This window comes from Silene latifolia, chromosome 2, assembly GCF_048544455.1.
Source record: "Silene latifolia isolate original U9 population chromosome 2, ASM4854445v1, whole genome shotgun sequence".
Lineage (NCBI taxonomy): Eukaryota > Viridiplantae > Streptophyta > Magnoliopsida > Caryophyllales > Caryophyllaceae > Silene > Silene latifolia.
The window spans coordinates 153572418-153644506 of NC_133527.1; the positions used below are offsets into that span (position 1 = coordinate 153572418).

General features: G+C 35.2%; 2 protein-coding genes and 1 long non-coding RNA gene across 3 annotated transcripts; all 3 read left to right on the top strand.

The window, feature by feature from the left end:
* The first annotated feature begins 19756 nt into the window (after positions 1–19756).
* Positions 19757–24754, top strand: LOC141641479 (protein FAR1-RELATED SEQUENCE 5-like). The gene is made up of 5 exons (XM_074450138.1): positions 19757–19837; positions 19889–19979; positions 21821–23597; positions 23796–23961; positions 24728–24754. Exons 1-5 carry the CDS (start codon positions 19757–19759, stop codon positions 24752–24754), a joined length of 2142 nt encoding a protein of 713 aa, XP_074306239.1.
* Positions 24755–30994: 6240 nt separating this feature from the next.
* On the top strand, positions 30995–32014 carry LOC141630770 (uncharacterized). The gene is made up of 3 exons (XR_012537550.1): positions 30995–31192; positions 31341–31410; positions 31920–32014. It is a non-coding gene; the product is annotated as an uncharacterized LOC141630770 (long non-coding RNA).
* A 12541-nt stretch (positions 32015–44555) lies between these two features.
* LOC141641480 (uncharacterized) lies at positions 44556–45155 on the top strand. Its single transcript, XM_074450139.1, has one exon. It carries the CDS (start codon positions 44556–44558, stop codon positions 45153–45155), a length of 600 nt encoding a protein of 199 aa, XP_074306240.1.
* The last annotated feature ends 26934 nt before the right edge of the window (positions 45156–72089 follow it).

Sequence of the window (72089 nt, forward strand, 5' to 3'; positions counted from 1 at the left end):
AAAAGCAACACATCGAGTGTTCCATCTTCTTCGATAAGTCCCACATATCAATCAGGATGGCGAATAACACGACTCGTTCTTCTAAGTGGAGGAGAGATAACCGTGTTAGACGACGAAGGAACATCTTCTTGCGTCTCTACCTCGGTTTGTGGCTCTTGAACTTCATCAAGTTCAAAATTTCTCCCACTCTGTCTCTTAGAAATAAATTCTCTTTCTAAGAAGACAGCCTCGCAAGACACAAACACTTTGTTATCTTGAGGTTTGTAGAAGTAGTATCCTCGAGAGGTCGAGGGGTAACCTACAAAGATGCATTTTTCGGATCTTGGGGCAAGCTTGTTGTCGGTCTTAGCCTTGACGTAAGCATCACATCCCCAAATCTTCATATAGGATATATTTGGAACTCTTCCCGTCCAGATCTCACATGGAGTCTTTTCGGTGGTCTTGGTGGGACTATTGTTCAAAGATCTAATTGCGGTTTGAATCGCAAATCCCCAAAACGAGTTTGGTAACTCGGTTTGACTCATCACGGATCAAACCATATCAAGTAAGGTTCTATTTCTCCTTTCGGCAACACCATTGAGTTGTGGCGTTCCGGGTGGAAAAAGTTGTGATATAATACCACAACCTTTCAAGTGTGAATCGAATTCAAGACTAAGATATTCTCCACCACGATCGGATCGTAGTGCCTTAATCCTTTTGTTCAATTGGTTCTCTACTTCATTTTGAAATTCCTTGAATTTCTCAAAAGCTTCACTCTTATATTTCATTAAATAGACATGCCCATGTCTACTCAAGTCATCGGTGAAGGTTATGAAGTAGTCATAATTTCCTCGAGCGGTGATACTCATTGGTCCACATACATCAGTGTGTACGAGTCCCAATAGTTCACTAGCTCGTGTCCCTTTACCACTAAAAGTATTACGAGTCATTTTGCCAAGTAGGAAATATTCGCATGTACCATATTATTGAAAATCAAATGGTGTAATCACATTAGTCGAAATTAATCTTTTGATGCGATTCTCGTTTATGTGACCTAATCGACAATGCCAAATGAACGCTTCACTTGGGTCACTTGATTTGAGTTTCTTTGATTGAATGTTATAGATATCATTAGTCGAATTTGAGGTCTCTAAAATGTAAATGCCATTGACGGAGGAAGCTTGGTCTATAACCAAATCATTCCTTGAAATAGTACAACGATTGTTCTTAATGACAAAACAAAAACCGTCCATGTCTAGCATGGCGATTGAAATAATGTTTTTAGAGAGTGTAGGCACATAAAAACAATTATGTAAATACAACTCAAATCCATTAGGCAAAGCTAATACATAAGTTCCTTTGGATTCGGCCGCTACTCGAGCTCCATTTCCAAGGCGTAGATCCACATCTCCTTTGCTAAGCCTCTTCACGTCTCTTAAACCCTGTAAATGATTACAAAGGTGAGAACCACAACTGGTATCCAGTACACATGTCGTAGTGGAAGTATAATTTATATCAATAACATAAATCTCCTTAGGAATTTTACCTTTTGGAGTGATGATTCCTTCCCTTATATTTCGCAAATATACGGGACAATTCCTAAGCCAATGTCCCATGCCATAGCAATAATGGCATTCATCATCAACTTGCTTGAAGTTTTTGACTTTCTTTCCCTTCTTCTTGAACTTTTTGCCCTTTATAGCAAGAACTTGATTGCTTGAGCTCCCACTAGTTTCGGCATCTTTATCTTCCAGAGACAAAGATCCTATAGATTGTATGAGGCGGTCTTCCTGAGACGGGCTCACACGAGATCTAGTACTAGTAGGTGGTCTAGTAGAAGTGATGAAGTTAAGGTTTCCATCCGAACCTATCCCAAAATGAAGTTCTCTAGTAGTGTCGAAATCATTGTTGGAGCAAACGTCGTCAAAAACATTGTGGTATGACTCAATAGTTATCGGTGCGGTAGCGTTTGATGGATTCATTGTAATGAACTACAAATATGGAGGAAAGGAAATATTAACATTTGTCTTTTGATTCATACTCGTAAATAAATTAACAAGATATGAGCATTTATATAGTGACCTCTACCCAACTATCATAAATGATTCCAAGATCCAAATTCATATTAACTTGGGCACGGTAGGGCCGATTCATCCCTTATCAATATAACTCGGTGGATAAACGCTTTAATCGATTCTACTTTTAGAACTCTTGGTCGATAAAATTACATTAACATTTATCTTTAGCCCGGAACACATGCGACTACGGTCACGAATACTTCCGTTGAGCTCAATCCAAATTTCGAATAAATGTGTCCATGATCCAAATCCACATAAACTTGGGCACGGTAGGGCCGATTCATCCCTTATCAACATGAATTCGTTGGATAGACATTTATCACTCACTTCCCCTACGTAACAAGTTTTGTACCCCGGTAGGGACGAGTGCACTCCTTCGCGAAATAGGTTTGCATGGTTTCTACTATTTGGTAAGGCCATGTCTCAATTGATTGTTTTAGCGAGAGGTCATGTCAATTTATTATCTATCACGTTTTAAGTGAACTAAGGCGGTGAACTACGATAACTCTAATTGACACGGTCGATAAACTCGATTAAAAGAGGATGCATGTTTTAGTTATGGTGATTTAGCGATGCATGTGACATATAAATAAAATGCAAAACATAAAAATAAATCCTAGTATGGCCTTCCTAATATAGAAAATCTAATTAACTATTACATATTCGGAAACCAACTCCATTGGTCCCTTGAACTTCGGTTATGGCATGCATCTCGAGGTAACACCGTCTTTATGTATCGCCTTCTTGAGTGACACCGTCTTCAAGGAACTCCGGAATAAATAAATTACATAACAAATTACATAATTTCCTATTATACATTTGTAATTAAAATAAAATAAATCTATTAAATTACAAAACGGTGATACGAGATCACAATAAATTACAACCGAATCGATATTCCCATACATTTCGGGTAATATCAATTAAAAACTAAGGCCATACTAAGTAAAAATTACATAATTCAAAAATTACATAAAATAAAATTATGACAATCATAAATAAAATGCAGCATTATAATATGTATGAAGATGCCCAATTTTATGCTAAAACGCCTTTAAGTAGCCAATATCGTATATTTAACGGTTTTTACGGATTTGCGTGATTCAACCTTCTAAAATCACAATAAAATACATAAATTCATATTTATGCATAAGTTAATTACCCTAACCTCTTAGGACTCAAAATTAGTCTTCACTAACTATTTGACCATAATTAACTCATATTTCTAAAATTGTTCATTAATGGACCTAAAATTACAATAAAAATGCTATAAACTTCAAATAAATCACAAAATTTCAAATAAATTTGAAATTTGAAATTTAAACTTATGAACATTCTGGAAAAATACCATGACACTCATAATGTTCAAAAAACTTAGGTTAAAATTTCGTAAAACTATCGGAAAAAACTATGTTGCGGTTTATCGGATTTAACAATAAAATCATAAAAACATGAGAAAAATTATATTCATCAACTTTTCAATTTTAGATCTGAAAAAGATAATAAAATGCAACATGTGACGTTTTTCCTTAGTCATGGAGTATGTTATAGCAATTATTTACTAATTAAGTCACTATTTATGCTATTTTACATCAAAAAATCATAAATCATGCATAAAGACTTCAATATAGCCTATTATTTTACACACATCTTGTAAAATTGCATGTGACAACATACTAAATTTCTATGACCAGATTCAAAATTTATCTCATATTAACCTATTTTTCATCTAAATCCGATTTTAAACATGAAAAATCCATTTTTCGAGCATTAGAACTCCAAAAATTCTGAAAATTTACAGGTCATCTTAAAATAATACATGTGATAACATATCCAAAAATCACTAGAAAATTCGAAGTTTAGCTAATTTTAGTCCAAATGACATTTTAATCATAAAATCATATTTTTAATGTCATTATTGTATAAGATGAACAATAAAAATCCATAAAATAACCAAAATATCCTAAAAAAAATTTAGGACCAGAAACTTTAACATGCATAAATTTATTTCGTGATATATCATAATAACACAAATTTACAAGTTTTATATGTTAATCGTATAACTCGGAAAAACTATAACCGATTTGCATGCAAACAAACAAGGCTCTGATACCACTTGTTAGAAATCTAGATCTCTTTACTCAACATATTCATATATGTTTTATTTTAATTTAGTCATAAAATTAAATAGTGATCTTATGCATGCAAACAATAAACAAAATAAGGAAGAAATCTTCATTCTTACATTGATTTTCGGATCAAAGGGCACAAGAGAGTTCTCCTACTCTCTTGTTCTTGAGCTCTCCTTAAATGGATGAACAAAGGATCCAAGTATAGAATCCTTCCCAAGGAATAATACCCAAGATATACTCTTAATAAAATTAATACTAATATTACTAGAACAATATTAATTTTGTATAAAAATTGACCCAAAATATTTTGGTCTCTCTATGAAAACCGGTTAAGAGAGAGGGGAGAAGAAAGAAATATTTTATCTCTCTAAAATATTTTTATGATGAATGAATGAATGAATATGCACTAGTGAATATCATAGTGTATATTTGGTAAAAATAAGAAGAAAAACCAAGGTGGTTTTCTTCTCAAAACCGGGTGGAAGAGGGGGAAAAAGAAGGAGCCAATGCATGCATAAGGTTGCCTTCACAAGAACAAGTAGGCTTGCATGGCTAGTATTAGGCAACCATGATCATGTTTTCCACTAACTCAATTAACATAATATATTGCTAATACTACCCCATTATTTTGGTCCAAATAGATAAAATGGACTCCATTTTATTTTTGTCAATTTGTCAATTTGTCACATGTCATATGTCACATAAAATTGTTATGTATTTTTAACATATTAAAAATCAACGTATTAATAAAAATACGTCATATAAAAAATTGACTTAGTAATTCATAATTACTTGTACCAAAATATTTTACCAATTATAAATCACAACATCTTGTATTTATAATAATTTATTCATTCAATTGCAATTGTTTCCTTAAACAATAATTTCATCCAAGTAATAAAACAATTCGATCACTTAGACCGTATCTTATTTAATCAGATTATAATGAGATACGTAAATTTTACTTCCAAAAATCGTCCTTCAATTTTCAAGTAATTTAATTAACTCGTAACGTTATACGATTAATTAAATGATCAATTAAGAGTATTATCCTTTAGGTTTGGCCTAGGGGATCAACTGATCACCACCGTCGCACGACAGTAATGTCAAACTCTAGTCAGCCAATCATTACGGATATGTGTGGACCAGTTGACAGTAAAAATACTTCCCAAATGTATTCTTTAAAATGAGACTTAAACATGTGATCATCATGATCAACAGTTGTGATCGCATTATTGTCGGAGGACACATATTCCAACATGTCGTTCGAGTTTTACTTTAAAAACTCTTTTATTATACTTTGTTATATCCAAACGGGTTGTATGACGATATTGAACCCCGTTAAAGTGAACCCGAATTAACATAGTATTCGCCCATAGTAACTTGTATGAGGTGACGTCTCGAAGTGACTAGAGTGTGATGCGATTGATAGCAAGTTCAAGTGTCATACAGTCATGTGAGATGACTAGTCAATCACATAGGCAGACTGTTAGGAACACTTTGTCGGGCAGTGACCCCTTATAGAGTTCTGGAAAATTTATATAGCCTGGTCGTGGCGAGAGCTACTATAGTATTCTAATGAGTCTATTATTTTGACTAAAGACTGTTCGCCTAAGATGGCACAGTTTCAGATTAGCTTTGATTTATGTTACTACGACCTTCGTAAATGGGTCAAATGGGCATATTTTGGGTTATGATGGATGTGGCTAGTCGAAGGGAATAGTGCGATAGGAATTGTCCACCCCCTTGTCAGGGTTAAAACAATATCTCAGGGCCACTCGAGGAGTAATGAACTGGAAATGCGTGGCCACGCTCGAAAGGTTTCTATGGTAGAAAATTCCGGTCAATCAGTTATTCTCCAGATCGAGGAAACCACTCTCGATATGATCACTTGCAAGTACGACCTGAAAGACACCTTGCATTAAGTGGGAGATAGTAATAGGACAAGAGAATTGGTGACGCACAGTTGTCGAGGACAAGTGGGAGATTGTTGGAGTAAGTGTCCCCGACAATAATGCGATCACAATTGTCGATCATATTGATCACATATTTAAATCTCATATCAAGAATACGAAAGGGATGATACATTATATATATAGTCAACTGGTCCACACATATCGGTAATGATTGGCTAGCTAGAGTTTGACATAGCTAGAGTTTGACATTACTGTCGTGCGACGGTGGTGATCAGTTGATCCCTTGAGGTCACACCTAAAGGACGATTCCCTTAATTGAAAAAGATTAATTAATTGTATGTCGATACAGATTATTTAAATTCCTTAAAATTGAACAAATTTTATCATAAGAGAGAAAATGACATCTTATTATAATGTGATTAAATAAGATTTTATTTCGTAATTTAAGAAGTTATATTACTAAAATTAATCGGTGTTTGCGAAACACGCGAGATGAGAATGATAAGTTAGTTATAATTACAAGATGTTGTGAATTACAATAACTAGTATTTAAATGACCATTTTATGAGAAAGTAATTTTGAAGTACTAGTCAATTTGTTAAATGTGATTTATTTAATTTGTAAATGATATTTAATTTGTTAAATATGCATTTTAAATTACAACATGACATAAGACATGTCACATGTCACATGACATACAATTGTACGATTGACAAAAATAAAATGGACTCCATATTACACATCAAAACCGAAATTGGTGGGCAAGCTTTAGAAATTTTGTCTTATTCATTTGTCTTATTCATTTGTCTATAACACTTGATAGTGACTTGACCATGACAAAGCCTTACACCAATTTGTCTTGTGAAGACAAAAAGGAAAAAGGATTAGGGTCCTTTTACCATATCACAAATTCTTGTTTGTGACGGCACATATCCGTCACTCCTGAGTGACGGATACCATTTTATCTCACAAAGTACCCACTTTTTCACTCTCTGCTACACTATTCATATGGTCCCCTTTCTCCACTAACCCATTTTGTTACCATTTTAACTCACAAAATATCCGTCACAAATGGTAACCCGTCACAAGGGAGACCAATTGTTACCATATACCCACCGGTTTTGGTGCATGAATATAGAGAGATTTTTCTCAATTTTATTCCTTCTATCATGTTTCATAAAAACTCAACTTTCTCTCCCTTATTTTTCATAAAATCAAGTTTTATGAATCAAATTTGTATAAATCAAACACTAATAATACTAGTAGTAGTATATGAGTATAGTAACCGATTTTAAGGTAAACCACATTACAAATATCTAGTACATGTTAGTTTGTGGAATTTTGGGATAGTCTTGGGTGCTACTTATTGGAGAGCTTCTATTTTGAAGTCATGAATGTTCATCCATTATTGGAATGAATGTTCATCCATTATTGGAAAGCTCAAGAACTAACAAGAAGGAGATCTTGTTGGTGCCCATAAGACCGAAATCATATAGTAAGAACAATGATTTCTTCTTTACTTCTATTTATGTTTGCATGCATAAGATTTGTAATTATTTTATGACTAAATAATTTGTAACATATATGAATATGTATATTAATGAGATTAATCTTTTCTAACACCAATACCAACACAAAACACCCAATTTCCATAACATGTTTAACCAACTCGGAACACCCATACAATCACCAACCTAGCCACCAGTGGCCACCACCGTGGTCCTCCTCTGGGCCAAGGTGGACCCACTGGTCCCACCACCCTACACGGTCACAAACGGGTCAACCCAAATAAACTACAAACTTCCTACTCAAACCGACATACAACACCACCCTTACAGACACACTGTCTTAAACACTCAACCACAACCAATACAGACAACCACGCCACCTCTGGCCACCACCGTTAACACCACTGTACCACGGAAATTCTATAGGTGGTCCCCACTTCCCCAATGATCAACTGACGAAGTCACAATGCTCGTTTTAAGACGGTCACGACAAATCGCACGAAACCCCTACATCTCCCCTGTTTTCGCTCAACTCCGGCAACCACTGCACCCACCACAACCTATAGCCACCCACAACAACCCAAAACCGATGACCCATCACCACGATACCAACCAACTCAAACCCGAGTCCATTAGACACACACAAGAAGGTAAAATCGAGTCTATATGCGAGATTGACAACCATTCAACACCAACGAAATTCCGGCCAACCACCGCACGAACCACCACCCTTGACAATACTTGACCGCCCACGGTGGTCAACGCAAACCTAAGTACCACCCCTACCAATCCCAGGTCAGTCACGACTGAATGTGGACTTATAACCATGCTTAAACACGTAAAACAACCCAATAACAACCACCCATAAAAACCCGCTTGAAACTCCCTTTACCCGTGGTTCCTGGTGGTCAACGGTGGGTCTTGATCGATCCCTGGTGGTCCATGGTCACGGTGACGGTCTCGGGTAAGTCAACGGTTCTCTAATTAACGAGTTATATTATTCTTAAGGTGAGTATGTTATGAGACGATTAGAAAATTACCTTGTGACGATCTCACAGCTGCTAGTTCTTCCTTCTCTTTTTATCTTTTCCCTTATGTGAAGTACTTGTGTTTTTATGCTAAATAAGGTCTATTGTTATAGGTTGTCATCTATTTATATGGGTAGGTTAAGGTTATATGGAAATCAATTAGGAAAAATACGTAATTACCATATTATTATTATTACTATCATAAATTATTATTATTATTATTATTATTATTATCATATATTACTACTCTTACCATAATTAGAATTACCATACATCTCTTTTACAAATTAAATTATTAGGATAATTAATATAATTATTATTACTTTTCCATTATTATTATTTCCATATTATCTATTATAAATTCCCGGTGTAAATCCTGATTATATTCATACCTTATTATAATAAATTCCGGTCCAATTAATCAATGATACACGGCCCAACACTCGATTATTAGTTAAGCCCAATTCCTGACTTGGATTATTAATTTTATATTTTACTTAACGTCTTATTTGTAATTATTATTAGAAATGCTTTTAACTAATTAATAATTAAATAAACTATTAATATCAAAATACGGGGTATTACACATGTCTTTGTTGTTAATCACTGCATATAATTGTTCTTGCCTACTTGAGTCGACACAACTAGATAATTAATCTTGGTAAGCCTTGACCTAGACCGGAAGGTTGGAAGGGGTGAGACCAGCAGTGAACATTAGGATGCTTTAGTGAGGGCGGAAGCTAAACTAATAGTATTTTAGGGCGAATTGAGATTGGAAGGAGATTTTCGTTGCCCCTTAGACCGATACAAGCGACCGATTTGTGACCTTAGCTGCAATTATCTGACATTCATTGATGACCCGACAATCCTAGTTCTCTCTCTTTATTGTTAATCCCTTTATTTTTATCACTCAATTTCTCTTGTCTTCTCTCTTAGTTTAGAAATCGTACTCAAACCCCCGTTACTCTTAGACTAACTTAAAACAGATAAATCTCATTTTTGCCTCCCTGTGGAGATCGACCCTACTTACCGCTAGCTTCTGTTAGTAGTACTTAGGTATTTATTTTTGGTACCTGACGACGGTATCAAATTTTGGCGCCGTTGCCGGGGAGGCAGCGTAGTTTTATCTGTTTTTATTTAGTCTATTTCTTCTCTCAAGGAACCTCGGTTCCTTGAGACCGTTCTCATGTCTTTCATTCTTGACTTTCCGCAGAGAGAGAACGAAAGTTTTGGTTCTTATATAGACAGGTGGGAGGAGTGGCTCGAACCAAGACGAGGAATGCTTTCGGGACTCCAAATATGCCAGTCTATCATCCGGGGAATTAATGCCCCTACGCGAGCATACCTCGAGGCTAATGGTAAGTGGGATTTCGAAGGAATCCCCGTAAAAGAGGTATTAGAATTTTTTGAATGGTTTGTGATACGTGCATATTCTATACACTTTATCTGCGGTTTTGGCACGTATTCCCATGCATAATTGATAGCTTAAGGCTACTATTTCTCCCGAAACGGTTTACTTTGCATTTTCTATGATTTATTGTAGGAACGAGTGGAAGTAAGCTAAATCAAGCCTAATTCGTCCTCCGGAGGCAAGTTTAAGGAAGCCAAGAAGAAGGAGAGTCATATTCACTCACCTTGGGATGCGTGCAAAGGAGTGAAGAGTTGATTGGAAGGAACTAGAGAGCTACTGCACAGCATATTCAGTCGATCGACAAAGCTGTTCAGTCGATCGACCACTGGAGCTCAGTCAGAAGCTACTGTTCCGCATATTCAGTCGATCGACCACTCTGGCCTGTCGATCGACCAGTTTTCGAGCTGACACGTTTTTTCTTCGTGTTAGACTTTTAAAAGCCCAACTTGTAATTAACTTTCGGTATCTTTGTATCAGTTGGGACGCAGCAACTTTTAGGTTATGCTTTTCATTCTGGAAAAAAAACTGAGTTTTAGATCTAGCTTGGAGACGGAAACCTTGGATTTAAATGCTTTGTTCTTGAATTAAATTAGTAAGCTTTTTATGCAATTCTTCCTCTTACTTATTTTCCTTGTTATTTTGATTCTCGTTTCATCAATTAATTTCAGCAATTGAATTCTTCTCCTTTGCTTTAGTTAGATTCCATTATGTTGAATTCGTTCTTTATTATTAATTTCGCAATTAGTGTAGTTATGATTATGCGTAGGTAATTCCTTTGATTGGGAATAAGGTGAGCCATGGTATTAAATTAGGATTGTTGTGTAGTATGAGTTCTTCCGTTTTGGTCTTGCTATCTCTTGATAAATTTCTTTACTAGATTGAAAGATTGGTAATTTGAATTATCGCTAGATTTGGAATTTTTTCTTGAGCGAAAGCGTTGATAAATTCTAGGGAATTAATAGACCGTGAGGTTATTTGAGCTTTGATCGAAAGGCTAGCTTATTTTCCCTGAGACCGTATTGTAGGACTTTTGTTACCTTACTTACCTGATATTTGCCATGGTGAACCGAAATTCCCGATCCCCTTTTTATCTTGTTGAGAATTTTCATTTTAGCAATTAGCCAGTTAATCAACCAAATTCAAAACCCCCAATTAATTGTTACTTTTATAGACTGAAAAATAGCAAACAAAATCAACCTTGTCTCTCTGTGGTTCGACCCTTACTATCACTAGCTATAGTTTTAGTTTGGAATTATAAATTTAATTTTGGTACTAAACGACGGTATCAGTTTGCTACTGAAACTCTTAAACCCAATTTCTCTCTTCATGTTGACTCAGATAAGGGAGTGGGTGAGACCTTAGAAACCGTTTTAGGAAATACTGACGGAAAAATAGAGGAGACCATTAGCGTGGTTGATAATCCCTTTTATAAGGATAATTTAGAACCCCTCTATGATTCTTGCACAGATAGTGAGGATGACTGGGAAGGTATCTTTGAGAACTTCCCTACTGACGAGTCCGACCCTAAGGAGATTGAGGAGAAAATTTTTGACAGTCTTGAGGTTAAATGGGATAGTTATGACGATATTATGGATGAACCTATTGTTGAGGACCCAATTGACCCAATTGACTTTACTATCCCTTGCATTTGGGATGAATACCCACCTTCTCCTTTAGAAGACCAGATTCCTCCACCTCACAATATAAACATGTCAGTGCATCTGGATTATACTCGCGTTATTTTTGAGTCAAATGATCATGAGCTCTCTTATTTTCCACTCGCGGTTAGTTTAAACTTCTATATTCTGCCCTTAGCTGGAGGGAGGAATAATTTTGTGGATGTTTTTAGGAGCTGTCATAGGAAATTTGTTAGACTTAATGCTATTTCATTTTAATTTCCTATGCTATTGCTATTTTATGGTGCTACTTACATTTTTGTGTAGCACATGCGCAGTTATTTGATCGATTGCTGTGTGCTTTGAGCTGTTTTGACTGGGCTCAATCGGAGTAGCTGGCTGAAAGAAAAGAAGGTCGAGCAGGGACTTGTCTGAAACTAGCGCTGTCCGGGAGGCAACCCGGAGTTTAAATTTTTAGTTGATTTGCTTTTAAGTTTCTGTTACGTGTGTAATAATTGGTTTTTAAACCATAGACTGGAACATTTAGCTTGTTTTGTTAGTTTCACGGGCTGTTTATTGCATCTTTGCAGGAATCTAACGTGGATGGCTCGATCGAGTGTTTTTTATACTCGATCGTACCCTTTTGCTGCTGATTTCACTCGATCGAACATACCTTCTGCTCGATCGAGTGCCTGCAAAAGAAGGTCTTTCGATCGAGAGCCCTATTTCCTCGACCGAACTGCTTAGACGCCCAATTCACTCGATCGATCATTGTGCCCTTTCGATCGAGTACTTCCGTTTTGATTCGCTTCCTGTGACGCCACTGTGAAGTTGTTTGTGACCTCCCATGTTGCTGGCTAGTTTGGGGAGGTCCCCTCTTCGCGTATTCTTGTGAGTTTTCCGCATCTCCACTCTCTCCTTTTTAGTTTGCATTTCCTTTCCCTATTTTGGGTACAATGAGGGCATTGTACGATTTGGTTTGGGGAGGTTATGCATCCATATCTGTGTCTGCATTTATATTTTTATTGCATTTCTGTTATCACGTTTAATTTCTGTATGCATTGTTGTTCATTTTCATAAAATTCAAAAATCTCATAAAAAAACAAAAAATAAAAAAAAAATTCACGTTTATTTTAGCATATAGGTTGAGTCGGAACAGTAGATTTCAATGATGAAATTGCACTGCAATTGTCTTTTTGCTTAAACCTTGCATTAAACTAATTATCTTTTTAGCTTTGTCATTTTGCATATCTACGAGTTAATGTTAAAATTAAGCTGAACGAATAGACTTGACTTGAAAATTTTGGCAAGCTACTTATAATTTCTAAGATTTAGAGCCATATAAACTGGTGACATTCATGACCAATTTACATAAGAATTGAGAGTAGTACTCCTTGAAAAACATGTTTATCATTTTTGCACATTTATGAAATTCGATTTCTTGTCAATTGCATACATTAGGGTTTGTGGTCGGTGTCACATGCAGGGAGGTGCTTACAATTTTTTCTTTCTTTCATTTTCACCCATTTAGCTCCACTTTAGTCAAATATAACCTTTTTGACCCATTAGCTACACCCAAAATTTAGCCGGCCAGTCAAGCTAGTTTAGTGTCACTTTTGTGGTATATTATTCATCGTTGTGAGTTTGGCTCATTTTCATTGGGCGGAGTTGGTAGAAAAAGAAAGAATGAGGAAACGAAGAGACGTGAAAAAGGAAAAAAAAATTGAAAGAAAAAAAAAAGAAAGAAAACGTGAACATAGAAAAGAAAAAAATGATGAAAAAATGAAAAAAAGATGTTGAGTTAGTTTGAGAAATAGAAGATCGTATGTGCTTATTTCTATCTTGTGGCGGTCTTAATCCTCTGTTTTATTCATATCTTTTTGTATTGGGTACTGAGATGAGTGCCAATGAAGGGCACTTGAGCTTTGTTTTCTAGACAGTTGAGATTTGGATGGTTTTATATGGTCATGTTTAGGTGCTAGCTTGACGCTTTACCTCCACATTTCCATAATTTATTTTGCCTATTCTCGCCTGTAGCCTCACTTTCCCATATCTTTTGTAAGCCCTCTTTGTGATGATATTGTTGGTTGGAATGTATGTATGGTACTAGAATCGTCTATCATTTTTGTTGCATGCATGTTATGTAGGTCGCAGTTTAGGTGAGTGACTGTTTTTCTCTTCTTCTCTTACACATATACTTTCACCCTTTGCTTCATGAGAGAAGAGTGACCCGTAAGAGTCCGATTTTGATGGTCTTGCAAGGTCGATAGTTAAGCTTTATTATAAACATCCTACAACTCGTTTGCATTTGACATTTTTGCTATAAGTGTTAGTTTGTTGCATTAAATTGGTTTAAATGGACAATTTGTAGCTAGCTCTGAGTTTTCTTTTCTATTCCATTAGTTTTGCATATAGTCTGCTTGGGGACAAGCAAAGGTTTGGTTTGGGGAGATTTGATGCGTGTATTTTATATAAAATTTTGTACTTCATTTGCACGCATTTTAATGCATTTTGTGTAGTATTAGCTACAAATGTCCCCCGAATTGTCTACTTTGGTATCTCTTTTATTATTTACAGGTATGAACTGGAAAGGACCATAATCAAGCCTAAAACACGTCCCTATAATTTAGGAGATGGGTTGCGTCGGAGCTTGGAAAATACTAATTGTGATGCGCAAAGAAGTAATTCCAATTGGAGATGAAAGCTTGTCCTCTTAGCTTTCCAACGCCACCGAAAACGCCATGTTTGCCCAAGTAACGAAGAAATGGCAGCCGTTTGAAGTTCAGTGCGCGAAGCAGGAATTGTGCGCTGGAAAGTACTCGATCGAGTACAATTGTGTTCGATCGACTCCTTTTTCTACTCGATCGAGTAGTGCCTATTTAACAAGTGTTCAATCGAGTACCTAAAGTACTCGATCGAGAGGTTTTAGCTTGGATTTGCTCGATCGAGTGATATAAAAGTCCTCGATCGAGTATTTAGCTATTATACTCGGGATTTTTAATCCCTGTTTAGGTTATCTTTTGTTTATTTTCACTTCCCTATATAAGGAAGTCGTCATTAGGTTAATAAACATCACTTATTACATCTCATATACTCTTAATCACTGTTTTTACTCTTAATCACTGCTGCTACCTTGTTCTTTTGCCGGATTCTAAACTTTTGTAACCTTTCTTCTCTTTTTTATATTAATTCTCTTTTGCTTATTCCTTCATTATGTTTGTTCTTGCTTCTTTCTTTTCTTTTGCTTTATTCATTATTATGTTTAGCTAATTCTTCTGCTAGGATTTAGGGGATTCAATGAATTAATGTTAGTTGCTAATTAGGTTTGCAGATCTGTTGCTTAAATCATGTCTTTGTTGTTAATCACTGCATATAATTGTTCTTGTCTACTTGAGTCGACACAACTAGATAATTAATCTTGGTAAGCCTTGACCTAGACCGGAAGGTTGGAAGGGGTGAGACCAGCAGTGAACATTAGGATGCTTTAGTGGGGCGGAAGCTAAACTAATAGTATTTTAGGGCGAATTGAGACCGGAAGGAGATTTTCGTTGCCCCTTAGACCGATACAAGCGACCGATTTGTGACCTTAACTGCAATTATCTGACATTCATTGATGACCCGACAATCCTAGTTCTCTCTCTTTATTGTTAATCCTTTTATTTTTATCACTCAATTTCTCTTGTCTTCTCTCTTAGTTTAGAAATCGTACTCAAACCCCCGTTACTCTTAGACTAACTTAAAACAGATAAATCTCATTTTTGCCTCCCTGTGGAGATCGACCTTACTTACCGCAAGCTTCTGTTAGTAGTACTGAGGTATTTATTTTTGGTAACTAACGACGGTATCAAATTTTGGCGCCGTTGCCGGGAAACCACGTTATCCTATGAAACAACAGAAAATATATTGTAATGAAAAAAAATTAATACAAAAAAAAAATCACGGCCCATGATAAGTGGAGTTCATGTGAAACTTGCGCAGTTACTAATGAAAATATATGAGAAACAAATTAAATGTAAACAAATATAGGCCAACGGACCTATCGCCTATTTAATTAACACGGCTAATTTTATATCACAATTCTCAATGTCTAATTAAGTATTTCCACATTACATTCATGTGATATTACGTCTACTTACCCTGTTACTCATATAATATCTTAATTTATATAAAAATAGATATTAAAATGTTGTTATGATTCTCATTACATGAATTATAATTAAGATAAAAATTTTGTGTGTGTCAGTGTTAGCAGTAAAAATATCAACATGTTTCATACTAATGACTAATGAGGTTACACTTATGCATAACCTTAAACAATTACTCTTAAACGCACCCGTGATTTTCACGGGTAGAAAAACTAGTTTATAATCATAGTATCACTCCATTTTATGGTAATTTTCCGATGAGCGACAATTATAATATTTGAACGTAGTATATTCAGCACACCTACATTATTTTTCAATGTGGACAAATAACATACTAAGAAATACACCAACTTTCTTCGCACCTAGTTCGACATCTAACCCGAATACGGACAATTGGTTTAATAAAAATTTAAAAGTCATTTATTTAGGTTTGACATCCTAATACACTAATTATATCATATTATCAAGGATAAATTGATAACTTATGCCTACTATAATACCACTTTTCAAAACTTATACATAAGATATCTTTCTTTTAAAACTTATACCTAAAATCCGATTTTCTTTCAAATTCAATACCAACTCTCAAAAAATAATATGAATTGACCGTTTCACCCTTGCTACTTAAATCACCTTACCTTTTTTCCACTATACATTAACACACGAAGGCCATGTTCTTTTGAACTGAAATTGTCTGAACTGAACTGAACTAACCTTAATGGAGCTGAACTGAACTGAACTGAAATAAAAATAAATAATAATAATAATAATAATAATAATAATAATAATAATAATAATAATAATAATAATAATAATAATAATAATAATAATATAATAATAGTAATAATAATATAATAGTAATAATAATAATAATAATAATATAATAATAATAATAATAATAATAATAATAATAATAACAATAATACCAATAATACCAATAATCATAATAATAAATATTATAATAATATTATTCAATATTATTATTAATAATATATTAATATAATCTAATAAGTAATATAAAAAATAAAATAGTAATATAATAATAAATATAGTAATAATAATAATATATTAGTAATATAAATGATAATATTATTAATAATATTATAATATATTAAATAATATAATAAATTAATAATAATAACTAAAAAACAAATATGATAAGTATAATATAAATATTATAAATAATAATAATTAATATAAATAATAATAATAATAGATGTAATAGATGTAATATAATAATTTATTAATAATATTAATATAAATGAATATATTAATAGAATAATAAATATAATAATAACAATATAACAATAACAATAACAATAATAATAATAAAAATACTAAATATTAATACACTAATATTTCCATGAATCATAATAATATAATAATAAATAAATATAATAAATATAAATAAAAGAATAATAATAATAACTATAATAGTAATATAATAAATATTAAAAATAAATTTTAATATAATAATAACAATAGTAAATAAATTAATATAATAATAATAATGATAACAATAAGAATATAAAATAAGAATAATAATATTAATGTTGAAATAAACTAATCAATCGAATCGAATCGAACATAATAGAAATTTGAAATCTTTGAATCGAACTTATTAGAACTGAAATTAAGTCCAAAAGAACAGGGCCTAACCCCAACATCCACCTTACACACCCCAACATCATCACCACAAACCACCATGTCCTTCATCAGCTTCATCATTGGTGTCACCGCCGCCCCACGACAGCCATAATAGAAAAATGAATAACTAATATGATTGATAACTCACCTAAAATTCCCCTCCTTGATTCCTTAACGCGGACTCCACCGCCGCCGCCACCATTCCTCCCTCCGTTGCCGCCACAATTGTCGGAGAACTCGAATTAGATTGATCAAAATGACATGTTTGCCACTGCGGTTGCGCAATCGAAGTCGGAGCCGGAATCAATTTCGATGTCGATGATGATGAGGATGGTGATGTGAAGGGTGAAATTAGGGTTTTAATAAGTTTAGTGCAATGAGGGTCGTGTTTTTGTGGAGTTCTTTGAAAGTATACTTCATTTTTTTGTTGGTTGTTGTGGGTGACATTTGATATGAAGGCTGTCAGAAAGTTTGTTGCATATCAATGAGGACAATAGAAGGAAAAGTTGAAATGGGTCGATGGAGGGATGACAACTATAAGTGTCGGTGATTGCACTAGTGGTGGTACCGGGGAGGTAGAAGGGGATTACATGGTGATTGACTGATTGTCATTATGTGTGGGACTGTAGATGGGGTTTGCTTGGGTTATGTGGTGAAGGTGGATGGATTGTGATGAAGAAAGGGGGTTGGATTAATTAGTAAGGGCAAAATGGTCTTACTATATATTTTTATGAGAGTTGGTATTAAATTTGAAAGAAAATTGGTTTTAGGTATAAGTTTTTTAAAAAAATTATCTTAGGTATAAGTTTTGAAAAGTGGTGTTAAATGATGTAGAAGTTATCAATTTATCCTATTATTAACAATATAGTAGTAAATAATACAAAAAGTGTACTCAAATGAAAGCATTTTAGCTACGAATCCAAATATATAAGTTTCACAAATATATATATATATATATATATATATATATATATATATATATATATATATATATACATATATATATATATACATATATATATATATATATATACTCCCTCCTATTCTTCTTTTTCTTCCCGTTTGGATGGGGCACAATATTTAAGGAAGAGAATAAAATATGAATTGTGAATTGGGTGGGGTTTGGTGATAGGAGAGAGGAATGAATAAAATAAGGAATTGTGAGTTGGGTGGGGTTTGGTGATAGGAGAGAGAAATGAATAATTATGAATTAAATAAGAAATTGTGAGTTGGGTGGGGTTTGGTGATAGGAGAGAGGAATGAATAAAATAAGATTAAAAGTTGCCAAAAAAGGAAAGGAGAAGAAAACCTGAATAATCCGTTTTAGGAAATAGGGAAGAAAATAGAGAATAGGAGGGTGATATATATATATATATATATATATATATATATATATATATATATATATATATATATATATATATATATATAATTCGGATCACATGAATTCACCCTATCTTTTTGAGTCTCGTGAGTCCACTTAGGTATCACACGCTCTACACAAAAATATCACGATTTTTGTTTTGAATAAAAAAAAGGTTTTTTTTTTAGATGTGATATTGTTTAGTATAACCTGTGATATTGTACATGAGTCCGTAAATCCAATAAAAGAGTATCACAAGTTATACAAAACAATATCACACCTTACGATAAACAATACCACTGATTGTACTAAATAATATCATGGGTTCTATTATACAATATCACATCACTGAACCTAACTCCGCCTTTCACCATCTTCATTGTCAGTCATCTTGTCCACCATTATAATCCGCCATTATGATGTAAAAGAGATATCGTTGATATGGAATTGTCACATAAATAAGAATCTATATTATAATACTTCTTCGAAAGGCCGTCTAATCCAAGAATGTGTTTCTTTTTAAGAAATAGAAAGGGTCTTAACGATAGATTTGACAAAAATCCACGTACCTGAGCTGAATATAAAAACGATCTATAATTTCTTTAGCACCTATGGTCGTAACGCTAATGTGACTTGAAGTGATCGGTTTTGAACCTAGTATATTGACCCGTTTGATAGACTTACGGGACGGGGATAAGACGTGCATTCGACAGGACAATAAATGAATCGATCATGGAAATGCAAAGGAAAATAAACAAAGCAAATAATTGTGTTGGATGATTCACGGATGACGTATGTATGTATTTATGTATGTATGTATGTGTTAGTGAAATGAAGTCTATAAATATATTGCTAAGTAAATGGATTCATACCACCAACAAATCATATAATCGTACAATTAATACTTCATATTCCAAAACTTTGATTGTTAGAATGGCCGCTTCTTTCCAAATGAACCACTTGAAGCCTGCTTTATGCTATATCGATACCAAATATCTAGTTCCACCCACTCAGGTATTATTACTTAAATCTCATACAACTATATTAGTAATAGTATTAATTTAGCTTCAAATTAGTAAAGTCACATCTGCTAGTCGTCCAGTCTACAAGGGCCCATGTGTTCCAGCTAATATACGTGATAATGATATATTTGCTCGTAAGTTTGCATAATTTCACTTCATCCCAACTTGTCGACTAACCTTCTGTACCATCTTGATATTATTGTGTACAGCGAGTGATACATAAGTGGACTCATGAGACTCAAAAATATAGGTGGACTCACCAGATCTTGCCTATATATATATATATATATATATATATATATATATATATATATATATATATATAGAATTAGGATCACATGAGTCCTACCTAATTATTTGAGTCCATGAGTCCATCTACAATATCACACATTAGTCATAACAATACTGCTTTATATCAAGCTATTAGTAAGGGTATTTTCGTCATTTCCTAAACTTGTTATATAAACCCTATTATCAGCTCAAACCTCACCATTTGAATTCATTTACTTTCTCTCTCTTCTCTCTCTCTCTCTTCCGCAATCACGCTGTTCTTTCTTACGCCGTCAATTTTTCGCGCGTTGTCGTCTTCTTCGCTCTCGTTGTCATCTTCACCTGTGTTCATCATCATCCGTCATCGATTTCCAGCGATTTTCTTCATCATTCGTCTTAGTTGCTCATCCTCATTGACTTTTTCATCATCCGTCATCTTCATCTCTTTTTTCCTCAATTTTAACATATTCAATGTCAGGTATTTCATCGTTTTTGCTTCTTTTAATTTATGTTTTAATTTTTTTCATTCTGTTTTCCTGTTTATTGCATGATGTTTTATTGTTATTGTATCTTCGACTGAATTCGTTGTGTAATTACTGGTTTTTTGTTATAATTGATGTTATAATTCATCAACATCAATCACGGATTAATCAATTCGTGCTATTTTATGTATTAAAATCATGTACTGATTACCTACTTTCTTCAACATGTAGTTTTTGCTATTTGATGTGTTAAAATTTATTCTCTGTTTTCTTCATCTTCTAATTGACATATAAAAATGATGTATTAATTGTCTGTTTTGTTTATCATCAAGTTTATTTTGCATTCACTGCTTGTGTTTACTTCAAGTTTTGATCGTTATTTAACAGTTTCCTTTGTATCACTTTTTATTCAGTAGAGTATCATAATTAATTCTGAATAGTATCACATTTTATAGTTTTTGTTTGCCTGATTACTGCTCATTAGAATCAGTTTCCCTGTTACAATATCACATTGAGTCCTTTACAGTATCATAGGTTGCAGTACATGACTCGTAACTACTTTCTGTGCATTAGTATCACATGTTATGCTTCAGAATATCACATTGAGTCCTTTACAGTATCATAGGCTGCAGTACATGACTCGTAACTACTTTCTGTGCATTAGTATCACATGTTATGCTTCAGAATATCACATTGAGTCCTTTACAATATCATAGGCTGCAGTACATGACTGGTAATTACTTTCTGTGCATTAGTATCACATGTTATGCTTCAGAATATCACATTGAGTCCTTTACAATATCATAGGCTGCAGTACATGACTTGTAATCAGTTTCTGTGCATTTGTATCACATGTTATGCTCCAGAATATCACATGTATTCCTTCACAGTATCATAGGCAGCAATACGGTTGCGTATGTATTTTATATTCATCAGTATCACATTTTATGTTACACAATATCACATGCATTCCTTCACAATATCATAGTTTTGTTATAATCTAGTTATATTTGTTATATTTGTATCACATCTTATGCTCCAGAATACCACATGTATTCCTTCACAGTATCATAGGCTGCAATACGATTGCGTATTTATTTTATATTCAACAGTATCACATTTTATGTTACACAATATCACATGCATTCCTTCACAATATCATAGTTTTGTTATAATCTAGTTATATTTGATATAATTTGTTTATTCAACTTCTCTTGCTGTAGAAAATACTTTTGTTGTCCCTGTGGTACCTGTTCCTACTCCACAATGCATAGACGTTGATGAGGTGCATGCTGGGAATCGTCTTTCTTTGATGGTGACCCCTGGAGGTTCTGAGGAGTGGGTCAGAAATATTGCAACTGAATTTACACCTACAATAGGACAAACTTTTGCTACGTTAGACGAGGGTATACAATTTTATGAGACTTATGCAATAGCATGTGGTTTTGAACCATGGAAATCTTCAACGAAAAGGTTTCGTAGTAGTGGAGATATTAGGACAAAACTAATTGTGTGTCACCGGGAAGGATTTAGGGATTCTAAGCCGACAATATTACCCATTACTGGTGAGGAGGAGGAGCCAATAGTCAAGGCCTATAATCCGAAGAAGACTAAGGTTACTAGGATTGGTTGTAAAGCTAGGATTTTCTTTAAATTTATTATTAAAGAAATTGACCAAGTTCAAGTGCCACTCTTTGTTGTTGATCAGTTTCATGCTGCCCATAACCACTGTCTTTCTCCACTCAAGTATAGAGAATTTCAGAAAAAATGTAGAAACCTTGCTTTTCAACATAAACAAACCATCGTTGATAATTGCAAGGTCAATATTGGCCCAACCTCTACTTTCAGGTCCGTCAAGGAATATGTTGACGGCTATGAAAATATTGGAGCTTCTTTGACTGACTTTAAGAATTTTGGAAGGGAAATCAAGTGTTTTATAGGTCTTAAGGATGCTCAAATGTTTGTAGACCAGTTGGAAACCCTTCATGAAACCCAGGAAGGTTTTTATTATGCCTATGATATTGATCAGAATAAGTGTTTATTTCGTGTATTTTGGGCTGATGCAGCAGCACGTCGTAATTACGCTATATACGGTGAGGCGGTGACTTTTGACCCAACCTATTCAACTAATAAGTACGATATGATCTTTGCTCCCTTTGTTGGTGTTGATCATCACAAGAAGTCTGTCACTTTTGGCGCTTCGCTTATGTCTAGGGAGAATGACCAGAATTTTAAATGGATTTTCACAAAATTCTTAGATTGTATGGGTGGGAAGGAACCCCATTGCTTTTTTACCGATCAATGTCCTGCTATGAAAATTGCAGTCCCTGCTACTTTTACGACTGCTGGCCACCGCTATTGCATGTGGCATATTATGAAGAAATTACCTGAAAAGTTAGGCACGACAGTGACCAAAGAGACTGACTTCGTCACTCGTCTGAATTCTGTTGTTTGGGATTCAGACTTAGAGCCTCCTGACTTCGAAGAGAGGTGGTGTTCGTTGATCAGTGAGTTTCAATTGGAAGATAATGCATGGTTGCAATATCTGTTTTCCAAGCGGCAACGTTGGATTCCGGCGTATTATCGTGATATTCCTCTTGGCTGTCTTTTAAGAACAACGCAACGCTCTGAGAGCGAAAACAGCTTCTTTAAGCGGTTTGAGAATCCTTATGGCACACTTGTTGAGTTTTGGATGCTCTTTCAAAGTGCTATGGATCAGCAACGGTACACCCGAAAATCTCTTGACATAGATAGTGATCACTCCCTACCTCAAACCAAAACCCTTCTTAGCCTTGAGGTTCATGCATCGACTGTTTATACGCACGCTCTCTTTTATGAATTCCAACAGCAGTGCGTTGATTCTCTAAACTCATGTAGTGCTGGAGATTCTTCAAGGGAGGGCAGTACAAGGTTCCTAGAAGTTGAAGATTCTATCTTCAATAAGACTTACACTGTCGCATTTAATCCTTCAACGTTTGATGCAACATGTTCATGCAAGCTGTTTGAGAGGAAGGGATACATATGTAAACACATCATCCGGATTTTATCAGGTAAAGGGATAAAAAGATACCGATAAGTATCTTCTCGTAGGTGGACAAAGAACACTAAAAAAATGCCCTTGTATGATGTTCACAAATCAATTGTTGGATGATTTTAATTCGTCGGATGTCATTAAGCTTGATTTCGATTTGTCTGCAGTGAATTCTACTCAACATTAACACTGCTCAAATCTCTGCCTGAAAATCACATAAATGAACTGACTTCATTACTGAAGACATTTAGACAAAATTTCATGTCTGATGCTGAAAAATTAACTAAACAACAAGAGTTGGAGATACTCCTTGGGGTTAAGTCTTCATCTGAGGTCCGTATACTACCTCCTGTTCAATAAAAAAATAAGGGTAGTGGCAAGAGGTTGATGTCCAAGAAAGATCAGTCCGTTGCAAAAGCATAAAAGCCGAAAAGATTTTGCAATAATTGTAAACAAATGGCACATCATGATAAACGGAATTGCCCTAATCCAGCTGTTGATACATCACAACACTCGTTTGATCATGAATCCGATGTAAGTAATTTGTCTTACAACTTTTATTATTTCACTTTTACGTGTGCTATATCACAGTTCCTGAAGTGTGACCCTGATAAACAATATCACAGTCCATGCTAAAAAATATCACAGTCTATGGTAAATAATATCAGTACCTTGTTAACCACTATCAGAATATATACTTGATTGTAGACAATATCATCCCAATATTAAAAAATATCACTTATTTAAAAGGTGTCTACTTTGAAATAATATCACAATCATTTAAAATCAATATCACTTGTCACTGGCAACATTTATCAATTTTAAATCCCTATCTATTTTCAGAATCAACCAAACAATATCAACACGTGTATTCAATAATATCACACTATGTACCCCAACAATATCAAACAAAAAAGGATTTGTATATCCTTAGCCACTGTTGTTGTTCCTGAGGATTAATATCACAACAACTAAAACATAATATCATACAACCCTTGAAACAATATCACGGTTTTCCAGAAGTTGATAAAAAAAAAGTTATATTTTGTCAAACTTATTACTGACGTTATGTCACTGTTTTTGTCTGTTTGTTTTGCAGATTTCTTCACTTGTTGATAGTGATTAAGGGCTTCTGCATGCTGAGGAAGTTTATTTTACATCATCAACTTTTCACAATCGACTTTTTATTGCTTACACTATTCAATTTCTTTCTTGTATGTCATTCCAAATGGCATCATTTTTGTATTCTCTCCATTTTTTTCCTTGTATGTCATTCCAAATGGCATCAATTTTGTATTCTCTCCATTTTGGGTATCAATGTTATAAAAACCGCATAATTACTAAAGTTGTTTTGTTGCCATTATTAAATACTATCCCACCTCATTTGAAGGTATATCACACTTGATTCAAAAAAAATATCATCATAATAGTTAAACAATATCACAACATTACACTTGCTTGTATACGTATTTTATTATATTGTATTATACTGTAAAATACTACTAAGGAATATCACATTTCAAGTGAAACAATATCACCAGTATTCATAAATATTACCACTACAATTGGATGTTTTTAGGAAACAATATTACAAAAATATGATTAAAATATCACAGTACATACTAGACAATATCAACCAGTGAGTGCAATAATATCACAATTTTGTCTGCTGAATAATATCACAACTTATCCAACTAAAAAGGAATTTTAAATCCCTACCCCCTGATTTATTTTAGAGAATAAATACAACAATATCAACATGTTTACGGAACAATATCACACTGGGTACCAAAACAATATCAAAGAAAAAAGATTTTAACAACCTAGTCTGCTGTTATTATTTCTGAGAACTAATATCACAACAACTTAAGCAAAGTATCAAACAACTCCTGAAACAATATCACAGTTTACTAAGAGTTGATAAAAAAAAGTTATATTTCTACCAGTGTCCCTAAAACAATATCACACAACTCCTGAAACAATACCACATGTCTGTCCTGCCAGCATTACAATGTGTAACAATATCAACCATTGTACTTAATAATATCACAATGTGTACAAAAAAAGTTATCCAACTAAAAAGGAATTTTAAATCCCTATCCGTTGATTTATTTTAGAGAATAAATACAACAATATCATCATGTTTACGGAACAATATCACACTGGGTACCAAAACAATATCAAAGAAAAAAGATTTTAACAACCTTGTCTGCTGTTATTATTACTGAGAACTAATATCACAACAACTTAAGCAAAGTATCACACAACTCCTAAAACAATATCACAGTTTACTAAGAGTTGATCAAAAAAAAGTTTTATTTCCTACCATTGTACCTAAAACAATATCACACAACTCCTGAAACAATATCACATGTCTGTCCTACCAGCATTACATTCCTAGTCCTACTTTTTTCCTCTTCCTCTACCTCTCCCTCTACCTCTATTATTAGGATTTTCATTCGTCTTCAGTCGTTTGTACTGGATTGTGGGTTTTTCTGCATCATCTTCAACATCTTGTGTGGATTCAGGTGGTCTGTAAAAACAGAAATGGCATGTTATGGTTCTATGTGAAATTTTTACCTTTGTGTCTGTTGCAAATAAAAGCAGAAACGTAATGCTATGATTCTATATCAGAAATGTAAAAGTCGGGTTTTTGGTTTTTACCTTCTGATTGGAGATTTGCGAAGAATGGGCATTTCTGTGTTAATTGTTGGCATTCTAGTAGCATCCTCCTTGGCTTTTGTTTGAACATTGGGCTTCTCTTTTGGCGGACCTTATGCCTTTGTTATTTCTGTTCCACAAGATCTTGTCCTTCTCAACAACATTATCCTTGGCTTTTATCTTATTGCCCTTGTCCTTTGCATCTTCGTTATTCTTCCTCTTTTCTTTCAATCTATTTAAAAGCTCTCCCTTTCCCGCTGTAAATTCTTCAACTTTTCCAATCAGTGTTGTCCTCATGTCATTTATGTCAGCTAAAAGTAATGCCGCTGCTATTTCTACCCAGTAGTAGCGCCTATGCACTTTCGACTTCAACTCAGCTTCAAACAACTGCCCCTCATACCGAATCATGTGCATCATTAAGAAGTTTCCCGATTCAGTATTGTTTGCTTCCTTCTTTTGCCAATTGAAACTCGTGTTGACAACACCAAAATCTATTATTTCATACGCTCTATCAACATTTTTCCCTGCTAGGAAATCACTCATGTGATAGGCCTACAATAATTAGTCACACTATTAGTCATTATTTTGTCAAACAATCATATGCATTTACTGTATACACTCAATCTATCCTAGCCAAAATATCAGACAATCATATGACATGTCACTAGCAAGAATATAAATAAATCATACCACCGAATCTGCAGCCTTGTATATTTCAGTCTGCTCCCAGTTGTCGTACTCTGTATTGTCTAACACTTCAATTATAACACTTCGCGTTTTAGAGCTTATGTATATGTACTACTTGTGTTTGTCTTATGCTTGTGGATGTTTGGTTAACATTACGGGGTGGCGAACTTCGGGACGAAGTTCATTTTAAGGGGGGAAGACCGTAATACCCCGTATTTTATATAATCGATTAAACGGATATTATTATATACTAGTTATTATACATTTTATATTGGTTGCATCGTAATATCGTGAATGTTATTAAGTCGGGTTTATATCGTATATGTTGAGTCGGGCTACATCACATTTTGTCTTTTGGGTCAAGAATCGTATCACCCATTTACCCATCTACATTTACCCAACGACAATACCCGTTTAACCCATTTGCCTTACCCGGAACATGTAACCACCATTTACCCTAAACCTAATCTAAGAGCCGCTCTCCCTCTCCCCTCTTTTCATTTTATCATTCATAAAACCATTTCTAAACCTAGAGAGAGGGAGAGGAAGAAGAATTGTCGAGCCTTTCATTTGATTGAAGATTTCTCATCGATTCCAACCTAATTCGATTTCCCTGTTTGTAAGTCGATTTCATTCCATTGTTTATACTGTTTTAAAGTGTTCGTCTTCAAAAAGTTTGAAAAGAGAGTCCTGTTTATTTGATGTCTAGTTTATGCATATAAAAGCTCGTAGTCAAATTCCTTATGGTTTGTCCTAGGTGATTTATTTATGAACATGTCGCTGAAAAGTCCGCGAATCTGATTTGGTTGTGGAAAATGATTTGAAACCCTAATTTTTATGTCGATTCAGTTATGAGGCTTCTTCATACATCATCTTTGTATAGTCTAGATGATAATAGGATTTGGAATTACTGCAAAATAATGTTTTAAACTCGTTTTATGAATCAATACTTTTTATGCGACGGTTTCTGTCATTTTTTGGAAATCAGTCTGAAAACCCTTGATAAGTTTGGAATTCGAGAAAAACACGTTAGATATAATTTGTAGCTAAGACTCATGGGGTTCCAATCCAATTGGACTTGTATCAATTTGATTTTCCTGGAATTAGTTATGTATTTTATTCCGAGTCTGTCATGTGCTGGAAAATCAGGAAAAATCGTGTTTGTTCCTTAAGTTGATATTCCTACTAAGTTATGATGAGTCTAGGTTATGTGCATGATTAATTGACTGAGTAGGTGGTAATTATACATAATTATGTTATGTAGGTGATGGATATGTGAAGGATCATAACTGATTGCTTGTGCGTGCTTGGATTGCGAAAATGTAGGGAAATACACTTGACTTATTATCGTTGTTGTTGAATTGTGTTGACTTGTTTGTGTTTCATATGACCAAACAGTGAACGTTGACTTGATTCGTGGTTGTTGATTCATGTTATGATTCATATCCTGGAATGTGCTTGACTGAATTGATCGTATTAAGTATATTATCACAACATTCGGTAACCGGCATGATTCTATGATTTACCAGTTCAATGATATACATATTGTGTTGCATTAATTTCTTGAGCATTCATATGCATTGGAGATGGAGGATGTTGTGGTGACGTGGTGTGGTGATGATGATGTTGTGATAAGGCCCAGGCGCGTTCTGCAGGACTTGCCCTGGTGTCCTCAGCTGCGAGCTGGCAGATCGGCTACGGTCGATATATAGTCTATCGGGTATCGGTATGGCTGGGTTGTACGGGTTATGAGATATGAGTTGTGATGGAGATGGAGGTGACGGAGGAGCATGCATATCATATTTTGTTGTTTCATTGTATTCCCTACTCAACCTCGTGGTTGACCCTGTGTATTCGTGAACACCTGTGATGACCCAAATATTGGCGAGCAGACTTGACAGGTTTAAGAGATAGGACGGGAGCTTGATGGGCGTGAGACACTGGATCAGAAGACTTAGTAGCTAGATCATCATTTAGAAGACTTTCACTTTTATTTATGTTAGTTCTTTGTAATTTGATGTAAAAGAGGTTTTGTAAAAATTAAGTTAAAGAAATTATATAATTCGCCTTGGAGTTTAATTTGTTATTCACTACCTCGGGAAACCGAGATGGTAACAGTTCGGTTTATTAGGGAATGTCTTGCTAAAGGCTCCTTCATAAATCGGGGTGTTACATCAATCGTCTTGGTTTTGAAATATACACAAACACAGAAATAGTGTTCTTGCAACACCATCGGAATAAAAACCAAATCTGCTTCCATGTTACATGGAACTGTGTTACTTCTTATGAATTTGTCCCATTGTTCGAATATCTTTTCCATGTTCGCTTCTTTGCCTTCAGTAACTTCTACTATTGATTTATGTAGTGTATATATATATATATGTATATATATATATATAAGTTAACAAATCCTTTACATTTAAGAGTTACTACATTTTAATCAAAACGTGAATATGTGTAAACAATATCAGTTTTACGTGTGCTATATCACAGTTCCTGAAATGTGACCCTGATAAACAATATAACAGTCCATGCCAAAAATATTTGGCGTTGGTTTCATGCTTATAGGATATACGAATTAGGAGTAATAAATATTTTAGTGGGCTGTGGTCAGGAAGTTCCTGTGCAGTGATGTTTTGACCAACGATTTTGTAAAAATCCTCATTTAAATTGTATTAATAATTTTTGCATAATTCCAACTCCATCGATCAGAAGATTCGCATATGTTTTCAAATTAATAAGCCACGAAAATTCTTGATGTCTCTATATTAAATGGTAAGTTTTGCAAACTGACCCAAGTTTCGGACCAATTGCTGTCACATACTTGTTTGGACCAACTGAATTGCAAAAATCCTTTAAAAATTGAATTATTGAGCTTTGGACCTCATTCTTTTTCTCACGAATTATTATTTCTCTGTATGTTATAAAAAGTAATATAACTCAAGTTTTTGTTGAACGGTTATTTATTCGTGATTTTTGGAAGTTACAACGTGAATCATAACTTTTAAAATGTGAATTCTATGTTGAGTTTTCATATAGTTGTTCGATTATTTCATGAGCCTTATTAATGTGAAATTATAGTGTCCTTATATGATGATAGTAGCACACATGTTCATTGGTTATGTATCTTAACAAGTGATAAAAAATTAAAGTTTAGTTTATAACATTGTTGGCCTGATAGTATCTGTGAAATTGAATAGCTTAATCTGATCCTTAATCGAGGGTGAAATATTTTATACGAGTCCAGTTGTTGCATATTTTATATATGTTTGGCATGTTGTAATATCTCTGGTGTGTTCATCATATTTGTATAGTGGTCGGATCTATATAAATATAAAACTATATTGTCATATCTTGGTAAAGTTGGTGGCGTTAAATGTTAACCTGATTGTTCTAATATACTCGCGTGAATATTTATTATAATTATGTTTAAATGTTTACACATGGATGGTAGTAATAAGTATGTCTAAATGTTCACACATGTAGGATGTCATCTGAGTTCTCATGTCTTTTATGTGAGTCTGTGTGCCTATAGTTATACTTATTACTTTCATTGCATTAATTTATTTTAGTTTAACCTAAACTTAAGATATGATAATAAAATAGTGTTGTTGTTCCTTATTGGATATGTTCATAGTTGCATTGTCATGAAATGCTAAGGTGATTGTTGCAATTGTCACGATATTTGAAATATAGTTGATATAGTTACGATATAGTTACGATATTTGAAATATATTCTCGAACCGTCGAATTATAATGAGATAACCCTTTGATGATTCACATGTCATGCGTATGTTTAAATGATAGTCGTTATACACTAGTAGAAAAAGTCCTATTGACATCGCCACAAAGACATCAGTTTTAGTTGAAACGATGTAAATGATCATAAATAATATCGGTTCTTATAAAAACCGATGTAAAACGTGTACAGTTCTTCTCCCTTACATCGATTATTTTAAAAATCGATGGTACAAATATTTTTGTTATCGTTTATTATCGTTTTTAGAATAAACGATAACATCGGTTTTAAGCGACCGACGTAAAAACATTCTCAATTAATAGACAAAAAATTACCCTAGCCTCTTCTTTCCCCACGACCCTTCACTTTCTCATATAATTGGTTGATCTTATCCTCGCCTCTTCATTTGACCTCTCGCCATCACCCTTACCCTCTACCACCACACCACACTCATGCCGCACCGCTATTCATATACTGGTTCGTCACTAACCCCTCGTAGCTGCGGCGAACAACCACCTTAATTTTTAGATTCTGATGTTTAATTCGATTTTTTTGTATAATTGTTGTGTTATTTTGTCTATATTGTAACTTGTTGTTGATTATGAGGACGATATCTGAATTTCAGATGGAGGAGGCGATTAGGGGGACGATATGGGGCTAGAAGAACCCTAATTTCTACATTTGTGGTATTGAAGGTAATTGAATGTATTTTCAACTTGTTTGATTTGGGCGTGTATGTATACTGATATGAGATTGTGTGTATTATTGTGGATTAATATCTAGAAATTATGCGTAAATTGATTTGAAGGTAATTGAATGTATTTTCAACTTGTTTGATTGAATTACTGGTATCATGCTAAATTGATGGGTATTATTGTAGATAAATATCTAGAAATTATGCGTAATGGTTGTTAAAGCATAGAATTTTTTGGGTGATTTTAGGGATGATTTCGTCTTATTGTTTGGTGCTTGAGAATGGATGTTTGAGGATATTTTTAGGTCGACGAGACAATGACTTGACCATGAGAGTCGTGGTCGGTGCCCCATTGGTTGCGTGATGGCTTGATGTTGTGAATTGTGATGGCTGAGTACTAGTTGCTGTCGTATTTATTGATTGTGTTGCAGTTGTTAGCTGTTAAATGCTGCTAGCTACTGCAAGCTTCTATTTCTGCTAGACTTGCCTAGTGGTTTTGTGTTAGTGTAGGGATGATTTGCTGGCTGGCTGTCGTACGCTTATGCTTGCTGCCATGCAGCCAGTCGCGGTTAGCTTTTACGGCTACTGCTGTCGACTGCTGCTGTTTGCTGGTTGCTGACTTGCTGGTGCAGGCTGCTACATGGTGCTGACTGTAGGTTAGGTAACTAATTCTTCTCATTTCTTCCTTTCTTTGTGTTTTGCTTTCGTTTTGGAACTGTCAATTATTTAGGCAATGTGCACCGTCTTAATCGTATATTTATTTCGTGCAAACTTGGACATTAGGTGAATATTATAGGTTGGGCTTACTAGGTTCTTAGGCTCTTAGCGTTTCATGAGTAAAGGTAGAATCCGATTTTAGGCTGGTCTTCCCTTCCCTTTGTGAAAATCTATAATCAGTTCCTATAGTTCATTCAAGGAAGTTCTAACTGAAACACTGATTCTGAGTCTCTTAAGAGACGGGTCTCACTAATTAAAATTGTGAGACATGCTCTCATTTGTCTATTAAGTCGACTCATATATCCGTCTCATTTGAAAATTATGGTTTGTGAGGGTGCAAAGGCAAATTCGAGCATAGGGGTTTCAGACCTGTTATTTTACTTTGAATTACCTCACGTGACAGTCAACACTAGAAATAGTTATGACATTTCAAGCACAAAAAAATGGTTTTTTGCCCCCCAAAAAACAGCCGAGTCAAACTCGGACTGACATAGTAACATAGTGCAACCCTTTCTGAAGTAGCATTTTTCATAAAAACGTGATTGTGTGTCATTACCTGTAACTCACAAATTGAGATGTATGTGTTGATTATTTTCTGCCTAGATAAGTGTGATGTGGAGAACTCCATACCATCGTTTCCAACATGAGGCATAAAATTATGCTGAAATGACCCCACGGACAAATACGAAGTAGAATATTGGTAAAAATTATGCCTACGACAGAATTTAGACAGCGGTTTTTATCATTTGCTATTTTGTGTGATGTGTGTGTTGTTAATACAGGGTTAATTTGCTATTTTGTTGTAGTTGTTGCATCATTTCGTCTCTTCACTGCGATGAATATCCTAGTGTAGTGTTGTTTGGTCACGTGGGTCTACTGGTATTCTATACACTTCTATCACACGATGATCCATCACGACCAGATTTCGACAGCGGTTCTTATCATTTATTGACAGAAAGGTGACTACTTTAATTTATTCAACAATTTAGTTGTGTAATTGTAGTCTCTTCCAGTAATTTAACAGCGGTCTATATCATTTAGTAATGTTTTTATTATGTAGATCACAGTTTAATCTTGCAATGTAGATGAATCAAAGTTGATCTATGTTGGCATGTTACCTTCCTTCTGGTTCTGTTGTTAGTTGTCAGTTTTTCTCTACGTTTAAAGCTCAGTCTAGTGTTGCTAACCTTGCTTTGCTGGACTGCATAATATATTCCATGTAAAAGTTTAATTGAGCCACGAGTTGCCTATTTGTTCAAACCGTGCAAACCAGAGAACCACCTTACTAATCTTTTGTCATAGATAATGTTTTACAAGTTATATGATGGTATATGTACATGTTTAAATTGTTTATGCGATATCTTTTATTTTTCTTTGAAAATGAATTATCTTTTGAGTTGATGGATACAATTGAATGGTATGGTTGCTAAAATGTTAAACATATGTGTGATATGGAAGTAATTTTGTTGTTATTGTGAATCATATAACTATTAATACTCAATTGTAATTTCAGTTGTTTGACTTCTACATTATTAAGTTAATTACTCATGACGCACAGTCGATGGTTCCGTAAGGAGTTTAACTGGGAATTTTATAATGTGTCTCAGATCTAAACTAATAATCTTCTTATATTGACTATATGGTTATACTGTTGTCTAGTTCTTATGACGTGATAAATCGTTTTAAAATTTAACATGTAATTGAGTTGGTACTCATACTTTTGTGTGACCATGCAACCTATGATAAATAGATCTGTAATAAAGAGGTAAAATTTTGATTGAACACAGTTAAATTGTAGTTACTTGCTTCACATTATGGTACGAATCGTATGCTTTGACGAGACGTCACCTGGGAATGTGTACTATCTAAAAGGGGTCTCCAATTCACTAGTAGAAAAGACCCATGTAGTGGCGGTTCTAAATGACCTTTTGTGGCGGTTTTAAGAGATTTAGGGTCCGTCGTATATCGCGGCGTCGTATAAACTTTACGACGGTTGTTCTAACTTTAATCGCCACCGTAACTTATCTATAGTGGCGGTTTTAAGTTTAAAACCGTCACTATAACTTATCTATTGTGGCGTTTCTAACTTAGAAACGCCACCATACCTTATCTATCATTGTAGTTCTAATTTAGAAATGCCACCATAGCTTATCTATTGTGGCGGTTCTAACTTAAGAATCGCCATAATAGACAAACCTATAGTGGCGTTTCTAACTTGAGAACCGCCACCATAAATAAGTATATTTTTTAAAAAAATTATTGCTACCTAAATTTCTGCAAAAATATCCTATAAATTTGACAATCCAGATCTCGAAATGAACAAACAATACATACACAAGAATGCAACCAACTACCAAAAACCTTTCATATCATCGGTGTTCAAACGTTATACATCCAAGTGTATAAATAATCACTGATGCTGAATTGAACAATTAAAAGATATGTATGCACCCTATGATGTGGTTGAGGTCGTCACTCATCCAATCAAACACATTTATAATACTCAACAAACAACTAGTTAGCGGTAAGTCGAGGTCGATCCATGGGATGGTGTGCTTTGGGTTCTAAGTCTATCTATCTTAATTTATGCTAGTGTCACAATTGATGGGGTTTGTAGTTGTGTCTAAACTAATGCAAGCAATATAGTGAAACAAGCAATAAAGGAAAGATGTAAACAAACGATTAAAAGTGCTAGGATATCATGGGGTCATGGGGGATTCATGGTGTTGATCATACAAACATGTTTACAAGGTTGCAAGCTATTAATGTTGTGGAGAAACCGAGTTGGGTTATATCTTACGGTTCATAGGAAGAGTTGGGTCCCGGAGCCGAATCGATTAGATTGTACAACACCTACAAGTCGACTTACTTTCCTCCTATTCAACTTCTATGCATGGTCTAACAAGACTCGAGTTGGTTTATATCTTACAAGTCAAGTTGAAAAGATAAGAGATGGTAAAAATGCAAGGATTCATAGGCTTAGCATTTCATCAAACATAACATGTGCATAAAGTTGACATCACAACAAGCAAGCAATTTGATTATGAAAACACATTAGATTAAGCATGAATCAATCCCATGTTGGTTTCCCTTAATTACCCATTAATCCTAGCTAAAGAAACTACTCACTCATTATCATGGGAAACATGTCATTAATGGTGTCAATCATCACAACAAGTATAAACATGATAATAGAATGAAGAAATAAACAATAAAGAGTAAAAGGGTAAAAGAATTATACCAACTTGAGATGATCCAAATAATAAAGCAAAGAATAATAGAAGAAACTTGATTGATTGATGGAAGGTTGTCAATCTCCCAATAATAACCCAATAATCTTCAATTACCCAATAATAAACTTGAATGGTAAACTTGAACAATAATTAAGGAGAGATTAATGTGTAATTTGTGGAAAGATTAAAGAGTAATCTATTCTAATCTACTCCTAATCTAATCTAAAGAAGGATTTTTCTAGCTAAAAAGAACATATATGAGATGCCCCCTTAATTATTTACAAATGGGGTATTTATAGTGGAAATTAGGTGGGATGCATTAGGGTTAACTAAGGGCTAAACTAGTAATTACACTTTTTAAGTTGAGCAAGGAGACTCCGGTATTTTCTGAGAGAAGGGCTTCTCTTTTCGTAGCTTGAAGAAGACGAAATCGTGCTGTGAAGAAATCCGGGCGGAATAAGGTCGGGACGGACGGATTTGGGCAATGGAATCCGAGCGGATTGTAGGGAATCCGGGCGGATTCTGGTGGGGCAATCCGAGCGGATTGTAGGGAATCCGGGCGGATTCTCTTCCAGCGAAATTTCTTGTTTTTCTCAGCCAGAAGACGGGCGGATTGGGGACAATCCGGGCGGATTGTAGCAAGGGAATCCGAGCGGATTGTAGGGCAAGACGCTCGGATTGTAACAAGGGAGGAATCCGCTTGTCCCGAGCGAAATATGGGCGTCCTGGGCTTCAACCCGAGCGGGTTGAATTTGACCCGAGCGGGTTGAGCTGTATCTTGAGCTCGGATTGTAAAACGGATGTTATTTCCTCATCCGGACTCCTATTGGAGTGATTCAAAAGCCTAGATCACTTGATTTTTCGATGCCGTTCCATCTAGCATATTTTCAGAGCCAAAGGAGCAACCCTTGGTTCGGTTTTTGAGCGATTTCTTCTTGTAATGCCTTCCCTCTCGTCATTCTTACTTTTAACCCTTTGATCCTTCTACATACACTTTATTCCTACATCTTTGGTCATCATTCTTGCCTCCTCTTCATACTAGTCCATCTAATATCATCAATAGGCTTCCAAATATGCACGAAAGACGGGAATTTCCGCCTTATTATCTCCTTTTCTACAAAACATATGAAATGCGATAGAAAAGCAAATAGGAAGGTTTTGACAGATAAAATGGCCATAGAATGTTATAATAGTATGCAAAATAGGCTCAATTAGGGGACTAAATGTGCGCAAATAATGTTCACATCAAATATCCCCAAACCGAACCTTTACTCGTCCGGAGTAAAGAGGTGACTAAAACTAGACCTTTATTTAAACTATCCTACTAACATAGCCGATATGAGACAATTAGCGGGTCTCACTCCGCCCCTTCAACTCACAACAAGACAACCATGAGGTAGGATGCCTTCTTGCAAGGCAAGGTGGGGCTTGCCAAAATGGCGATACATCCAAACATTAAAACGCACAAAACAAGTAATGGATGCATCTACAAAAGAATAGCCACTTTCCTCATCTAAGTGGCGGAAATTATCTACAAGGGAAGCAATTCAAGGGTACACAATCCTTCATAGATGCAATTTGTTCAAACTACTAAGCCTAGAAGGATACCAATAAATCACCTCCAAAAGGTGTCAAGCTAGGGTACCTTTGTCCTCAATCGTTAAATGCTTTTGTCAAAAGTAGACTTCTTATGGTGTTAGAAACACTAGAGGATCGCGGAATTCCCCCTCTTGCCTAGACAAGAAGAAGGGTCGTCCCCTCTCTACCATGCACAAAAATGGATATGATGGATAAAGGGATCGATAGTAATTGAGTTTCATTTTGGGAGTTTGCTTTTATTTTTGTTTTCCCCCCAATTTCATTGGCATTTGACATTTGAGAACACTTTCTTGCCATTTCTTTTTGATTTTTGGCATTTCAATACTTGACAACTTTCAACTTTTTCTTTGCATTTATTTTGAGCATTTTCAAAGTCACCCCATATGTAGGGAGGGTGCCTTATTTTTGAAGCTTTAGGAGTCTATTTTTGCTCCTCTTTTCTTTTGATGCATTTTTGCAAACTTTCTTTCACTTTTCATTTCTTGAACTCAAATTTGAATAATTTCTTTTTGCGCCCATTCCCTTTGATGACAAAAGTGTGGTAGAACATGGATGATGGATGGATGGATGGATGCATGGTTTCAAGGGTCACCTTGGAATAAACGGTAGCCAAGGAGTTATCACACCACAAGGTACTCTTGACTAGGCCTTAATCCATGGGTCAAAGGATACTAGCATGACACATCCTAGGGTGTTTTACAAGCATTCTAACAAGCAAAGTCTTAAGAAGAAAAAGCATCTACTAGGGCCTATATACACTTGTCAAGCTTCCCAAGTAGACGGTTTCACAAAATTTTTCTAACATGCAACTATATGCCATGATGCAACTAACATTTATACATTCTAATGCATATGATTCTACCAACTAATATGTCAAATAGTCTAAATGCAATCCTAAATTCACATTGTTATACCGCATCAATCAAAATAAAGCCACATAGTCATTAACATAGAGAGGAGAAAGGAGATTGGAAAGATCATACCATGCGGTCTTCATATTCCTCATGCCTCGGATGTGGCGTAGTCAATCAATGTGAACAAGGATGAACAAACACAATATATACAAAATTACACTACAAAGGAAATGAACATGTTTTTGAATTTTTGAATTTTTCAAATTTTTATGGGTTTTGTTTTTATGAAATTAAAAGACACATTTTTGTGATTTTTCGTAATTTTTCAATTTTTCTGCATTTTTGGAATATAAATTCCCATCCCCCACTTTATTTTGGACATTGTCCTCAATGTACATGTAGGAGTAGGAATAAAAAGGAAATACATGTTTTTGGATTTTTGATTTTTTGGAAAAAAGTACAAATGCAATGATATGATATGAATGAATGCATGCTCTAACTAAATGCAATTCTATATGACATATATAACAAATGAGTGCAATCTAAACTATATTATATGATGCATGTTTTAAACTATGGTCACCTATGATCAAACCTCCCCAAACCGATTTAAACACTATTTCTAGTGTAGAAATGAATAGGTTTGGCCATTAGTGATTATGCATGAATTCTAGTCTATATGCAACTAACTACATGAATCATGTGATATATATAACAATGAGCTAACTAATGTAAATGCAATATGAAATATAATACAAATGCAAGCTTAATGTAATGCAAAGTTAAAGGAAAGGGTATCTTACAAATGGTGGTTTGATATAGGACTCCACCAAAATAGTTCACTTTGTAAAAATTCTTGTCCATAGAGCTCAAGGCTCTTAGTAGAAGATCAAAAGCTTGTGAACAAGCTCCAAATAAGCATAAGTATGGTTTGCTTAACTTCAAGACGAAGCTTGGCCAAGGGACTTTGTCATTCATTCTTGTTTTCTTCCTCTTCTTGGCACTTGGATATTCACGATGCTTCAAACCAATTAGCCCATGATTCCTTTCATCACTAGGTATGAAGTATGGTTTATTTTCGTCCAGAGACTTCCACTTGCCACCTTCTTTTTCAACTTTGGTGATGATGATAGCATTTTGATTTTTCAATCCTTCCAAGGTGGAAGGAGAATCCTCATGGCATTGATGACCGGATACCTTAGGAATTGATGTTGTGGGTGCCAAATTTCCACAAGTAGCTTCACGTGCAAGTTTCTCTTTGAGTTTTTCCACCAAGTACCCTTTGTATGATGCTTTGACCTTTTGAAGAAGGTCCACCATATCCTCTCCAACAATCATTGGCTCCATGGTAGGTGCCAAGTAGTCTTCGTGGGATATAAGGAAAGGACATTCACCTTCATGATAGGATATCTCAAAGGTCTCAAGGATAGGTTCCTCAAGGAAGGTGATATTACAAGTCCATCCCTTAGGCTCGTCATCATCGCTATCTCCATAAGAATCATAAATGGGGGCTTCATTCTTCTTCATTAATTCTTCCTCCAACACCTCAATGTTCGCATCAAATGATACACCCTCATACTCACAAAGGTTAAGAGTATTTGGCTTACTCAACCTCATGTCTTCATCATCAAATACCACACTTTCATACTCACAAGAGCTCAATGAGGTTGGCTCTTCCCACTTCTCATCAAATGTAACTCCTTCAAACTCACATTCATGGTAAATGTCCAAAGAGTGGTGGGGGGTGGTTTCTTGGGATTCTCTCATTTGGGCAATTTGAATCTCCAACTCCTCACTTTGGGCAACAATGCCTTGAAGAACATTGTCCCACTTTTGGCTCTCCTCTAGCATTTGTTTGAAGAAGTTTTGTTGATCTCCCATCATTTGGAGAATCATATTTTCAATGGGTTCATCTTCTTGTTGTGGGTAGGTGTGAAAGTGGTTGTATTGTGGCAATTGAAGTTCATTGTGAAATGGGTATTAGGTGGGGTGATTATGGTGGGAAAAGTTGGGGTAGTAGTTAGGATTTTCATTGTACGAATAATAAGGTAGGTTTGTGTTGACTTGCTCCTCAAACTCCCCATACCCATAGTCATACTCAAAAGATCCACCACATACTCCATGTACCAAGTCTTGGGTCATCATAGCTAAGACAAGGAAACAACTACAAGCATGGAAACTACACAAAAATGGTAAAAACGATCCTTGAGGAACAAGTTCCTCAAGGTGAAAGCAAAATCAAAATAGACAAACAAGTAAGAACTTAATCACATAGCACCATCCCCGGCAACGGCGCCATTTTGATGTGGTTGAGGTCGTCACTCATCCAATCAAACACATTTATAATACTCAACAAACAACTAGTTAGCGGTAAGTCGAGGTCGATCCATGGGATGGTGTGCTTTGGGTTCTAAGTCTATCTATCTTAATTTATGCTAGTGTCACAATTGATGGGGTTTGTAGTTGTGTCTAAACTAATGCAAGCAATATAGTGAAACAAGCAATAAAGGAAAGATGTAAACAAACGATTAAAAGTGCTAGGATATCATGGGGTCATGGGGGATTCATGGTGTTGATCATACAAACATGTTTACAAGGTTGCAAGCTATTAATGTTGTGGAGAAACCGAGTTGGGTTATATCTTACGGTTCATAGGAAGAGTTGGGTCCCGGAGCCGAATCGATTAGATTGTACAACACCTACAAGTCGACTTACTTTCCTCCTATTCAACTTCTATGCATGGTCTAACAAGACTCGAGTTGGTTTATATCTTACAAGTCAAGTTGAAAAGATAAGAGATGGTAAAAATGCAAGGATTCATAGGCTTAGCATTTCATCAAACATAACATGTGCATAAAGTTGACATCACAACAAGCAAGCAATTTGATTATGAAAACACATTAGATTAAGCATGAATCAATCCCATGTTGGTTTCCCTTAATTACCCATTAATCCTAGCTAAAGAAACTACTCACTCATTATCATGGGAAACATGTCATTAATGGTGTCAATCATCACAACAAGTATAAACATGATAATAGAATGAAGAAATAAACAATAAAGAGTAAAAGGGTAAAAGAATTATACCAACTTGAGATGATCCAAATAATAAAGCAAAGAATAATAGAAGAAACTTGATTGATTGATGGAAGGTTGTCAATCTCCCAATAATAACCCAATAATCTTCAATTACCCAATAATAAACTTGAATGGTAAACTTGAACAATAATTAAGGAGAGATTAATGTGTAATTTGTGGAAAGATTAAAGAGTAATCTATTCTAATCTACTCCTAATCTAATCTAAAGAAGGATTTTTCTAGCTAAAAAGAACATATATGAGATGCCCCCTTAATTATTTACAAATGGGGTATTTATAGTGGAAATTAGGTGGGATGCATTAGGGTTAACTAAGGGCTAAACTAGTAATTACACTTTTTAAGTTGAGCAAGGAGACTCCGGTATTTTCTGAGAGAAGGGCTTCTCTTTTCGTAGCTTGAAGAAGACGAAATCGTGCTGTGAAGAAATCCGGGCGGAATAAGGTCGGGACGGACGGATTTGGGCAATGGAATCCGAGCGGATTGTAGGGAATCCGGGCGGATTCTGGTGGGGCAATCCGAGCGGATTGTAGGGAATCCGGGCGGATTCTCTTCCAGCGAAATTTCTTGTTTTTCTCAGCCAGAAGACGGGCGGATTGGGGACAATCCGGGCGGATTGTAGCAAGGGAATCCGAGCGGATTGTAGCAAGGGAATCCGAGCGGATTGTAGGGCAAGACGCTCGGATTGTAACAAGGGAGGAATCCGCTCGTCCCGAGCGATATATGGGCGTCCTGGGCTTCAACCCGAGCGGGTTGAATTTGACCCGAGCGGGTTGAGCTGTATCTTGAGCTCGGATTGTAAAACGGACGTTATTTCCTCATCCGGACTCCTATTAGAGTGATTCAAAAGCCTAGATCACTTGATTTTTCGATGCCGTTCCATCTAGCATATTTTCAGAGCCAAAGGAGCAACCCTTGGTTCGGTTTTTGAGCGATTTCTTCTTGTAATGTCTTCCCTCTCGTCATTCTTACTTTTAACCCTTTGATCCTTTTACATACACTTTATTCCTACATCTTTGGTATTCATTCTTGCCTCCTCTTCATACTAGTCCATCTAATATCATCAATAGGCTTCCAAATATGCACGAAAGACGGGAATTTCCGCCTTATTATCTCCTTTTCTACAAAACATATGAAATGCGATAGAAAAGCAAATAGGAAGGTTTTGACGGATAAAATGGCCATAGAATGTTATAATAGTATGCAAAATAGGCTCAATTAGGGGACTAAATGTGCGCAAATAATGTTCACATCACCCTACAAGCTACACCCAACTAGCAAAAAAAACAAAATCAAGAATCCACGGCCTACAATTGCTGAAGTAATGCAGACGACGCGGTAGCAGTATCCACATGATGAAGACGATATGCATATCAGACAATAGAGGGCTAAATCAAACATCAGTTGATAGTCGACGGTTGCTCTGTAGACAAACTGCATCACAGTACAACAACACTATAAGAAGCTCAACAATAGTCACGACTCGACAACACGACTCGACAATAGTTCCATGGTTCTACCATTGTGCACCATTATACAGATATCATCTAATATTCAGCTAACACCTAATATTCGAACAAAATCTAAGGGGAGTTTGCCAACGACAAAAAACCTTAACCTTCTATATCATTCGGCACAACAATAATGTCGGTATTAAAAATTATACATCCAAGTGATGGTCGGCTTGACAAAACATGGTAATTAATGGTACTCAAAACCTACAGGCTTACAACAGACATCAGTTGACATGCAACAACAGCAAACGACAACAAATAGGAGCAGCATCGAACACTAACAGGTAGCAATGATAGGCAGCATCACCTTGTTATTCCGAGAATTAAAAGGGTTGAAGTGCATCCCCTGCTCAAATGTCATCAACAACTCTTGTGATCTGTTTTTCAAATTTCAGTAGTCCGTCACGAAAATAAAAAAATTAAAATACAGAATCAGTAATTACCAAGAGAGAAAGATTTCATTAAGCCTATTGGCAGCACCATACCTCTCTAACATCCTTCACATTGTCGATTGATGACACTCTTAAATCTGCAATGATGTATTAACGAAACCAACAGTAAGAAAATCAAATTAAACATTATTAAGCAAACATGCTAAATTTGATATTACAAAAGTTCAGAATGATAAAAAAAAGGTAATAGTCATGTCATGCGTAATTGGATCATGATATTAGCATATTGTCCGTAGCGTAAAGACCTACAACATGGTTATGCACTCGATATCACAACTACAACACATTATTTCGTCACCCAAGTCAAATAAAAACAACAATTATAAAAAGCAGCCATGATCGTTCAACACTTGCCTTCAAATTGGTGCTCAACACCATAGTCCACAATCAGGCATGCCGAAACCCCAGGATGCCAGGACATAATTCTTTGCTAATCAAGATATAACATAATAACTCACCAAGGTACTCACTGAAGTAATAATCAGGACAGTATCGGGCATTCCAGTATCATATAGAAGAGAGCACTCAAGTCGAAGTCACTGAGATTCAGACAACAAAGTAACTCAAATCCTTTGGAATCTTGTTAATTATGTTAATCTCAATGTTCAGAAACACGAACTTCCACTAGTAGCTAAAGGAGAGACAAACTTCTGACATTTTTTTTTTTAAAAAAAAATGCCTTTTCCATGCCACAAGATGCCATCACACCTTCGGATGTAAAAAAAAAAACACAAAAAAGATGATACTAGGAACTACAATTTTTCCTCAAATTATCCATTAGACAAATTCAAATTCCAACTTGGGGTTTAGTAAATTTAGATGGCATGCTATATAAGAGATGAAACCATTTAATGAAGAGTCTTGGCCAAATACCAATCAAAGCTACGCTAAGCAAATATTACCATGTCTATCACTTCTTGAGCACCTAGATGGCTACTGCATCCAGGTTTATTTTATCGACGCAGTTCAAATAATTACTTAATAAAACAAATCTGCCATCTAATGTATAAATAAAAATATTTCATGAAGCAAGACTGATTTAGATGAGCAAAATGAAGAGAACAAGAAATCCATAACGCACCTTATTTGGTCTCATGTTGGAGATGGCAATGAGTTAGAGCATAAGACAGTTTCTCATCATCCTGCTGCAAGATAGGATATGGGTAAGATATACGCTATTTTACAAAGCACATTTTCCCATTGAACTACCAGTATACCAACAACTAATGTTAATGTAGACAAGGGCAAAATATATACTTCACCAAAGAACAATTTGGTTCCTATAGCATATCAATATATTGGTAAAATTTGCAGACATCAGTTAGATACAAGCATAAAAATAAGCATTATTTGATTTCCATATTGTAGCTATATTGTATGTACAAAGAAAAAGGTAATTACATCAGAAAATTTTTCGTTGAAAACCTCTAGATGACCTGTATAATACATGTAGGTGACCTGCAACCAAAAATAGAATTGCAAATTGAATTTCAACCAGCATGCACATAGCAAATGGCATCCCCTTATGACAGCAACATGCAGTTCTTCACCCAGATTAAATTAAGTATCTTATCTCTCACAAGGAACTCCTCAAAATCAAATATACGAGCTATCTTAATGGTTCAAATCACACTTTGACAGAGATTGACATTAAGCCACAATATGCAAGGTTAAAGAGGAAATGGCTGCTGGATATACAGATGGCAAATGGGAGGTACAACAGGATGGTTATACACCAGCTGGGTGTTATAACTGGTTTAAGGGGAGTTGGCCTTGTGTCACTTGGTATAAGGTAATCTGGAATGGATGGGCTATTCCCAAGCATCAATTTTTGGGGTGGCTTATTGCTCATGAAGCTTTGAACACGGTTGCTAGATTGAAGAGCTTTGGTATGGCCATAGAGGACAAGTGCTACTTATGTGGAGTGGATGAAGAATCTGCAGGTCACTTGTTCTTTGAGTGTATGTACAGCACACGGGTCATTACTGAATTAAACAGGCAAACAAGGGGGGATTTCCCCATGAGGAATGTGGTTCACTGGTGTGAGCAGAGGACGGGAACAAAGGCGCAAAGAGGGGTGCAATCAGCTATGATGTTGAGTGCACTATACCAGGTCTGGAAACAGAGAAACAAAAGCAAAAATGAAGCTGTTTTGGTACGGCCTGAGTGTGTGGCAAAGATGATTATGGATGAGATGAGGTCACGAGTTCGAGGCTTGGAAAGAGCTACCCTAACACAGGCCGAGAGAGATTGGTTTATTAAAATGCGTCTAGTAGAATGATATTTTAATTATGTTGGCTTGATAATCTTTTGTAATTATCATTTGATATATATATATTACACTCACATTTCACCAAAAAAAAAAAAAAAACAATTAAAAGACAGGTTTTATCCAAGTTAAACAAGTGGTTCACTCCAAATCAAAATCCGAATTCAACCAAATTAGAGTTACACCTTCCCCCCAAAATTCAACAATTTCATCAATCACAATCAGATAATTAAGATCAAAATAACATTAATGATAATAAATCAAATCAGTAACGAAATCAACAAAGAAATCGAAAAAAAGGGATGGAGAAGAAAGAAACCTGTTGAAAATCGGGAGGAATGCTGCCAAGGAAAATGAATGTCGATCATTGACGCTGATGGAGAGTAACCGTTGTGGTGGTCAATGATGATGGAGAAGTAAACATCGGTAGTCGAGAGGGCTAGGGTTTATAGGGTGAGAGTCGTGACACTGATAGAGGTTGGAGGAGTTATACACAGTTACTAATAAGGAGATGAAGAGTAATGTGTAATGTGATTAATTATGTGAATACGAAAGGGGTTTTGATTATCTTTTACGTCAGTTGTAATTACAACCACCATAAACACATACGCTGGCAGTTTTTTATTAAAAATCTAGATCAATTATCATTATCTTTAGCACCGTTAATAACGTCGGTTGTTAATAAAACCGCCACAATAGACTTATGGTGGCGTTTTTAATTTAAAACCGTCATAAATAGCTTCTAATTTTACGTCGGTTCTTAATTTAAACCGCCACAATAGACCTCCTATACCATAAAAATTTAGTTCCCGCCTTTTTTTTTTGCCTTTTGCGTCGGTTTTGTTAGAACTGCCACGATAACTGTGTCACGATAGGTGTTTTTTCTACTAGTGATTAAATGCTGTAGTCGTGTTAGCCGTGAATATAACTGAGTAAAGAAGTGTAACTAAAATCCTGATGTTGAGGTAATAGTCGTTCATTAGTAAAGATAGGACTGAAATGAATAAGAGGAACCTGTAAATTACGAAATATGAGTCGACACCTAAGCTTGTTGTTCCGGGTGTAATTCCAGAGCAGTATTGTGTACCACGCAAGCTTGGTGAATGGATGTCCTTCCTTGCCTTGACTCTTCCTCTCGGTCTCTCCTGAAACGATGATCAAACTAGGGCTCGGCTTTGCACCGAGCGTACTCACTCCGACGCTCAAGTCAGTGAACTTAAAGGGATTAAGTTGTATGTTTACTTGACAAAGTATGTTGTAGAGAGATAAGGGAGTTTATACCAGATGAATAGTGAGTTTTAGGTTAGATTGTGGATCCTTTTCTCGTTGAGAGAAGTGGAGTATTTATAGACTTTCACCTTTTGTCACGTAGTGGCCAAGTGGCCAAGTGGCTAGCAGGTGGAAAGACTGATCTACCCTCGGCCGAGGGACCCATGGCAGGCCGGCGGGCCCTGTTGACTCCATGCCGAGGGGTCTTGGATATGAGTACGCGGATGTGTCTCCCGGCTGACTGATTGACCAGCCGAGACCCAAGTGACAGGCCGACAGGCTGCGTCGGTTAGGCTGTCCAAGGTGTTGACTTGTTGTGGATATCTTTGACCTTGCTCAATATGTTGACTCGGTCAGCGGGTGCAGAATATGCCCCATCACTTGTGTTGTTTGAAGGAATTGAGTTAAGTTTATCTGATTTCAAGTTAAATGGATTCTATGGACGGCTCTGTTATAAGATTTATGTTAAGAAAGTTATTCACCGTCCAGTATGAAAGTAAAAGTTTGAAAATGAAGTTAAATTTTGTCGTGTGAGTATAAATTCGGAATGAGAGTTCCCGATTAATGTCCGGTTGTATGGTTTCATGATATTTGCTAGTCTGGAGGAATGAAGCTAGAACGGAGTCACAAGTAGTGGGTTAATTTAGTCATGTTGTTCGTTCATGTAGTGAATTGGTGGGTTGTGGTTAGTTACGAATGTCAAAACGGGAAATGTAATGTGGTGATTTAAGTGAGTTGTGTGTTAACATGGTATGTTGATATTAGCATGATATGTAATGAATATTTGTAAAATTGGTGTAGTTAAATACATTTAATCTTTTATGTCATTGTGTTGGGTGCAGTTTAAATACATTTAACACCAAGAACGAAATTTTATGTATGATAGTCTTGTATGTTAACTTTCCAATATCGCTGTTTACTCGCTTGATTGACTCGACCAATAAGTTCGTAAAATTGCCAATCAATGTGCTTTCGTCATTCGTGAATAAATCCCAAACCCTTTGTTATGAGGATTAAAAATATTTCTAGGATGATAAGTACTGCGAAACTGGTTGTCTTCATTTTATCGGTGATTCTGTGTCTTGACCTAAATCCGCATACGGATATGTAAAGGAAAGTCGATGGACCTATTAGGTTACAAATTTTCATAAATCGATTTATTAAGTTTTGACCCTAATTCTTTTCTTATGTTGATTGATTCCCTATGTTTCTAAGGTATGAGATTACAATGATTAGTGAAATGAATAATTACTAATGATTTTTACTGGTAACCTTGTAAAGCATTGTTCCATTCATAATTTGATTATTCACATGAATAAATGTTACCAATATTTCTTGGAAAATATGCTATTTGACATGAACCATATGTGAGCACCTAAGCATCTTCATCTTTGTAACCTGAGTAGTAATGTATAAATTAGATTGACAAGCATATCCTGTGAATGTTATTGCATGTATTGATTGATATGAAGAGTGTTTAGATTAATACTGAAATGTCTTAAGTTATTCAACGTGGCTTTTGCTCCGATCCGTGGCGATGTGCTGTAGCAGCAGTAACTGTAGCTTCCTTGAGAGAGCTTGTATATTGATTGTCTTTAGTAGGGATTAGTTAACTTGAGCGTGAGTTGTGAATCTTTTATCCTCTTTCAGTTGTTAGCAGTAGTTTGAGAACTTTTGTTATAATAATGGGGTTACGGGGACGTAACCATGTTTTAAGGAGGATAGGATTGTAAAATCTTGATGGTTTACGATCTGGCTAAGCAGTATGTTATGACTGGCTGACCGAGAATTGACCATGCATGGAGTCTGCTGTTTTAATTTGTTATTATTCGGTCAATGTTGTGATTCATTAAGTGCCACATACTTCTATCGAATGTTCAACTTTGGGGACAAAGTTTCTTAAGGGGGATAGAATATAACACTTCGCGTTTTAGAGCTTATGTATATGTACTACTTGTGTTTGTCTTATGCTTGTGGATATTTGGTTATCATTACGGGGTGGCGAACTTCGGGACGAAGTTCATTTTAAGGGGGGAAGACTGTAATACCCCGTATTTTATATAATCGATTAAACGGATATTATTATATACTAGTTATTATACATTTTATATTGGTTGCATCGTAATATCGTGAATGTTATTAAGTCGGGTTTATATCGTATATGTTGAGTCGGGCTACATCACATTTTGTCTTTTGGGTCAAGAATCGTATCACCCATTTACCCATCTACATTTACCCAACGACCATACCCGTTTAACCCATTTGCCTTACCCGGAACATGTAACCACCATTTACCCTAAACCTAATCTAAGAGCCGCTCTCCCTCTCCCCTCTTTTCATTTTATCATTCATAAAACCATTTCTAAACCTAGAGAGAGGGAGAGGAAGAAGAATTGTCGAGCCTTTCATTTGATTGAGGATTTCTCATCGATTCCAACCTAATTCGATTTCCCTGTTTGTAAGTCGATTTCATTCCATTGTTTATACTGTTTTAAAGTGTTCGTCTTCAAAAAGTTTGAAAAGAGAGTCCTGTTTATTTGATGTCTAGTTTATGCATGTAAAAGCTCGTAGTGAAATTCTTTATGGTTTGTCCTAGGTGATTTATTTATGAACATGTCGCTGAAAAGTCCGCGAATCTGATTTGGTTGTGGAAAATGATTTGAAACCCTAATTTTTATGTCGATTCAGTTATGAGGCTTCTTCATACATCATCATTGTATAGTCTAGATGATAATAGGATTTGGAATTACTGCAAAATAATGTTTTAAACTCGTTTTATGAATCAATACTTTTTATGCGACGGTTTCTGTCAGTTTTTGGAAATCAGTCTGAAAACCCTTGATAAGTTTGGAATTCGAGAAAAACACGTTAGATATAATTTGTATCTAAGACTCATGGGGTTCCAATCCAATTGGACTTGTATCAATTTGATTTTTCTGGAATTAGTTATGTATTTTATTCCGAGTCTGTCATGTGCTGGAAAATCAGGAAAAATCGTGTTTGTTCCTTAAGTTGATATTCCAACTAAGTTATGATGAGTCTAGGTTATGTGCATGATTAATTGACTGAGTAGGTGGTAATTATACATAATTATGTTATGTAGGTGATGGATATGTGAAGGATCATAACTGATTGCTTGTGATTCATATCCTGGAATGTGCTTGACTGAATTGATCGTATTGAGTAAATTATCACAACATTCGGTAACCGACATGATTCTATGATTTACCAGTTCAATGATATACATATTGTGTTGCATTAATTTCTTGAGCATTCATATGCATTGGAGATGGAGGATGTTGTGGTGACGTGGTGTGGTGATGATGATGTTGTGATAAGGCCCAGGCGCGTTCTGCAGGACTTGCCCTGGTGTCCTCAGCTGCGAGCTGGCAGATCGGCTACGGTCGATATATAGTCTATCGGGTATCGGTATGGCTGGGTTGTACGGGTTATGAGATATGAGTTGTGATGGAGATGGAGGTGACGGAGGAGCATGCATATCATATTTTGTTGTTTCATTGTATTCCCTACTCAACCTCGTGGTTGACCCTGTGTATTCGTGAACACCTGTGATGACCCAAATATTGGCGAGCAGACTTGACAGGTTTAAGAGATAGGACGGGAGCTTGATGGGCGTGAGACACTGGATCAGAAGACTTAGTAGCTAGATCATCATTTAGAAGACTTTCACTTTTATTTATGTTAGTTCTTTGTAATTTGATGTAAAAGAGGTTTTGTAAAAATTAAGTTAAAGAAATTATATAATTCGCCTTGGAGTTTAATTTGTTATTCACTACCTCGGGAAACCGAGATGGTAACAGTTCGGTTTATTAGGGAATGTCTTGCTAAAGGCTCCTTCATAAATCGGGGTGTTACATCAATCGTCTTGGTTTTGAAATATACACAAACACAGAAATAGTGTTCTTGCAACACCATCGGAATAAAAACCAAATCTGCTTCCATGTTACATGGAACTGTGTTACTTCTTATGAATTTGTCCCATTTTCGAATATCTTTTCCATGTTCGCTTCTTTGCCTTCAGTAACTTCTACTATTGATTCCTGTAGTGTATATATATATATGTATATATATATATAAGTTAACAAATCCTTTACATTTCAGAGTTACTACATTTTAATCAAAACGTGAATATGTGTAAACAATATCAGTTTTACGTGTGCTATATCACAGTTCCTGAAATGTGACCCTGATAAACAATATAACAGTCCATGCCAAAAAATATCACAGTCCATAGTAAATAATATCAATACCCTTGTGAACCAATATCAGAACATTATACTTGATTGTAGACAATATCATCCCAGTACTAAAAAATATCACTTATTTAAAAGGTGTCTACTTTGAAACAATATCACAATCATTTAAAAACAATATCACTTGTCACTGGAAACATTTATCAATTTTAAATCCCTTTAATTTCATAATCAATTAAACAATATCAATTTGTGTATGCAATAATATCACACTATGTACCCCAACAACATCACATTGTAAATAAGTGATATTTTTAATCAAAGCGTGAATATGTATAAATCAAAACAGAATGTCAGTTTACCATGTGACGAATTCCAAAAAACAATAAACTTGTTTCACAGGGTTCTGTGTGCTCAATGTGAATCAGAATTAGTGACCAACATTCAATCACATTGTTGTTGACATGTACACTTGGAAGCAACGACAATATATCCTGTCTTGCAAGGTATTGATCATCACTGAACTTGGCAACAACGTCACTGCTCAAAACATTAACACCAATGTTCAAAAATTGTCACATTAACTGTGACAGTGATAACCAATATCAAAATTAAACAATATCACATTTTTAAAAGGTGATCCTAATAAACAATATCACAGTCCATGCTAAAAAATATCACAGTCCATGCTAAATAATATCAGTACCCTTCTGAACCACTATCAGAACATCATACTTGATTGTAGACAATATCATCCCAATACTAAAAAATATCACTTATTTAAAAGGTGTCTAATTTGAAACAATATCACAATCATTTAAAAAAAAATATCACATGTCACTGGCAACATTTATAAATTTAAAAGCCCTACTTATTTTTCAGAATCAATTTAACAATATCATACTGTGTATGTAACAATATCACACTATGTACCACAACAATATCAAAATTAAGTAAACAAAAATCAGAACAATATCTTTCTTTATGTGACACTTGATTATATATAATATCATGCTTTTATATCAGTTTCTACTCTAAAACAATATCAAACCCATTAACGTATAATATCACATGACACTAGCAACAATATCACCTTTTGTAATTCTTTTGTCAAACTTAGATATCATTGCAAATATTATCAGACCATTAATAAAAAAAGTTGCAGAAAAATATATGTTTTAAAGAACCATACTCTAATGGGAGAATGTGGTCGTCCAATAGGCAGTAGTCAATCACTTCTTTCCTCGTAGTCAACATGTTTGCACACAGCGACTTGTTTGCCTTCATAAATCTTGAGACGAACTCCAATTTAGGATCAGCCACACCACAGTTCAACGTGCATCCAAGGCCATCGGATTTCCTCCTTTTACCGCTACCAACGACACTGGCAGAACCATCTTCTACAGTAGCTAGAAACATTTTATATTACATTATTTAATATATATTTTGTATTTATAATAATAAAAAAAATTAGGACTGTACAATGTAGAAATCAGTGTTTTAAAATATAACCTTTTATTTTATAGCGGCGTCTGAACTTTGTTTTTCCCACCTTTTTCTCTCTTGCTTTGTTTTTTTCCTCTTTGTCTTTTTGCCAGCAATTTAGGTAAGAGTATACCTTTTGTGGCATTAAGGGTCGTAACTCTCTTCCAGGCCTGGCTCCTATCTTTATTCAAATCACTCAATACGAGCGTTGCTGCAAACTCTCCCCTGTATAACTGTCTCATCTTTGGATCGCTTAGTTCACAATCAAAAGGCTCACCAACAAAGAACATCATGTGAAACATCGTGAATAGGCCACAGTCCAGGTTCAACTCTTTCGATTACCAATGAAACTTCACATTATTCATTTCGTAGTCCTTCACCTTTAGCCCACTTTCAGTACCTTTCGTGTTGAGGTATTCACCATAAAGAGTCCCCTGTATATGATTAATGTAAACAACTTTTCAATTTCAAGCTTATCGAACAAAACCATTATACCATTAGTTCTTTGTTTTCAATATTGTACTTACAGCCATATGAGCCATGTGTACGTGCTCATCGTCTTGGAATTCATCATACTCTCTATTGTCCAAATAGAACATTTTCTGCCTCTTCAAATCAACACAGATACAGACGTAGTGCTCTTCATAGACCAAAGGTATGAACACCTTTAGATGAAACAATAATATTAGGAAACAATTTTACAAAAATATGAATAAAAATATCACAGTACATACTAGACAATATCATTCTTAATAATATTTTTTGTCCCTCTGAAGTTTTTTTGTATGTTGTAAAATAATATCAACCAGTGTACTCAATAATATCAGAGTCTGTACCAAAACAATATCAAAGTTAAAAGACTTTTAAATCCATATCCACTATTGTTATTTTTTAGAAGCTATAAAACAATGTCAACCATTGTACATAATAATATCACACTGTTAAATATTAGAAAAAAAAAAGTGATTCATTTTCATTTTTGGGAGACAATATCACAATTAAGAAGTAACAATATCACACAATATTATGCACAATATCACAGTTGAATTTAAGAATTGTTTTTAAGAACAATATCAACAGTACCTGCTAACAATATCATACATTATACATAACAATATCACTGATAAAAGTAGAAATGTCTCACCATATCTGAATTCAAATTCAGTGGCTCCTTAAAAAGAGTTGACCACGTGTCCCATGTGTCATATACTGTTTGCTTACGTTTTGCCAATTCATCAATATTATCTTCATCGAATTTTAAGATTTTTTCTATATCACCCTGTTGTTCATAAGGGCATCTTATTAGTCTCCATAAAACACATTCTACAATACCTAATTTAAAAGATGATAAATGTGTGTGTGTTTCCATACCGAGTGGGCAATGCTATAGAAAATTCTTGTCAATTTGTCGTTTCCCTTTTGAGCAATTTGGAACTCATTGAGCAATATTGCCCTTGCTTCAATTACCACTGCTTCTATCTTCGTGTTATGCAACAAAGACTCAATATCTTCCCTTTGTATACAATGGCAAGTTCCAAAGTTTGCAGACAATTTCTCTATTCCATGTTGCAAAAATATTAACATATTAGTTATTTTTTTAAAGTACTAATATGGTGCAAATTAAGTCATGTCTTACATTTAAAAAATTATTTAAAGAGTGACTTACAACTTGCTGAATGTATGGTCCGTAAGGAAGCAATAATCCATGACGTCCTTCCGATTCTTCAAGACAGGTTCAAATAAATTGCTGCTTCTGAACATTGATTCTGATACAAGGATATTATCTTTGACTGGCAAACCACAGTGAAAAGTACACCCCAAATTGTGAGGTACCATATCGGCTGAAGCAGGTACTCTGTCTGAGTGCAACAAATATTCACTGATATTTCCCTTCCCTGCTGTATCTAAACCAGCATTTGTTACAATTTCTTTTAATTTAGTCACCACATTACTATTGTCATTCATTTTATCAACCACAAGATATGTTTCAACAGGCTCCTTATCAACCACAACATCTTTTTCAACTCCCTTCCCTGAATTGAACTGATTAACAGCTTCGTCCAATTGAGTCACCACATCAGGAACCTCATTGGCCTTCTCTTTCTCGGCCTCTTTTTCAACACCATGCTGATATGTTGTATCATGATTAACGTCTTCATTTTTTTGTCTTCAACAGGCTGTGTTACTCCAAAATCAACATTTGGAAAAACCTCCTCCAATTGAGTCACCACATTTGTAACCTGATTGTCCTTCTCCTTCTCTACTTTTTCCCCTGCAGCAATATCAACCTCCTTATTGATAACCTCATCTTCAACATCCTCGTTATTTTTTCCAGCCTCTCTATCAATGTCCTCTTGATTTGTTGAACCGTTATTACCCACCTCATTGTGTCCCTCTTGGACAGTCTTCATTACTCCCCAACCTTCATTTGTCTCCAAATTAATGTTTTCATTCAACTGAGTCAACACATTTGTCTCTTCATTAATGGTTTCATTATCTGTTTCAGTGCTGCCTCTAGGAGTTGTAACACGATTCATATCCTCACTAGCCCTTCCTCCTCCTAAAACAATATTTTTTACTATGTCATTCAAATTTAAATACATATCATAATCCTCATCATCTTTTTTTTCATCATCAGCACTATTCAAGTTTGTAATATCAATAATTTCTTCACCGTCTTCCTCGTGATCACTGCTGATTTGAAGATCTTGATCTGTACATCCTCCATATTTTTTGTTCAATTCCGCGTACTGAATTTTTAACATGTCAGTCAATACATCAAACGAGGGCAGCCCTTCTCTTTCTTTCGCCCTTTCATAAGACCTTGCTATCAACCCATCCATAAAGGCATGATATCCAATATCTTTCATGAAAGGCAAAGTTTGTTTATTGGGAGTATCTTGTTCTTGCTTCTCTGATGTATCACAATTATCAGTGTTTTCTTCAGCAGCTTCTTTTTCAGTTTCAACATCTTTAGTACAGTCTTTTGTGGCAGCAGGTTGGGTAGAGATAGTTCTTTCATCCATTGAATTGCTGGGTTTCGTCTTGATGAACTTCTTCATGTTATGTAAAAATCTTGAAAAGAACAACTCGTTGTCCCTCTTTATACGCAGATAAGTTTCATGAGCACTCTGCCAAATGACATAATAAAAATATTAAACAAGAGTATTAAATATTTAATCACAGCAATATCATAATTTACTGAAAAAATATCACCAATATTCTTTAATAATATCACAACATTACAATATCACACTTCATGTGACACAATATCACTCTATTGTGACATAATATCACTCTATTTGTTTTACAATATCACACTTCATGTGACACAATATCACTCTATTTTTTTTACTGTGAATCAATATCAGAAGCATTACAATTGGTTGCTATTATGAGTCAATATCACAAATAGCCACCATAAATATCACAGTTCGTAATGAACAATATCACAGTTTGATAAAATATCATTATCATTAACAAAATTTATTCTCCCTGGCAGTTTTTAAATAATGGTAAAACAATAACAACTTGGGTAAACAAAAGTATCACAATGTGTACAAAACAATATCAAAGTAAGAAGAAAAGCAATAGATGTAACTGTAAGGACAACAAAAAGACATTAGTACTTACATCCATTACTCTTGCTTTAATTTCTTTATCAGTTTCAACTCCTTTAGGCAGCTTAATCATGATATAGCCCTCTTTTGCTTCAGGTTCAGCTTCATCATCATCTTTCTCAGAGGTTTGTGTAAGTCTCATCTCCGGTTCTTCTGAAAAATTTATCATCTCTTGTTAGCCACTGAAATTTTATTTCTATCAAAGATTCAAAGAAACATACTGTAACAGCTTGAGTACTTAATGATAAATATACATAGGAATGTTTTATTTTCTCCTGACCTTGTTGTGATAAACAGATTGGGTACTCAATTTTCGAAATTGGCGCATTCCCCAATATTATTGTTTGCTTCTCATCTTCAACTCTTGATGTCAGAGTCAGATCATCCCAATGTTGGATTAGCGGTAGAGTGTATTTCATAGCTTTGCCCTTAAAATTGAACTTATGGAAGTAGGCTAGCATAATCACTAGTAGGCAACCGGTGATATTCGACTTCTTTTTTTCTTTCCATCCCTTAATACTAGCAGTCATCTCTTCAAAGACATAATCACACCAATCATAGTCTCTAATTTTAGTCACATCCGCAACAGACGTAACAAGTTTTAAATCTAGGGTTTTATTCGTATTGGGCGCTAGGAAAATGGACATGCTATACATAACAAACATTCTCGTAAACTCATCACCAGCCTCAGTACACGCCATCAATCTATCATGCACATCCTTCACATTAATTGGAGCAGAAGTACCTTTCACACCAAACTTCAGCCTCCAATCATTTTTCATTTTGGTGTCAATCAGAGTAGTGGTATTCCCCCTTTTTGCGGTGGTTACTTTATCACCTGTCCTAGGTAGTAGAAACATGTCATAGACATCATGCTTTGACCGTAGAAAATCCAACTTTTTTGTTCTAAACATATTGCTAGAACAGTCATATGCTTTCAAGACCCAATTCAGGATTCCATGTGGTAGTTGAGTTACCTTTAACTTTAACAAACCTCCAAATCCAATATCCCTTACAGCCTTCTGTTGTTCTTCATTTAAGTTCTTAACCAACTCAACCAACTTTTTTGGCATGCACTTAGTCTGAAATTATGTTCCCTTCTTTTTGTGTACCTGGCTGCTCAAGTTCTTCAATTGCGACTTCTTTGTTGGTGTTTTGTTCTACCAGCTCCATAGTATTGTTTTCTTTGTTATTCTTTGTTTTCCTATGTTTATACTTCTTTAATGTTGTTTCTTCAACATTATGAATTGCTGCTATTGGCCTCTTTTCGCCAATGGTTATGTTAGGTTCATCAGAATCGCGCGCAGTTCCATTTTCTTGCTAGTAACTATCTGCATTTAAAATTTTATTAGTATCACATTCTATGCTTAATAGTATTAGATCATATAAACAACAGTATCACGTTACAGTATAGTATCACTACCAATCCTTAACAGTGTCACACCTTATGCTTAACAGTATCACTGGTTGAAGAAATGTTTCTCAATGGACCTAAACTATCAAATTTAAATAGTATCACTACCTACTCTTAATATTATCACACTTATATCAACAGAAAACGAGACATTCCTCATTAACAAGTCGAAATTTACTGGTTAACACTAAATTTCACATTGAACAATAGCTAACCCTATTTTTCGCGATTGAAACAAACAAAACAACTAATAATCATCTACAACTACAATCGATCATAGTTTTTTGTTCAATGTATCCATGTTATCAACAAAATACTGTTTAAACTCATTAACAACTAAAACATTGTATAAATTTACAACAACAACTTGAAAGTAAGCGTTTAAACTCAATAACAAGTCGAAAATTAGTGCTTAAATGCTATTTTTATCATATAATTGAACTTAATTACAGTAATTAAGAACAAAATCAATATGTATAATCAAATTAAAACTTCAAAAGATGAACAAAAATCGCAAAAATGTAATAGAAAGTGATTAGAGCGTACCTCGACGTTTTTTCAACCTAATTTTGAAATTCAACTGATATTATGCAAAGGATTGAACGACTGAATCTATATTGTTGAAATTCAGTTGATATCGTCTTTGAATCTTTATGTTTCTGCGGATTTTCAGTGAGATTTTTGAGGGAGTATTTGTTTTTGTGTGATCTTTAGAGAGAGAAACAGTTTTAAAAAAAGTGAACGGTTTTTCTTCTTTTAGAAGTTTAAGCGCCATTTTTGCTGTCAATTTGTAGCGTGATATTCTTTTGCCTTATGCGTGATATTGTGGATGGACTCATGGACTCAAATATTTAGGTGGACTCACCGGATCCCGCATATATATATATATATATATATATATATATATATATATAGAGAGAGAGAGAGAGAGAGAGAGAGAGAGAGAGAGGCAAGATCCGGTGAGTTTGCCACTTTTCGTGAGTTACCCCCGCGTATATATACAATTGACCTAACAAAACCAATTGAACAAAAAAATCCATCGATAAAAAAACAACGCATCTCTCTCTCTCTCTTTCTTCCCTCCTCTCTCTCTCTACTTTCTCACCAAAATACCAACTACTCTGTTACGATAAAAAACATGGAAAATCAATCAAAATCTTCCATGATCATCAACAATTTCATCAAATTTTTCTCAGTTTTTTTTGTAATTCCATACGATTACAACAAATTCATTCACAGTTTCATGTATTTCAATTGAAAAGATCAGATTTTCTTTAATTAATAGGCAAATTTCGAAAAACCCTAACGCGTCAAATCAAACGAAGGTATGAATATTATATACGATTTCTTAGCTAATAATCGAATTACTTCAGTGATTTTCTCGTAGCTATTGAAATTAAATACCAATTCTAATCAGATTTATGTGATTTTCAAGAGAATGATGAATTATGATGATCGAATGATGAATTCTGATGATCAATCTCTTTCTCATCAAAACGACGATGAATTCAGGTGCAAATATGTGTAATTCAGATGAACAATCTCGTTTTTCATTATGCTGATTACTTTAGTTATGTTATTCGTCATTAATTACAACAAATTATGATAAGATTTCATTATTTCTGAGTAATTTGCAGGTGGAATGAAGTTGAAAAGGGATAATTGATGCTCAATTGAATAGTTAACGTCGTGTAATAGAATAAATGACGTTGTATGATAGAATAACTATGTTACTGTAATAAAATAACTTCTTTACTGACAATAAAGTTCTCTGATATGTATGGTTATTTTAATGTAGATTCTCAATTATTGTAATGAATAAACGTAGTTATTTTATAGTTAACTCAGTTGTTTGCTGAGAAAAATGTTCTCTTGTATTTATAGTTATTCTAATGTATAAACTCAGTTATTTTAATGAATAACTCATGTTATTGTATTGAGTTGAAACTCAAATATAGCCAGTTTTGTTATCTTTTGTTTATATATTTTCATCTTGTTTAATTGAAAAATTGACTATTTTCAATAGAATAATTGATTTTATTCAATGAAATAATTGAGATTTAGTGAGGGTTGATTACAATAAAATCTGATAAGATTACATTATTCTTTTGGTGATTTGCAGGTGGAATGACGTTGAAAAATGATAGTTGATGCTCAATGGAATAATTGACGCCGTGTAATATAATAGCTGATGTTGTATGATAGAATAACTACGTTAGTGTAATAAAATTACTTTTTTTACCGAGAATTATATTCTCTGGTATGTATAGTTATCTCAATGTAGAAGCTCGATTATTGTAATAAAGAAACGTAGTTATTTTATAGTTAACTCACTTGTTTACTGAGAATAATGTTCTCTGGTATTGATAGTTATTCTAATGTATAAACTCAGTTATTGTAATGAATAACTCATGTTATCGTATTGAGCTGAAACTCAAATATAGCCAATTTTTTATCTTTTGTTTATATATTTTCATATTCTTTAATTGAAAAACTGACTATTTTCAATAGAATAATTGATTTTTTTTCAATGAAATGATTGAGATTGGTCAATACAATAACTAAGGTCTCGTTTGGTTGCCCTCTCAAAAATGGGTGAATTGGAAAATCCCATGATTTGGAAAAATGAGGGATGTTTGGTTACCCCAAATCATGGGATTTTCTTTTTCCCATGAATTCTCAACTCCTCCATAATGGAGGAGTTTAATTACCTAGCCCTCCCTAGGTAATTGGAAACTCTTGTGTCAATTTAATTCCAGGATGTCAACCAAACGAGTTTTGGGCAATTCACATGAATTGGCCAATTCACGTGTTTTGTAAAATCATGGGATATTAATTCCCGTATGGCAACCAAACGAGACCTAAGTTAATATAGCCTTTCCCGATTTGTTGAGCGTGTTTTAGAAGAAGAAGGCGAGGAAGATGAATAAGAAGTTGGATGATCAAAAGCGGAAGAAGATGAATTGCATTCTGAATTTGACATAAGCAACACGTTTTTACAACATAAAAGTAGAGTAACTACATCAGCGTCGTATAATAATTTCCGTAAATTATTACAATAACCTTGATTGAACTTTACAATAACTGTGATTGAACTTTATAATAACCGGCCATGATTGAACTATTGTGTACTTTGTCTCATACTTCATCCTTGGAGTTAAACATTAACAAGAAGTTGTCTTAATGGTGTTTTTCCCTATTCTTCCCAATAAGAACCATGTCTAGCTGACGAGGGTTGAACTAGCAAAAAGCGAAAGCTTGCTGAAAGAAATAAAACCAAAGAAGGGCGTAAGTTGAAAATAACTATGCAACTGAAATAAAATAACGACCCATAAGTATTGAAATAACCATAAAAACACTCTAAAATAATTGGATCTTTTAGAGAAATAAAAGCATATTTTGTCAGAATGAAGTAACTAAGCACAATGAAATACAATAATCCAACTAATGCATTGAAATAACAGAATACAATAACTGGTTATTTCAGAGAAATAATAATGTACCAAAAAAAACTCAACTACATCAGAATTACATAAAACAATACAATAACTGGGTTAAAACAATACAATAACTGTGTTTTGACATTAGAATCACTAATCAAGTTCTACTTTGAAATTCATTGCTATTCCCGGTGATCATGCAACATATGGTCCAGCACATCAATCGTCTTGTTCATAAAGTTCACACAAACACAAAAGTAGTGCTTCCCTAAGGACAACGGGATGAAGACAAGGTCTATTTATTATATAGTTTAACATGAATACACAAATAAGAATTAAACAGAAACTCAAAATGGGGGATGGGGGGATATACTCACATGTTCACTCTTGGAGTTTTGTGAACCCTATTGACCGCTTTTCTTGGAAAAACTGTTTTCAATCGTTGAAATCAACTCTATTACCATAAGTTTAGGATCCGTCTTTCTTATAACTAAGTACTAAAAGAATTAAAAAAATAGTCAGAATAACATATTTATGACAACAACTAATGTACACAAACAAACAATAAGTCATTACCAGATACAATAACTAAGTTTTCATAATACAATAACTAGGTTAAAGCAATACAATAATCGACATATAACATTACAACAACTCAATCAGAACCACAAATCTCAGTTTTAAATGCTTTTAATGACGAAAATTGGCATTTGACCCTCTGAGAACAATGAAGTTCGTCATAATACCAACCATCTCAAGCCATATAGAGATCATGTCCAATTTTTTCTTTATCATCGACGGAAAGATCTTTCCCTCATATGTGAGCATCTGATACAAGGTAAAAAAATCTCGATTCATTATCGTTCATCTACTTTTTTTTTCATTAAAATTTAACACAACAATTTTGAATGTAGAAACGACAATCCCTTCTTTTGCTATTGTCTTTGTTTCCAAAAAGTCACATAAGCAATCAACCTACCACATGCACAAACAATAACTCGGTTAAATTAGCACTAAAGAGGACATAACAGATTATATCCCAAGATAACGAACAAGAAGTAACTATAAAATATAATAACTGAGTTTCAATAATAGAATAATTCGGTTAAAGTAATACAATAACTGTTATTAAACAGACTATACACTAACACAACAAAACAAGCAGTACAAGATAAAATAACTGAGTTTGAATAATACAATAACTCGATTAAAGTAATACAATAATCGAGATGTAATGCAACATTAAACATCCATATATTATAATAACATCATCAATATATTACAATAACGAATAATTTCAACAAACAGATTATCTTCATTGCAACAAAAGCACAATGAACTCACCAAAAACCAGAAAGAACAACATCAAAATTCAAAATCAGGTACAAAAACGCAAAATACAATTACGAAACCCTAGAATTATGCGAAAATAATAGAAAATGTAATTTAACAACAAAAACACGACAAATTGAACTACATAATGAAAACGATTGAATAAGTTGAAGAATAGACACACAAAAGACTAGAAATTCAAGAAAAGAAAAATAAAAATGAAGTTCAAAAATAAACAAAAAATAGTATAATAAGAGGAAACGATTACCCGATTGCAAAAACTGAAGATAAAGACGAAGTAGCTAGATCTACTGAGCACGAAGAACAAGCACGAAATCGCTTTGAAAACGGAGAGAAATTGAAGATGAGGAGCACGAAATAATTGAAATTGAATATCGGACATAGGTTTTTTTTTCTGGCTTTTTATAGGGAGAAGAAGGAGGGAGAGAGTGATTTTTCTAATAATGAGGGAGATTGAGAGAAAAGTGGGTTTTTATAGCTTGAGTAAGTTTTAATCTCAGCCATTCATCTTAGATTAGATCTGTAATACTCCGTATTTACGAGTCTTGGGGTACTCTATCGAGTAGGCCCTACTCTGTCGAGTAAGGGAGTTTTGCGAAATAAAATAGTTTCTGACCTGTTGGGTACTCGATCGAGTAACTAGGGTACTCGATCGAGTAAGGGGGTACTCGATCGAGTACCTTGGGTACTCGATCGAGTGTCCGGTTTTACGGGGAGTTTTCTCGGGTTTTGTTAATTATGCGATTAAGGTATTTAAACATAGTCGTCATTGTTTTAAATCACTTTTACAAAACCTAAAACCCTGTTTAAGAGAGAAAGCAACCAGTTCATCTTCCTAATCGCATTCTTAGCAATTCCCGGAGTTCAGACGGTCGGTTCTTGTCGTTATTCGTGTCGTTGAGTTCCTTGCGTCAAGGGTAAGATCCATGTACCCTTTTTATTGTTTTTCCCTTATTTTGGTTAAACCCTAATTTAGAGATTGGGGGTTTTTATGATTTGTTAAGGTTAGATTGTGATTATGTGATTATGTGATAGGAGAAGGATTTGTAAAGGAGAGGTTTTGAGACAGCTGCTAGATCGTCTGATGATTGTGTTGCTTTTCAGGTAGGATTTTCCTACTCAGTATTAGTCCCATAATGGGATGATTGTTGATGTGTGAGATTGATTGCTTGATATAGTAATTGTATTGTGACGGCTGTGATTGTGATTGTACACTGTTGATAGATTCAGATGGTTGTTGATATTGTGATTGTGATTGGTTGCCTATGGTTCTCGAGATGCGTTCTCGGCTGAGTGGAGTCACTTGCGGGAGTGACTTCACGCCCTAGTTTTGCCCTTCGTGGAACCCGCCACGGAAGGGGATGTGCACATTAATGGGACAGGGTTATCGCTCGGTATGATGAGCGGGGCTTTGGTGGGAACGGCTGCGGTCCCCCACTGGCAGGGCTGGTCCAGTGGACAGTCGGTGACGGATATTGATTGGAGTGGGTGTGATTGTGTTTGTGTGACCGTTTGAGCTGTGTTGTTTGTTGTGTTGTTGGATTATATAAATTGTGTGATTAGTACTGACCCCGTTTAAATGTTTTAAAAACTGTGGTGATCCATTCGGGGGTGGTGAGCAGTTGCTTGGCAGGTATATCTTGGATACGCGTGGGATCTAGCTGGGGATGGAGTCATCACAGATCAGAGTCTTTAGTCTTCCGCTGTGTTTGTTAGGACAGTTCCTTTCAGTTGGTTTATAGTTTGAGAACAGTTGTATTTTGCTTACAGTTGGTTTTGTAATGTAATCACTTAAACTTATTTAATAAAGTATGTTTCTTCATTGTCTTATGATTATCATGCCTCGGGTAACCGAGATGGTAGCACTTTCATGCCTTAAGTGGTCCTGGTAAGGCACTTGGAGTATGGGGGTGTCACAAATGGTATCAGAGCGACGATCCTGAAACCCGTAACCAATTAATCTAATGAATCTAGGGAGTCAATTAAAATGAACCCGGGGTAAAGGTTGTAGGAGCTAATGCAAAGGCTTGGGAGACGTCCTAAAGTCGCGAACTCGCCCTACGATTTTGAACCGGTCACCATGGGATATGAGTCGGGATCGCTATGTGTTTATTTTGTGAATTGTGTAACAATATGGTGATGTGTGGCATGTATAAGGGTGATTTTGTATGCTGTTGGTTGAAAGCATGTTGGATGATACTTGGTTTACCATGTTGATTGGAATAGTTGGAAAAGTATGTGAGAATGACGAATGATGTGGTGGAAAAAGGAAATAGTTTATATGTGATGAATAATGATGTGTAGGATGAATGATTTATAATGAGGCAATCCTAATAACATGTGGATAGGGGGTGTGATAAGATTTGTTTTCATAGTTTTGTTTGCGTAAAGCTATATATTAAGTTCGTATAATTGTCTACTATCGTATCATATGCGCTTGTTAGTCAAGTATGTGATTGAACTAGATGAATTGATTGGAAAAGATGAAGTGGCAATTTCGTAAGGATATGAATTTCTTGATTATGGAAGTGTTTATGTGATGAAGTGGATTTGTAATGTTGTATTAGCAACATGGAAATAGGAGTTGTAGTGTAAGGGTGTGGTTTGTGTCATGAAAAGTTATGAAAATTAAAAACATGCGGGTAATACATGATTGAAAGTTGAATGTTATATGAGCATGATAGATGGTAATGTTTGGCTTTTGGTAAGTAGTAACATGAAGAATAGAGGTTCAATGATATGTGTTTTGTATAACAAATTGGATGAAAAGCATGATGGTTGTTTATAACGTGGCACTTGATAACACGAAGTAGATTATTATGTTGATTGTATGAGGAGTCGCGTGATTTGAATGCATAGTTGTAATCATAATGTTGAAATAATAATGAATGCATAGTACGTTGGGGGTATGTGAGATAACATGCGGGTAGTATTCACGAGTCTACATGATTCGATCGAGTGGGTATTTGTCGTTATTTTGACCAGAATCGTGTTTTTGGGCCCTCGATCGAGTACCTCGGGCACTCGATCGAGTATGGGGTCACTCGATCGAGTAGCCTGGCTACTCGGTCGAGTAAGTCAGAGATCAGAAGGTCTGTTTGGGTTCTGGAGTCGGGGCACTCGATCGAGAATGTTGGGCACTCGATCGAGTAGCCTCAACTCGATCGAGTGGGTTCTGGTACTCGATCGAGTGGGGTCTGTGCAGGTCATATGCGTGTTTCGGGTCATATGTTCATCTTTTGACATTCGTTGCATATTATGTTTAATCCAAAGGTGTTGTATTACTTCTTTATGCATTGTTTTACGTATGTGTTGGTCCTGAAGCGTAAGTTACCCAATCTTATGATGTAAAGAGTGGCACTTATGATGAATATGAGTTCGGTGGGGAGGACATGAGATATATGTGATTATGATAGATGGTGGAAAAAAAAAAAGGAAAAGGAAGATTGGTATAGTTTATTGAGTCATAGAGCACGTTTTGCGAGACGGGATGAGTGATATGATTGTGTGCTGAGTAATGTAAAAGTAAGAGAATATGGGCAAGGGATGATGTGAGTATAGTGAGCGTGAGAATAAAAAGATTGAAAAGTAAGGATGCGGATAATGGCAGCTTGAGTTGTGTAAAGAATTATGGAGGGAGATGGTTAGAAATAGAGTTGAGTAAGGATATATGTAGTGAAAGTGCGTTTTAAAAGAGTTGTTAAGAGTAGTATATAGTGAACTTTGTGAAGACATGTCGCGAGGTGGATTTGGGAGATTTGGTTTATTAAGAGATGAAACTACTGTGTGATTTCCTTGGGTAATTAACGGTATTAAATGAATTCTGATTTCTAGAGATGTAAAAAGGGAGATGCAATTGTTTGAACATTAAACGTTAATTCTATGAATGGATTAGTGGCAATGGTGATTGATGGCATTATAAGAGAATATTTATTGTAAGAAATAGTGAGATGATATCGATATGAAATAATGAGATGTGAGTTTTGGAGCAGTGAGGAAGTAACCGGAACACTAAAGAGTTAGGTAGAAGTGATAAGGAGTTGAATGGTTAATTGATTTTGTCGAGTGTACAAGGAAAGAATGAAGGGAGTAAAACTAGGAAAATGTGACCGGAGTTATGTGATATAGAGGTAAGGAGTCGTCGAGATGTGTGCTATCAATCATGAGAATGTTAGTTAATGGTTATAGAGGAGTTTCGGGGCAACAATATTAGTCTTGAGTTTTGAGGAATTCAGGAAAGGAAGAAGTTGGTAGAATATCTGCATGATATGAGATTTTGGTGGAGATTTAGATGATGATACAGTTAAGAATAGTATTGGGGAGAATGTTGAAGTAATTTTGTTGATGGTTTGATGTTCGTATTTGGGATGTTTACCATAGATAGGAAAGAAATCGTGATATTTAGAGATGAGTGTAAGAGGTTTGATGTCCGGACAACGGTAGTGTTATGGTTTGTGACTAGTGGTTAAGGGTAATGGTATATTAGAAAGGTAACAATTCTAAAGAGGTTGATTTTGCAGAGACCCAGTTGATAAGTACTGATTATGAAAGAGTATAAGATGTGGTTATATGAGGCGGTTGTTAGTAGTTGAGTATTAATGGTGTGGCTACATTTGGCAGAGGGTGATGGATATGCGAAAGGGAGAATATGTTATGAGGTGTATACGAGTTAAGCTCGGGCGACAGGTAACCTATGTTGAGTGGTAACTTACGTGATCAGGATTTACTAGTTGGTTGTGATTACGGGTCTATGATATGTGTAAATGTTTGTGTGAGGTTCTGACCTCACAAGACGTGGTATGGTGTGATAATTATAAAGTTGTTTTATGAATGTTCTGTAATATATATGTTAGACACGGTAATTTAATTGAATAATATCCAAAAAGGTAATAACTTGATTAATTTGACATGGCTAGTTATAATTTTATGTGTATTAATAACACATGTGTATTCCGTGAAATGGTAGAGATGATGTTCATGAGATGCTTATCTGTTTATCCATATAATATGTTGCGTGGTGATTTAATAAAGTGGATTTGAGTAATTTTTTCTTGTCTGAGAAGTTATGCTCAGTCAGTGTTTATGGGAATCGTATGCAGTTGTGATGTCTATCGGTGTGGTTGTGGTGCCTCGGGTGGTGATCCGGGCACGGTACATAATGTTGTGATGCGGGTATTTTCGCACTACGGTGTGGTTGTTGGTGGCGGTGTTGTGATGCCGTCACCGGTTGTGGTGGAGTAGGCGGGATGATTACGATTCGAGTTTCGAAAGTGCATACTAGTTATTCATAGTTTGTTGTTTTGTTTGATGTTGCTCCCTGCGAGTTTCGGTTTACAGATAGACAGTTGTCTTGTTTATTGATGTTTTCTTTACCAGGTTAAGTTGGGAATGAGGGTATAGTATGATATGAAATAGAGTCGTATATGTTTTCGTTGTTGTCATGGTATAGTGATGTTCTATTGATGGGACACGGTTGTGAGAGGTTATTCTGATAATTTTGATCTTGTTCTAGATAAGGCTTTAGTAGACATGGTAATGACAAGTGGTCCGTAGAACATGTGTGGTAATGATCCGAAAGTGCGGGTGGTTCATAATCTTTTGTTGGGACAGTGAGTGTAGGGTGTTGGGGGAATTAGTGTCATATTAGGTTATGTATGAGTCTTGCGGTAATGAAGGAGAGAACTGGAGGATCTAGTGTGAGTGTACGTAACGAGTGTGGATCGTGAGTTATGCTTCTGGGAGATAAGTGCCTTACATAGAGAGGTATGTTGGTTGGCAGTAATAATGAAGAGTGGGTATGGTGATTTGCTACGAGTTTATGGTATAGGTTAGGTGCTATGCCGATTGAGTTGAGGAATGAGAAATGTTTATGTATAGGAGCCTTGGGTATAAGAATGGTGAGTGTTTGGGTTATAGACGGTTATCTTTGACATGTGGTGGTATTAGTGAGTTACGAGGACGTAACATTTGTCTTAAGAGGAGTAGGATGCGATAAAACAGATTTTGATGGTTGTACATATGATAATATATTCGGAAGTTGAGTCTTGATGTAGAATATAAGATCGATTCGTGTTGTGGGTTATTTTATTAAAGGTCATGACCGTGCTTGTAGTAGCGTGATGTTTAGGAGTGTGAGAATATTTCACCAGTGTTGACAGTTGCATGATGATGTTTAAGAGTGTTAGTAAACTTCGAGGACGAAGTTCCTTTTAAGGGTGGTAGAAGGTAACATTCCGTTTGATGTCTATGAGTGTCTTGGTATGGGATTTGATTGTTGGTGATATTATGGAGCTAGCAACATTAGAGGATGATAGTTGATTATGTATGGAGTTGGTGTCGTGAGAGATATATATGTGGTAGATACGATATAGTGAGCCATGTTGTGGAGGTAGGAATAGTTAGTGGAGTTGGTGTTACGAGTTCATGTTTGGGTTGGAGTTTTGTTTTAAGTTCTTAGTCACGTTGTTGTGTCTTGATCGAGTTAGTATGTTTGTTTTCATGTATGGGTTGAACTTCGGGGACGAAGTTCTTTTTAAGGAGGGAAGACTGTAATACTCCGTATTTATGAGTCTTGGGGTACTCTATCGAGTAGGCCCTACTCTGTCGAGTAAGGGAGTTTTGCGAAATAAAATAGTTTTTGACCTGTTGGGTACTCGATCGAGTAAGGGGGTACTCGATCGAGTACCTTGGGTACTCGATCGAGTGTCCGGTTTTACGGGGAGTTTTCTCGGGTTTTGTTAATTATGCGATTAAGGTATTTAAACATAGTCGTCATTGTTTTAAATCACTTTTACAAAACCTAAAACCCTGTTTAAGAGAGAAAGCAACCAGTTCATCTTCCTAATCGCATTCTTAGCAATTCCCGGAGTTCAGACGGTCGGTTCTTGTCGTTATTCGTGTCGTTGAGTTCCTTGCGTCAAGGGTAAGATCCATGTACCCTTTTTATTGTTTTTCCCTTATTTTGGTTAAACCCTAATTTAGAGATTGGGGGTTTTTATGATTTGTTAAGGTTAGATTGTGATTATGTGATTATGTGATAGAAGAAGGATTTGTAAAGGAGAGGTTTTGAGACAGCTGCTAGATCGTCTGATGATTGTGTTGCTTTTCAGGTAGGATTTTCCTACTCAGTATTAGTCCCATAATGGGATGATTGTTGATGTGTGAGATTGATTGCTTGATATAGTAATTGTATTGTGACGGCTGTGATTGTGATTGTACACTGTTGATAGATTCAGATGGTTGTTGATATTGTGATTGTGATTGGTTTCCTATGGTTCTCGAGATGCGTTCTCGGCTGAGTGGAGTCACTTGCGGGAGTGACTTCACGCCCTAGTTTCGCCCTTCGTGGAACCCGCCACGGAAGGGGATGTGCACATTAATGGGACAGGGTTATCGCTCGGTATGATGAGCGGGGCTTAGGTGGGAACGGCTGCGGTCCCCCATCGGCGTGGCGGCTGGTCCAGTGGACAGTCGGTGACGGAGATTGATTGGAGTGGGTGTGATTGTGTTTGTGTGACCGTTTGAGCTGTGTTGTTTGTTGTGTTGTTGGATTATATAAATTGTGTGATTAGTACTGACCCCGTTTAAATGTTTTAAAAACTGTGGTGATCCATTCGGGGGTGGTGAGCAGTTGCTTGGCAGGTATATCTTGGATACGCGTGGGATCTAGCTGGGGATGGAGTCATCACAGATCAGAGTCTTTAGTCTTCCGCTATGTTTTTTAGGACAGTTCCTTTCAGTTGATTTATAGTTTGAGAACAATTGTATTTTGCTTACAGTTGGTTTTGTAATGTAATCACTTAAACTTATTTAATAAAGTATGTTTCTTCATTGTCTTATGATTATCATGCCTCGGGTAACCGAGATGGTAGCACTTTCATGCCTTAAGTGGTCCTGGTAAGGCACTTGGAGTATGGGGGTGTCACAAGATCAATGGTCCAAATTTAGAGGGGTAACTCACCAAACATGACCCAACTCATATGATCCTATTTCTATATATATAGTGAAGTTCATGTAAGTCCCTTACATCCATTGAGTCCTTAAGTCTTTCTAAGGGCCTTTGGATGAAGGGAATCAATAGATGAGATTAGATCTCAATGGAGGGCTACAAACCAATCTCCTCTAATTAGCTACTCAACTCAATTAAGTTCCTCCCTAATCATCATTCATCCCTCATTAAATCATTATCACAAACCCCTCATCTCTCTATATCTCACATTCTCACATTCTCTCATGAAACCAAAAAAGCCAAAAAAAAACCCAAAAACCACCACCACCAAATAAATCAAACCAAACCTCCTCACCCACCACCACCGACCGCCACCCACCACCAGCCCACCCAAACATCACCCACAACCCATTCCGTCTATCCCTCTACTTCCTCCTTCCTCGGCCTCCCGTCACCACCCACCGCCACCCACCACCAGCACAGCCACGACCTCGACCGCACATCCACGACTGCACAGCCACGATCAGCGCCACACAGCCACGACCGCACACCCTACGACCACCGCCACACCCCCACGCCCCACGGATTTGTTTTTTCTCTCTCATTCCGGATCTTTTTTTTTCTTTACATTTTCGTTTTTTTTTCTCTTATTTTCGTTTTTTTATTTGTTTTTTTTTTCTTTCAGAATTTTTTTTGTTTTGCATTTTCCACTGTTTATATATTTTGAATTCGGTTTTTGGTTGTGTCGGTTTTATTTTTTCTTTTTAGTATAGATTCCGTTTTGTGAACGGTTGTATTTAAGATTTCGGTTGGTTTTTTCATTTATTTTCTTCTACTTCTTATTTCGGTTTTTTATTATTTTAGATCTAGTATTGTTGGTTTTTTTATTATTTTAATGTTGTGGGTGTTATACTATATTTTAGATTTGGTATTTTGGTTTTTATTATTTTTTTTGCTAGGTTATACTATATTTTAGATTTGGTATTTAAAATCTCGTCTTATTATTATTTTGTCTTGTTTTATATTTTATAAATCTCGCCTTGTTAATATCCGTCTTGTTATATATATTTTTCAATTTTCGTATTTAAAATTTTATCTTGGTATTGTGTGATTTAGGATCTATTAAAATTACACTTTTTCCTATTAAAATTACACTTTTTTCTGTTAAAATTATGTTTTTTTTTTGTTAAAATTACACTTTTTTTTCTGTTAAAGTTACACTTTTTTCTGCTAAAATTACACTTTTTTCCGTTAAAATTACACTTTTCTCTGTTAAAGTTACACTTATCTTCATTAAAGTTACATTTATCTTTATTATTATAGTTACACTTATCTCTACTAAGGTTACCCTCTCAATGACTACAGTTACACTCTTGGACTAAAGTTAGACAAATTTGGACTAAAGTTACACAAATTTGGACAATTTGGACTAACTAATGGAGTTATTTGTAATTTACACAATTTGGACTAAAGCTACTCAAATTTGGACAAAAGTTATACAATTTGGACTAAAATTACACAATTTGGACTAAAATTACACAATTTTGGACTGAAAATACATAATTTGGACTAAAAATACACTATTTACGACTAAATTTGGACTAAAATTACACAATTTTGGACTTAAAAAATACAAAATTTGGACTAAAAATACCCTATTTACGACTAAATTTGCACTGAAAATACACTATATACGACTAAATTTGGACTAAAAAAACACTATTTACGACTAATTTTGGAGTAAAAATACACAATTTTGGACTAAAATTACACAATTTATTTATTTTGAGTCACTGATATTGTGCAATTTCAATCATTGTCCACTAAGTGTAACTTTAGTACATTGATAGTGCTATCTTTTATTATTTTATAAGTGTAATTTTAGTCCATGGAAGTGTAATTTTAGTCCATAAAAGTGTAATTTTAGTCCACAAATGTGTAATTTTAGTAAAGTAAAAGTGTAACTTTAGTCCATAAAAGAGTAATTTTAGTCCACGGAAGTGTAATTTTAGTCCATAAAAGTGTAATTTTAGTCCACAAAAGTGTAATTTTACTCCACAAATGTGTAACTTTAATCCACAAATGTGTAACTTTAGTCTACAAAAGTGTAATTTTAGTCCACAAAAGTGTAATTTTAGTCCATAAAGTGTAACTTTAGTTCATTGAGGTTGTAATTTTAGTCCATGACGATGTAATTATAATC

Excerpts from the sequence above, each read along its gene's own strand:
- LOC141641479 (XM_074450138.1), top strand. The coding sequence starts at position 19,757 with ATGGCCGCTTCTTTCCAAATGAACCACTTGAAGCCTGCTTTATGCTAT. Across the intron at positions 19,838-19,888 it reads ATCTAGTTCCACCCACTCAG|CTTCAAATTAGTAAAGTCAC; the intron begins GTATTATTACTT and ends GTATTAATTTAG. Across the intron at positions 23,598-23,795 it reads GCAACATGTTCATGCAAGCT|TGAATTCTACTCAACATTAA; the intron begins GTTTGAGAGGAA and ends ATTTGTCTGCAG.
- LOC141641480 (XM_074450139.1), top strand. The coding sequence starts at position 44,556 with ATGGCTGCTGGATATACAGATGGCAAATGGGAGGTACAACAGGATGGT.